General features: G+C 37.5%; 1 protein-coding gene across 1 annotated transcript; it reads left to right on the forward strand.

Annotated features, from left to right (window-relative positions):
• Positions 1-11,142: 11,142 nt before the first annotated feature.
• LOC120084782 lies at positions 11,143-11,475 on the forward strand. Its single transcript, XM_039040603.1, has one exon. The coding sequence runs from the start codon at positions 11,143-11,145 to the stop codon at positions 11,473-11,475; it is 333 nt and encodes a 110-aa protein (XP_038896531.1).
• Positions 11,476-56,924: the final 45,449 nt, after the last annotated feature.

Genomic DNA, 56,924 nt, shown 5'->3' on the forward strand with positions numbered 1-56,924 from the left:
AATGTGGTCATTGATATTACGAAGAATTTTTTATAATTGATCAAGCAAGAATATCACCACACGTGAAGTCTCAAGATATCCGATCCAGAAATTTAGCCAATCAACTAGAATTGGCTAATTTAGACCAAATAGTCCTCATTCCATATAACATAGGGTAAGTAAATTGTGTTTACGTTGCGGCTAATTTGCATTATACATGTACTAATATTCGAAATTGTTGCTTTTATAGTTATCATTGGATATTGATTGTAATCAATCTACAAGAAAATTGTTGTTTATGTTTGGATTCTCTTCAAGCAAGTTCAAGAGGATTTTCATGGAGTTGTAAATATGTAAGTGTAATTGAACTTTCTTAGCTCTTAATTGAAGTATTTATGTTTAACTAATGTTTTAAACTATTTAGTGGATTGAAAACATGGCAAGCCAAGCACGATCTCCAACACTATCGGTCTTCTCCAAAATTGGAAACCTATAAAGATAAATTGTAATTGTTTCATTTTTTAACAATTTATGTTCATTCGACTTCTTTATAACAATTTAACAATTGTTTTCAACTTTATATGCAGTGCCCTCATCAATTAGATTCTGTAGGATGCGGGTACTATGTGCAAAAGTATATACACGAAATAGTGCATAATCCTACTACTCCCATTACTAGCCTCGTACATAAATTATTTATTTTTTATATAGTGCTAGCTTTAATTTAATAAATGAACGTAAACTTATGTTGAGTTTATCTTCTTTTTTTTTTTCCTTTTTGTAGTTCAATACAAAATATGCATATACGCAAGGAGAGATCGACGTAATTCGGACCCAATGGGCAAGTTTTGTTGGCCGATTTGTATAAGGATGTAATTCTTGTTTTTTTGTCTCAATAGAATGTAAATGCTAGCTTAGAATTAATTTGTGGATAAATTCATAGTTGGAAGACGTGATCTGTTTATTATTGGAAGTTGTATTTTGGTATTGTGATTCTTGTTTATTCATGGAATTATTATTACTTTATATTTGTGAATGAGAGAAATGATGGCTTTGGTGTAAGTATTCTATGAAATTCTGGTTATGGTATTGTGATTCTTGTGTGTGGATAAATTCATAGGTGGAAGACATGATTTGTTTATCATTGAAAGCTGTATTTATGGTATTGTGATTCTGGTTTATTCATGAAACTAGTACTAGATATTTGTGAATGAGAGAAATGATGGCTTGGTGTAAGTATTCTATGAAAGTCTGGTTCTGGTTGGCTTGGTGTAAGTATTCTATGAAAGTCTGATTCTGGTATTGTGATTCTTATTTGTGGATAAATTCATAGGTGGAAGACATGATCTGTTTATTATTGGAAGTTGTATTCATGGTATTGTGATTCTGGTATTGTGATTCTTGTTTATTCATGGAATCAGTACTACTTGATATTTGTGAATGAGAGAAATGATGGCTTTGGTGTAAGTATTCTATGAAAGTCTGGTTTTGGTATTGTGATTCTTGTTTGTGGATAAATTCATAGGTGGAAGACAAATATTGATGAGTATATGTAATGAATTGGAAATATTGATTCTTGTTTGTGGATAAATTCATAGGTAGAAGACACATATTGATGGGCTCGCCATGCAATTTTTTTTTTTATACTATTTAATATAAAACAATAACAGACATTTCCTGACCCAACACGAGACATATAATATCATTTTTAACTTATTTGACCAAAAAAATTGATTCGGCAACGGAATTTAAAAAAAAAACGGATAGATTCAGGCTTCAATGTCGATTAAGAATTTAAAAAAAAAAAAAAGGGCTTTAATGTCGGTTGCAACCGACATTAAAGACCTTTAGTCACTAAAGACCTTTAATGTCGGTTGCAAGGCTTTCAATATTGAGACTTTCAATGTCGATTGCAACCGACATTGAAGGTCTTTAATGCCGGTTGCAACCGACATTGAAGGCTGCAATATTGGTGTTACTGAAGGCCTTTAATAACACTACCTTTAATGTCAGTTGGCAACCGACATTAAAGGCCGAATTTCTTCTAGTGAACTACGGGAATTGGAACAGTTTTCTGCTCGGAGACACCTCTCGGCCTTGTCTCGTGGTTCTCCCAGATCTACTCTGGACAGTCGCTTCAGACCAGCCTCTCTCTCAGAATTAGTATATGCACGTCTCTATGTATATATGTATGTACCAGTATCTGTATCTGTATATCTTTCAGCGTGAAGAAGCTATTTATAGGCGAGGCCTTGACTCTTTGAATTTGTGGTCCCCACTGTATAGTTATGGTAGTTCCTGAAATGGCGGAATGGAAATTCCTTCTGTTACGCAATCAATTCGTCAGAAATGCCCAACTAAAAGCTGTACACTTGTCAGAATCCTCCGCAAATGTGTTGCTCTTCACATCTTCGATCTATCGCCGCATTCGGTGTTATTTTTTATTACCGCATGCGGTTGAATTGCATTGATCGCTAGAGCTCTTGATCGATTGTCGAATACGCCGTCATTGCGTCGATCATCTCTTCGTTCTCGATTGATGGGTGCAATGCGACGTAGATGCGTTGTTCATTTTGTCTTTGAGCCATGAACACATGCGATGAATAATTTCCTGCAAAACAAAACTGAAACATTATATTCTACCATCGAAATGGTGTCAGTGGGTGTATTTACGACATTTCATAATTTTCGCATTTCTTAGCCAATTTCTATACTATCGACACAACTTTTTTTTCTTTTAGCCGTAATATCTAAATAAAACATTATAAATAAAACAGTATTTCTACAAGTTATCACATTCCCTCCCTCGAACACTATATTTTATTAGCCGTCGACTATGAATCCAAGTGGGTAGAGGCAATGGCATGTGCCTCAAGCGATGCGGCGGTAGTCTATCAATTTCTGAAGAAGAACATTTGCACTCGTTTTAGCACCCCACGTGCCATAATAAGTGATGAGGGGTCTCACTTTGTCAATCATACTGTTAAGGAGCTGCTGTGCAAATACAATATTCTCCACAAAGTGACCACCGCATACCATCCGCAGACGAATGGTCAGGCCGAGGTGTCCCACCGAGAGATTAAACTGATACTCGAGAAGGTAGTAAGGCCTTTGCGAATAGATTGGGCAACAAAGCTCGACGATGCGTTGTGGGCATACCAGACTGCATTTAAAACACCCATAGGTATGTCCCCATATACGTTGGTATTTGGTAAGGCATGTCATTTGCCTTTAGAGCTAGAATACAAGGCAATGTGGGCGGTGAAGAAACTGAATTTTGATTTGAAGAAAGCAGGAGAAGCGCGAAAAATGCAACTGGTTGAGCTAGAAGATTGGAGGATTAACGCATATGAAAACGCAAAGATTTACAAGGAGCGCACCAAGCGCTAGCACGACAAACACATATGCGGTAAGAACCTTTAAGTCGGGCAGAAGATCTTACTATTCAACTCACGACCACAGCTTTTCCCGAGAAAATTAAAGTCACGTTGGTCCGGACCATTCATAGTTAGACAGGTATTCCCACATGGCGCGGTTGAATTATCAAATGATGACGGAACTAACATATTCAAAGTTAATGGGCAACAAGTAAAGGCGTATCATGGTGAAGGTTGGTATCGCCAAGTCAACTCTGTGAAACTAAAGAACTTTGAATAAAGAAGGAAGTAGGAGGTCCCTGCGTTATCAGACGATCGCAATCCATCAGAGACGCAAGTTTTTGGAATCATGGAATCTTCAATTCTTCTCTACTACCCATAATTTTCAATTCACTATATCTTTTCAGTCTTTATCTATTCTTACTCTTATTATTCAGAAAAAAAAATTGCGGAAAAAGAATGTTGTTTTGTTTAAACATATTTGACCCTCTCTCTGTTTTTCTTGCAACGATTGAGGCGATGGATTGCGGAGGTGTTACACAAAGAAGCAACTTATCTCATTCCATCATCGCAATCCAAAGAAGATAGATTTCCGTAAAGAAGGATGCATCAATACACAATGCGGGCAACAGCGCAAATTTGGGGGTTGTATTCTTCCTTCACTTTTTTTTCAAATTTCGCACTATCGCATCGCATTTTAGTTTTAAAAGTCTTATCACCACATCCTCTTTGATTACCGCAATCATTTGACATGGATAAATTTAGTAAGTTACTGCATGTTGTCTCTTTGCCAATTATGATTTCAATGATGGAAAATATACTTCTATTTCTTTCATATATACTAGAGTCAACTTAACTTTAAGATAGTCACCTCATTAAATATTTCTAGGGGTTTGTTAGCTTTCTTTCAAACTTTCTTTATGAAGCTTTCTAAGAACATCGCATGACTTCTTTCAATCTTTTGGCAATGAGGACATTGCCGCATTTTAAATTTGGGGGTGAGGTATTTATTTTCGACCTTGCTATTCTAAAAAAAAAAAATTGAGAATAACAACTCCACTGTCAACGCAATAGGGAAACCCATGTTGATAAGAGCTAAGTTGAGAAGGGCACTTACCGGTAGTTGGATGTCCGCATGAAACACGTGGGGGTAAGCCAAAACGAAAGTAAGTTGCCAGGATCAATGCATAAATATAAATGACCGCAACTCTGCTGCTAAATAGGTATGAGTTTAGTCTGAGAAAGAGCGCATTGCTCGTAGTTGGATGTCCGCATGACACACGTGGGGGCAAGCCAAATCGAAGGCAAGGCACTTGGATCAGTGCAAGGTTAGAAAAAAAATAATAATGTCAAGAAATATGCAAGGATAAAATCATTTGACACCCCGGTGGAAAAGTTTTCTTTTTGAAATAAATCATGCGATGTCCCGAAATTAAGTAAAGTCCTTTTGAAGGGTCCCTAGGTCTTAGAAATATTTTAAGAAGAGACTTGAATAAGACTTAAGGAAACTTTGGTATATAGGATTTGAACGAAGTATCCTTAAGAAATCTAGGAAAAGAACTGATAACTGGCAGAAATGCCAGTTATTATAAGCCTTTTATTTAGAATTATGAGGGCTAACAGGTAGAAAACACAGTGATAATACTTAGAATTTGTGAAAATTTGAGTTTTGCGTCGATAAGCACCTAAAACCTCACTGACTCAATATTATGCATTATTTCGTGCCAAAGTGTCTATTTTTGTAGCTATCGTAGGAATCAAATGCATGCGTTTGTAATAAGCAATCACAGACAAACGCATGCGCTGAATCCAGACGACCGCAAAAGACAAACGCAGATGGCAACCCCATGCGTCCAACGCATGGAAGTTGCAGTAATCACATGCGTCCAACGCATGGAGAATGCAGTGAATAAATAGAGATTGCGGCCACGGATTGACAGCCATAATAGAAGATCGCAAGATGGGAGCATCAACAAGATAAGGTGATGTGACAATGCCCATACCGTAACAAAAGTAGTAGTGAGCCATACCTTCATCATTTCAGGTCAGACGCATACCTTGGGAGCATCAACAAGATAAGGTGATGTGACAATGCCCATACCGTAACAAAAGTAGCAGTGAGCCATACCTTCATCATTACAGCTGTTGGCATCCAAATTCTATAAATAGCCCTTGAGACCTTCATTTTGAGACATCCGAGATTCTGCCTAGAGGCAGAAGTTTGTGAACACAGATGAGAGCTTGAAAGAGATTTCTAGTGAGAATTATTCATCTCCACAACCCAGACCGAGTGACGATCGAAGCATTCGCCGGAGATAGAGCTCGAGAGAGACATCTTCACCATTCAACCATGGCACCACCGGCAGCCTTAATGCAGAGTCCTTCATCTCCCTTCTAATCTTTGTATTGTATTACATTTTAGCTTGAGATATTAAGATATTTTGTGATCAATGCAAATCTTAACTCCTTCATTACCGTCTTCTTCATCATCTTCATCTCTATCATAGTTTTTCTTCAGCATTTATTTATCAAAGTCAATCGCATGCTTAATTATGTAGCCTAGAGATAGGACGCATGTAGTAACCCACCAAGAGGTGTGCGTTGTGCAAGTATAAGTGAGTTAATCCTCTTTGCTTGGTGAAAGGCTGTGGCAACGCCTGTCTATGGGATGTTGCATTGCTTGTCTATAAGTTAAATAGCAGCATCTAATTGCCTGAGAAGGTAAGAGATGGAACGCACTAAGCAAGGTTCGCATTGTTCCTAGAGATAGGCACAATTTTATGCTCAATGCAACCACACACTATAGAGATATAGTCATGCGGCTGACCATCGAGAGGTGTGATGCGTTAATGCAATGAGTTGGGATTACTAGGGCGATTTAAGATAGTAAATATTACTATGCGTTATTGGTTGTTGTGTCTCTACTTATTCTCATTGCAAGTCTTCTATAGCTCAATCTATTTAGTTAGGAGTAGGAGTAGTATGTAAAACATTTAAACCTTCTTCGCTTTATTTTTATTCTTATTCATCGTCTCAAACGCATCACCTCATAAATATTATTGAGTGATAAATCCCCGTGTTCGACCTTGGATTACCCAAGAAACTTGTGTTTGTGTTATACTTGGTGCAAGCATAAGAAAACTTATGATAGGAACGCATGATCATTGCATGCTAAGATTAACGCATTATCATTCCGACGCATGACCTCAGACGCATGGGAGCAAACGCATCAGTTATGTCTAACACATGATTTCAAGTTCAAACCCATCCGTCCTTAAATAAAAAAATAAAACAAAACAAAACGCGTCCATAAATTATCCCAACAAGAACATTGCGGTCGACTTGCTAAAGAAAATCTTTAGCTTAGTCTTGAGAAGAAGCATTGTTTAAATTTGGGGGTGTGATAACGGGCAGAAATGCACATTATCATAGTGCTAAGTTCTTAAACAATGTTGGCTTGCATTGATAAAAAATGTTAGATTGCGTCCAAAAAGCATCAAGTTCATAATATTGCAGTCGCATGCGTTCATCGCATAGGAACAGTTAATTTCTGTATTTTTATGCAAAATATGCGTTGACGCAAGGTGGAAATTGCGATCATAGGAAATCATTGGTCGAGCGCAATATTATCACAAGGCTTTTTGGTGATTTTGTTTGCAAATATTTGCTCAAGAAGAATTGGTGCAACTTGGTGGACGTATCTGGGTAAAAGGCATAATTAATCGTGAAGGGACAGATAGCTGATGACGGTCGAATCCGAATTAAGCTGACAGCCACTAACGATAACAAGTACATTCAGCTTTTCGGTGACAAATATTCGGCGCATCAGTTAGGGAATTAAAGTCATCCCATCTGAGCAATCATAAGAGAGAAGCCGCCTTCACACTGAAGCTCTATAAATACCAGAAGCATTCTTCAGAAAAGGGGTTCACCAGTTTGAAAATTCATAAGTTCAGATCAGTTAGCTCAGCACGCCTTTGTCCATAGTTTTTTCTTTTTATTTTAAGGCTGAGCACAAGAAAAGTAAAGACTGGAGATCGCTCAGGGCAACTTGAGAGAGAACCTTGAGGCGTAGAAGCAGAGAGCGGGCCGACTCTCGTGAGAGCAAGATTATCTTTTGAACACGAGTAGAAAAATAGTGTAAAAGCCTGGGCAACAAGAGATTGCTACCAGGCTCTTTATTCTATCCTTGCATTGTTGTTCTGTACTTCATCTTTATATTTATACAATGGAAGTTCTTATTCTACATCTGTTCACTCTCTTTGCACGCATGAGTAGCTTACTTGTCGAATGGGTTGAGAATAACTAAGCTAACATGACCTAAGAAGTTCATTGCTTGTGATTATCTTGGGTTATGCTGTGCCAAATATCCCTTTAGAGCTACTCGAGAGAGAGTCTGAAGAAAGAACCTAAGACTCAAGAGAGCTAGGTTAAAATCTAGACTCGAGAGAGCAAGATTACTGTATAAACAAGAGATAGGGACTTAGAGATAAGCTCTGTTTGTCAACCTGCATCGCATGCATCCTAAAGATAGGAATGATATTATGTGGTCGCCTTATTTGTGTGTGTGTCATTTTGTCATCGTATAAATAAGAATAGATGCTTATGTATAGGTCCTATAGACTTATCGCATATATCGCATGTGTTCTAGCCTTAGAAGTCGTGGCATTCGCACCGAGAGGTGGTTTATGTTGTATGCATGTTGCATGATCGCATAGCATGAACGCATCCTAGGATGTGTTAGCCGAAACTTTTCTCAACCCATTCACCGCATACTCATCGCATCTTCCGTTTATTCAACTCTTTTCAAACTCCGCCGCATTTGTTTATTTTTCATTATCGCAAACAATAAACCTCAACAACTATTGATTTATTTGATTACCGCAAGGTTTTACTAAAAATTACCACTGCAACCTATTTTTTCAAGTCCCTGAGTTCGACCCTGGACTTACTAGGAAAATCAGTGGAGTTTACACTTAGATTTCATTGAGAAAACTTGAGTGCTCAATGCATTTTCATCATCGCATTTCATCCACATTTCCACATCATAAAACCACGCACCAGTTGCACTCTCTCAAATGCTACATTAAACCTTTGAGCGCTCAGCGCAGTGCATAGCTTACACAGCCGAGCTCCCACTACAAGGGCATTTTTGTAATTTCTTCTTCTCTTTGAAGGTTGGTGCTCCAAACTTCTTTTTTACTCTTTTTTATCTTGGTTTTGCTCCAAATGATTGTTCTACCCTTTAATTACTCAATACCTACAAAAGAGGATAATAAGCATGTAAAAATCCACAAATGAACTAAATTGAGCTAAGGAAAATAACACTTTTATGGTGTTATCAGTATCTTAGATCTTTGTAATGAAATATTATTAGAATTTATTATTTTTGCACTTTTATTAAATTTATTTTGCATTTAATTACTTTTTGTTGAAGATGTTATTGATATATATCTACATAGAATTTAATTTTATTAAACGTTTTTATTAATTTTAACACTTCAAAAATTTTATAATCACCAAAAACAATTTTATTTAGAATTTAATTTATATTTATATTATTCTTTTTAATATATAAAATAAAAAAACAATTCTCACTTGTATGAGGTCATTCGATTTATTTATACTATAAATTCTTTATAAAAAATCAACTTATTGATATTATAACTTTTCATTTTTAATTTTGAGTCGGAGGCTTTAAGGTAGGACTCCCATGAGACCATTTCAGGGACCGGATAATTTCGCTTAGATTTGCGTTCTATGCGCCCCTTTTGCAACTCAGGTTCGTTAGGGCACGACATGTATTTCATTCAAAAAATTTCGCTTCTTCCATAAAGAGACTTGATGTTTCCACTCACATGGGGCCATTTCAATCATTAAAAAAGAGTTCGTTGACATTTTTTTATTTCGAGCACACCTTTTGCAATCTAAGTTCATTAAGGCATGGAATGTATTCTATTCATAAAATGATGCTTTCTCCAAAAGGGGACTCGGTGTGATAAGAAAATATGTGACACATTGATGAAAAAGTTAGAAAGTTTCTTATACAAGGTAAAGCGTTGCAACCTTCCATATTTATTATATATTTTGTGTCTTTTGAAACCTGAAAAGGTTGCAACTATTTAGTATGAATAAGAATTTTTAGCTTAGCCCTTATATATGTGAAGATATCACTTAATCTTTTCTCTTATCAATATGGCTTCTTTATGAAAACTTGAGGTTTCTACTCATATTACCCTCATAAAAAAGTTAGTAATAATTATGAAGAAGCAAGAGAAAATGAAAATTTATGACACAAATAAAAAAGAAAAAGAAAACAAAGATGGAATTCGAAAGTGGATAAGGTTTATGATTAATTAGGAGTAATTAAAATTGATTACGTAAATTTGGAGGCTTTGGCCAGCCAATGAAAGCGCGTCCAAGTCACGTGAGGGGATGTGCAATGAACGCAACAAAAAAGGGATATCAGAAAACCGGATTCCTTATATAACCGCGCGTTCAGACCTAAACAATATTTGGAAGTAACGGATACTTTTATTATTTAAAAACAATTATCATTAATTTTATGAAAAGATTCTGCTTGCTAAAATGCTTTCACACTGAGGACTAGTGCGAATATTCCACGTTTCTTCCCTTTCACATTGCTTTTAGTATTATTTTTTCCAATTTTGTCTTTTTGGAAAAAAGTGGGTAGATTGCTTTTTTTTTTATTTTTAGAATTTGATATTATATTTGATAGTATGAGATTTTATCTCAAAATTAATTAACAATAGGAAGAGTAGCTGCCTGTGTATCTTATAAGGAATATGAGTTCCTCTAATTTTTCTAATGTAGAATTCTCAACAAAGAGCTTCAAAATGAATAAATACTTTTATTAGTGACAAGACTTGAATTGCTATTACTTGATAATTGAGATATCTCTTATGTGCTTCTTAATATTCACTAACACTTATGAGAAATAATGGCGAAGCTTTATAATCAAAATTTGTAATATGACTTAGAAATAAGTGGCATATTAAAAGGTAATATATGTATAAGATATCTCAAGATGCACATATTTTTTTCCTTTTGAAAAGGTATTGTAATTAAAGTGTGGGATAAGGGAATTTCCTCATACCACGAGGTTGATAGTATGAATACTATGTCAGTTGAGCTACGCTCTTGTTGGCTCAAGATGTACATATATCTATGCATCATTTGTCATTACTCACATATAATTAAATTAAAATATATTAAAAAATAAGAAAAATTATTTTAAATTCTAATACTGCTGAAAATATTTACAAAATATAACAAAATTTTGGAATTATGAATGATAGACGTTGATAAACATTGATAGACTCAGTGTGTCTATCGACATCTATCATTGATAGTTTTAAAATTTTACTATATTTTATAAATATTTTGATTATTTTTTTTATATTTAAAAATAGATTAAAAAAATAAAATGAACAAATAATTTTTAACATATACAAGGACAAGTGCTCCAGATATACCTAACTATTTTTATATTGGACTTTGGACTAGGGAAAGGACAAGTGAGTGGGCGAAAGTAAGTATCATGGCTGTCGTCACTGACCGCCTTTAACCGGTGGGAATTGCTTTGATTTAGCAACTTTTGAAACTGACCCGTCCCTTTCCCAGTCAAGTCTCCCATTCTTCAATCCTACGTGGCACCCCAACCCTCCACCGCACTCCTTTATAAGAGAGGGAAATCATATTTTACCCAAATTCCCAAGTTCCTTTTCTTTCTGCTTTTTTCATTCATCCAAATCCAAGATCCTCTATGGGCAACTGTCTACGGCGGGACGACGCGGTGGCGCAGTGGGCCGGCGAGGACTGGGATTTTCTTGCGGCGGAGGGCCACGATGGTCAGGAAGGGCTTCTCAGAGACGGCGAGAAGAAAAAGTGTTCCGCGGCGGTGGCGTCCACAACGGCGGCGACGGTGAAGATTAAGATCACGAAGAGGCAGCTAGAGGAGCTTTTGGGAAAGGTGGATATTAAGGAAATATCCGTACAACAGGTTCTGGCTCAGTTGATCGGCGTCGGTGATCAGTTTCACGAATCACGCCATCGTCACTGGCGGCCGGTGTTGCAGTGCATACCGGAAGTTGATTGATCTGCGCCAGCGACGGCGAGGTGTTTTTCTTTCTTTTTTTTTTTTTTGTACTTGTAGTGTGGCTTTCTGTGACAGTCAGCCGGAAGTAGATGGTCAGAGTTGTAGCGGCTGCCACTGGGGAGAGGAAGTCTAGATAATTGAATTGTACATTTTGTGCAGGTTATAAATTTTTTATATTATTACACATAATAGACTTTTTGTATATTATTAAATGATTATTTTGGTTTTATACTTTGATTCCGTCCATTTTCAAAATTGAAAATTTTAGTTGTTTAATAACTTTTGAAATTAGGCCATGTTTATCAAATCTTAATGAAAATTGGTATAATTGTAATAGAATTTTATTGATAAATCAATTATGATGAACTTGAATCGCAGATGTAATTGAATTTATTTTTATCACATTTACTTAAAATTATGAATTTTATCAAATTTATTGTTACCGTTACATTTACCTTTACCTGTCAGAGTCAAGCGGTAACAGTAATTGTAAAGATGCCAAAATTAATAATTTTTCATTTGAAACAGTAACAATAATGGTAACCATATCGATCCTAACGATATGGCGTTTCTAGGTGATAGCACTCGAAAATTGCTAATTTCCCTAGCTTAATTTGGCGTCGTTAGTGGATTTTACTTGTTTATTATACTAATTTGTAGGTTTTGAGTAGCTAAAGAGTTGAATCGATAATTAGAGCGGAAGCAAGACTTAAATGATTAAAAACGAAGCTTTTTGGAGCATTAACTGTGAAGAAAGAGGGTGAAAAGACCCAAATGCCCCAGGTGTTGGCTTTTTTGCCCTTAATCTCAAATTAATTAATTAATTAATTAATCAATATTTTGATGATAACAAACTCAATTTTTAATTACTGAAAATTTTAGTATTTTAATATGTCCATAACGTAGAGCTCGGAACAACGATTCCAACACCTCTTGAATCACTCAAATCGAAGCTAAAACGAAAACGATATGACCGAAGCAAGTCTATAGAGAAAATACTGTGGTGGATGACGTGGCATGACCAGATCATTTGCATGTCGACATGTGGCAGCATATTGGTTGAATGATGGATCATTAAGAGATTAACATATGATGGATTTTTTATTTTTGGATTGATTTAAAAAATGAAATTTAAAAGAAATTTAAAAGGAAAATAAATTTAATATTATTTTTATGTTTGTATCTAACGGCTAGTTTTTTACGCATGGTATGTTTTTTTTTTTTGGATTGACTCTAAAAAGAATGAATTTAAAATGAATTAAAAGGAAAATGAATTTAATATTATTTATATTTGTGTCTAACGGCTAGTTTTTGACACATGATATGTTTTTTATTTTTTAGATTAATTTTAAAAAGAAAAGGAATTTAATATTATATTTTGTTTGTATCTAACGACTAGTTTAATTTAAAATCTCCACCATTGATTTTTCTTTTCTAAAATCTAATGGTCCAAATTAATTGTGGTTTCTAAAAATTTTTCCATCTATAAATCATCTTCCTCTCCAAATTTTACATTTCATAATCTTCCAAAACTCAAACGTTTCCATTGTTGCTCTCTCTAAGCTCCCAATTTTTTTTTCTTTTCATCTTATTCTTGAGAGAGTGTTATTGTATTGTGAGGATAAATTTGTTGAATGCTTAAACATGTAAATCCACTCTAGTGAGAGTTGTATTGTGTTCTTCAAACTAACATTTGTAATGGTTTGATCCTAAATCGTGGAAAGGATCGAGTTTTCTCTTGAACCCGTAAAAGGAGCGGTGGTGTAATGGTTGGGCTCTAATTTGTGGAAAGAGTCGGAAAGATTTTATTCAAATTTCCAAGAGGCACTTGGGGAGTGGAGTAGGTCGAGTTTGACCAAACCACTATAAAAATTACAGTGTCTTCTTCTCTAACTCTTTCCTTTTTATTTTTGCAATTAATTTAAGCAATTTATTGTATGTTTTAGTTTGTTCTTATTTATTTGCTAAATTTTGATAGAATTAAATTATCACATTTTTGTAATCTTATTTGTTGCATAAATTGAATTTTTCTTATTATTTATAAAAAGTGTATTAATTAGTTTAATTAGGTTAATTTAGAAAAAATGTTTAATTAAACCCTATTCACCCCCCTCTAGGGTTCCCATATCGATCCAACAATTGGTATCAGAGCCGGTTGCTCTTCTTGAAATATTTATTTCTTGATCAACTTAATTGTTTTTGAGTTATGGCAACTTTAGGTTTTATCCCTTTTACCGATAGTCAATCTATTACAAAGCCTCCTTTCTTTAATGGTACTAATTATAGTTATTGGAAAAATAGAATGAGATTTTTCTTGTTTTCTATTGATTATGATTTATGGGATATTGTTGAGGAAGGTTTTAAAATTCCAACAAAAGATGTTGATGGTGTTAGCACTATAAAACCTAAGGAAGAATGGTCAATAAATGAAAAGAAAGCATGCTCTTTAATGTCAAATCTAATTAATTGCTTATTTTGTGCTTTGAATGAAGTTGAGTATAATAGAGTATCTATTTGCAAAACCGCTAAAGAAATATGGGATAAATTAGAAATTACTCATGAAGGAACTAGTCAAGTAAAAGAAATAAAGATTAACATGTTAATTCATCAATATGAAATATTTAAAATTGATGAAAATGAAGCTATCGGACTTGGGAAAAAGTACTCAAATCTTGAGAAGATAAAGAAGCTATTGTGGTCTTTGCCTAAACAATGGGAGCCTAAAGTCACTGCCATTCAAGAGGCAAAGGATCTCAAATCTCTCTCCATTGATGAACTCATAAGCTCGTTGTTGACGCATGAGATAAAGATCAAGAAAAACATGCAGGATGAGAAGAAAAAGAAAGAAAAGAGTATAGCTTTAAAGACAATCTCTTTAGAAGTTGACTCCCAAGATGAATATGACCTTGATGAAGATGATGTTGCCTATCTTTCACATAAGTATAAGAACTTCATCAAGAGAAAGAAGCAATTCAAGAAGCATCTCTCCAACCAAAAAGAGTCAAAAGGTGAAAAGAGCAAAAAGGATGAGGTAATATGCTATGAATGCAAGAAGTCGGGTCATATTAGAACTGGTTGTCCTTTTTCTCAAATCATCCAAGAAATCCAAGAAGAAAGCAATGAAAGCTACTGTCACATCCCGCCCCAGACTAACCTCTAAGCCTGAAAAAGGGCGTGACTGCAACAGTTATCAACCCTTTGGCTGACACTTACTGCCTAATAACTCTTGCGAAATAACTCTGATACCAATATATAACTCATATATAGCGGAATATCTTTAGGCCAAAATTTATTAATTTAGAAGCATAACATATTTAGAGTCATTACAACACTAGATTCACAAGTCCCACAACCTACAAACCCTAGTCCTTATATGAACAACAATAATATGTGTACAATAGTAACAGTAACCACCTAAACTAACGGGTTATAAATCTCTTATTCCTTTAGTGGCAGAGCAGATGCAGAGCTATCTTCAGAGGATTTGACCTCTATCTATGGGGGGAACAAAAAAAAAAACATTTGAAAACGGGGTGAGCTTACGCCCAGTGAGTGACTTAAGAAAGATAATTGATTCTCATGCAAAATCTCAATAAAGAGTTTAACTTAAATATAAGCTTCTACAGTACTTGTATTGCAGTATAAACATTTTCCAAGCATGAAACATATAAAGCTGTTTTAATTATAAAACAGTAAAACTCTTTCTCAGTTGAGGATAACCCTACTGTGGGTAAAAATAATCCCAACACCAACTACTAGTCAAGAGAGAACTCTTTTGCTCAATCTCTGACTCTACCTATGTGCATGTGGCCATACTAAGTACCGTCATACCTTAGGTACTTCTGCTCAGATACCTTCTCAAATATCCTTCAGTATCTGGTTGGTTTGGTACCTTCTCAAACATCCTTCAGTACCAATAGATACCTTCTCAAATGTCCTTCAGTATCTAGTTGGGTGGATACCTTCTCAAATGTCCTTCGGTATCGCATTTTAAGTAAACCTAGTCATAAATGACTTTCTCTTTAAAGCATGTAAAGTACAACACATATAAAAACATGGCTTTAAAGGTACTAACGCATGCTGAGTATATTTAACACATATAAATCGCTTTTCAACAATTTCTCACACATGCATGCGTTTAAAACATAACTTATGGTTTGCTTGGAATTCACTTTGTCAAACTAGCTGGCATGAGAATAATCTTCTTTAAAACATGCTTTCTATAACACGTTGTAACCAAACATTTTAAGCAAATGTTTTAGTCAAAACGTTTTAGCCACTCACCTTGATTGCTTAGGAGCTTTTCACTCTAGTAGCTCCCTTTTCTACCTCGGGCTCCTTTTTCACTCCTAGAATCCAGATTCAATTTACAGCTTAGATTACTCATAGTTTTGAATCTTATTTTGAGATACTTTCTTCTAAAAACATATTATAAAATGTCTCTGGAAGCTTACCCTAAAATTTGAGCTCAGAACTCCTCGTGGTTTGGCCAGAATCATAGAATCTTCAAGACTGGCCTAAACTGATCCAATAGCCTGACCCTTCTGTCTTCTTCTCAATTTCTAGCCCGATCCCTTTGAGATTTTCTTCCAGCAGCCCTACCCTGAAAACTAGACTCTCCGAGCTTTCAGGTGGCTTTAAAATCACTCCAAACGCACAATTAATTGGGTGAAGTCCTTGTCCCAAGTTGATGTGTCCTCTTTAGACTTCACTATCCAATGCATCCTCTATGACTAACGCATGGATTTGGCTCCAACGCAAGGTTTTCTCACTCTCCCACTCTTTTTTACGATATTTTTGAATTTCTGATCTAAAAATGAAGTCTCTTGGCTCTATTTATAAGCATCCAAACCTTCTCCAGAGTTGACACTTGGTTGCATGGCCAAGTGTCTCCTTCTCACCCCATCAACGCAGTACTGTGATCATCGCAAGCTAAGTGTCTTCCTCCTGTGTAGCCAATGCATGAGCTTCCAATCAGATGCCACCACCTCAAATTCTTAAGGCTTAAGGCTTTGATTCCAAGAAGACACATGGTTTTGATGATGTTCTCCTACTGATCTCAGCCCTTGTATGCGTCCAACTCTTGGATGTTCAACACATAATCCATACTCAACGCATAGCCTATCATCAACGCATAGCAAGCCAAATCACTATCATCATAATTCAACTTAGCCATCGCAAGAGCTAACCATCACCAACGCATAGGGTGACCGTCCAACCTCGACGCATGGCTCACTAGGTAGCATTGCACAGCTTGCTTGGCATGGGCACATGTTGCTGGCCACCAACGCATAGGCGTGCTGCATAGGTTGGTCGCTCGATGCATAGGCTGGTCGTTCGACACATAGGCACACTGGCCGCTCGATGCATTGGGCGTGCTTGGCCACATGGGCTGCGCACGGCGCCTTGATGCTTGGTCGGGTGCTTCGGCGCATAGGCGTGCTGCTTCGAGACATGGGCATGCGGCGTATGCTGGCCGTCGCTCGCTCACTCGACCACATGGGTTGCGTGCTTGGCTGCATGGCAGGGCACTCAATGCATGGGTGTGGTCGCTCGACAGTGCGCTCAATGCATGGGCGTGGCCGCTCGGCAGTGCGCTCAATGCATGGGCATCTGGCCGAGGCTGCTCGATGCATGGCAGGGGTGCTGGCCGAGGCTGCTCGACTCATAGGCTGCCTTCCAACACATCACCTCCATCTTTCTTCCTTTAGCCACATGCCATCCCTTACCACTCTTCCAACGCATCAACACCAAAATTTATACTTAGCCAATTTCCAAATTTTCCCAAAAGTTAAACTTCCAAATTTTCTCTTTTCTTCAAATCTCCACTTTTTCCTCTACCATTACACACTAGTTTCCACATCAACCTACTCATCACACTAGTCTTAGTAGGGAACATACTCAAGTAGAGAAATTAGGATTCGGGGTTCACATTTACCTCCCCCTTATAAAAATTTCGTCCTCGAAAATTCGCTACAAGTCTATAAATTAAACAACTGTGAATACTTATTTCTGATTTGCTCTTCGGCTTTCCATGTTGCTTCTTCCGTGCTATGGTTTCGCCATAGTACCTTCACCAATGGGATTGTATTATTCCTTAAAACCTGTTATTTTCTGTCAAGAATCTCCACTGGTTCCTCTTCATAAGACAAATTCTATTTCAATTGTACCGGTTGCTCAGGCAACACATGGGTAGGATCTGACACATACTTTCTAAGCATTGCCACATGAAACACATCATAAATACGAGATAATTCTGAAGGTAAATCCAATCGATATGCCATTGGGCCAACTCTTTCTATTATCTCGTAAGGTCCAATATATCTTGGGCTTAATTTCCTTTTCCTACTGAACCTGAGTATTCCTTTCCATGGAGACCGTTTTGGACGACTCCTCCAGGAGAATCAAGCGATCTTGGTACCGTTGGAAATCTTTGTGAGTCTAGTTTTTGAAGCCGAGCCACTGGAAGGAAGTCTCGTTGGAAGAAGGCCGGAGAAGGAAGGAAGTGGCAAAGGGTTTCGTTTTTGGGCGATTCCGGGCCATCGATGAAGAATTTAAGATCCAAGCCGAACGACATGAAATTTTAAGCTGAAAAATTAAGGTAATATTTTATCACCATTATAAGTAAGTTGTTAGAAGGAACTTTTGCAGAATAAGGTATGGGGTTTGAGTTATATATTTTGGAAGTTAAACCTAGAAATTGTTGAACAAGCAGGTAGCTACGCGATTTAGGGCCATAGAGGAAGATTTAAAGCCTTAAATCAAATCACAAATATTTTTATTTTGAAATTTTGAGGTAACATTGTTACCACAATTCTGAGCATGTTTGAAAAAGGAATTTTCTTAAAATGAGTTATGGATTTCGAGTTATTGACATTAAAATCTGAATCTGGAATTTGTTGGACGAATAGTGAATTACTTGCTAAACGTGAGTTTGACACCCCATAAATCCTACTAAGTATTGGATGTGGCCATTAGAAAGGAGGCGACTGATGACTGAAAATTAGATGTCAATTACTCGACAACTAAAATCCGGTGAAACACGATATGCGATGCATGTTCTTAAAGTATGCGTTGATTGTCATGCGTCGATGATCATGCGTCAGAATGACTATGCGTTAACGAATGTATGCGATGACCATGCGTTCCTGTCACAAGTTTTCTTACGCTCATGCCAAGTATAACGCGAATGCAAGTTTCTCAGGTGATCCGAGGTCGAACTCAAGGACTTGTAACTAGATGAATGCGGTAATATGCATGTGGCGGTTAAATAAAAGAATGGATGGGAGGTTTCTATACTAACCCTACTCCTACTCCTAAGTAACAGACAACACAATGAGAATATGAAAGAGAGGTGGAGACACGACAACTCTTGACATGAAACAAATGAATGGGAAAATAGATAAAATGTGGAGATGTCTTCATTGCAACTCTTAAGAGTGACCGCTAGGGCAATCTCAATCAATGCAAGCCATGCGATCATGCTACACACACTAACAACCTAGATCTAGTACGTATGCGGTGTGTATGTATAAATGTCCAGATGACCGCATACAACCACCATATCCTACTTCTTGGATGCAACCATCGTCCTCTCTGTAGGGTGCATACGCTGTGTAATAACAAACAGAGCTTATTCCTAAGTCCCCATTCTTGCTTATGCAAACCTAATCTAGCCCTCTCGAGCATCGATTCTAACCTAGCTCTCTCGAGTCTTAGGTTCTTTCTTTAGACTCTTTCCCAAGCAGCTCTAAAGGTGTGATGGGCGCATACATAAGACAAGGTAACCACACAAACTTGGCTGACGCAAGATTATTCCGATCTATAGTGAACAATGACTTCCATTGCTTAACGTGACCAACCACTTACCCTCTTGGACAGTTGGTTGTTGCTGACTTTACTCATAGACAAGCATTACGTTAGCCTATAGACAGGTATTGCTACAGCTTCACATCAAGCAAATAAGGTTTTCTCACATGCTCACACAATGTATACCTCTCGGTGGGTTGCTACATGCTTCATATACATAATCCACATGACTAAGTATGCAATACTCAAGCAATCTCACTAAGTGATGCAATGAAAGTTAAGGATGCTAAGTAAAGAAGATGGAGATGGAATCGCAAGAAACACATAAATGCATTGAAAACATAATGTATTAATTTCTTAATCACAAAATATAATACAATACAATATGAGAAAAGAATAGAAAATGAAATGACCGGCTAGAAGCAATGTCTTGCTTCCAGCGGATGTGCGTCAAGGCTGCTGGCGGTGCCATGGAAGGGCGGTGGAGTGATAACTTGTAGAAATACAAGTTATTTATGCTGCTTTATTCAGATATTGCGGCCAAAAGAGAGGAAATATGCGTCGATTATATGAAAACTAGCTAAGAAATACAATAATTATAAATTATCGCAAATAAACCCACTGACCCCATCAAGATGGTAAAAGAGGATATTTCTATTCTGTTTTGCAGGAAATCAAGTCATCGCTTGCGATCAAGGCTAAAAGAGAAACTAAATAACGCATCTCCGTCGCATTGCGCTCGTCAATCAACAATGAAGAGATGATCAACGCAATGACAGTGCAATGCGACAGTCGATCCAGAGCTGAACTTCAACTGCATACGGTAATAAAAACAACACCGCATGCGGACACACAATCGAAAGATGAAAATGAGCAATGCAAATGCGGAGGATTGCGACACGTGTACAACTAATCGTTGTGCATATTCGACGGACTGATTGCATAACAGAAGGAATATTTATTCCACCATTTTTGGAATTTCCATAACAATAAAATGGGGACCACAAGTCAGAGAGTCAAAGCTCTCAACCTAAATACCTTCACAGAACTCACTGAAGATATACTTGATACGGGAGAATTGATACTAGGCTATTGAGAGAGAGGCTGATTTGAGTGCTGATCGGAGAGAATCCGGGAAGAAAAGAGACAAGGTCGAGAGGTGAGTCTCAGCACAATTCTGTCAAATCCCCGCCGTGAAGCTCTGTGCTTAGATCCTTTATATCGGTTGAGCAAGCCTGAGAGGGAAGCTCATCCTTCCGTTCACTCCATTGACGCCGGCAAGAAAAATCTCCATTCCAGATCTGTGCCAAGACGTTGGCGCTCATTTGTATTTGTTTCTAACTCTCATTCATCAATTGTATTTCATTTTCTTAATCTCTTCATTCACAATCATGTATCAGGCGCTAAATAGTATTATTGAATGTCTTGATCATTGTCATTTCCACTTTTCTATCTACTTCCGTTCCTCCATTAATCGTTTTCTCCATGAAGTTTTCTTAATCCCTTGGTCATTAATATGAATTAAACAAGTAACTTAATCTGTGCTACAGAGATAAATGTGTTTAGCTAAGGCATGCTAGACGACATCTTCACCTGTGAGAGCAGAAGTGAATATACCATTCTGATCTGTTGAGAGAAGGTTAGAAGAATGCGTTAACTAAAGTGAGAAGTACTTCCAGAGATGGAAGCAACCTTGCGTTCATTACGTTCATCCTTGTTTCACCACAGATATGTGGGAAACGCGACCGATCATCGAGAGGTGTACGCCAAAGGAAAGCGGAACCGTGCTTATATCATTAACGCAATTAAGGAACTTGCGATGTTTATATTAATTATCCTTTCTCTTTCTACTTCGCACATAAGCCTTGCCACCGCATAACACGATCTTTGTATAATCTTCACAGACAGTCTCAACCTCAGTATCTTGTATCATGTAACCTGTATCTTGTATCATCATAGCTTAGGTTTATTTTATCGCACTTTACTTTTACTGTAATTTACCTTATTATCGCATTTTTATCGCTTAACTTTACTTTATTGCATTTTAAATACTTGTACACACAACCTTTTTATAAATTGAAAACCCCCGGTCGCATATATCATAAATGTAATGCAATAACCTAAAATAGTCCCTGTGTTCGACCTCGGATCACACCTAGAAACTTGCGGTGGAATTATACTTGGTTCCAACGCAAGGAAATTTGTGACAACGCACAACATACTACAAGAGCATTCATTAATAATGCATATCTAGAAGTAGTATCGCATGAAGTAAATAAATTCATCATTCATCCATGTGTTGTATGACATAAGATTAGAATACATTGTATGTTGTCAAGTTTATGGCAATAGAAGATACATCTATGTCTTTACAAGTTACATGAAGTTGACTCTCCCGAGATCTAGCTCCGGTCGTCACTCGGAATGGAGGAAGGAGATGAAGAACTCTCAATCTTTCTTCTCATGCATTAGTCTGGATCGTAGGGATAAACCCTGGATAAGTTGAAATTCTGCTCATCAGCTTCTTTATATAGAGCTTGAATCACCGACAACATTAATGGACTGCTCTGATTCTAACATTCGCGGCGCGTTTAGTCCTTTCTGAATCTCTGCTGCTAACAGTGTGGTAGGTGAAATGTCAACATCATCTTTTGATTCCCCTGAGGTAGATGTGTTGATGCGTTTATTCTACCAACCTTGTGTTGACCCCTTTATCATGCGTTATCGTGTAGCCGCAATCATGTAGTGACCGCATGGTTTGATACTGCAACTTCTTGACCGCAATCGCTTGGCGAGCGCAACTCCCATGCGATGGATGCATGCGGCTGATTACCGCAACACCCATGCGTTGATCAAACGCGTTCGCCTTTGCGATGGAGAGTTTTCTCCGCATGCGGTCATCTATGCGGCAGTCCGGTTTCCGCGTTTGCGTCCACTCCTGCATTAGCTACAAAAATAGACAATTGAACGCATAATAACGCATAATAGTGGGATAGCTGAGATTCTTAATGCTGAACGCCGCAAGCGTAATTTCTTATGAATTCCTAACATAATTGCCGCATACCATGCTTACCAGCCCTTATAATTCTAAATAAAATGCCTAAGATGACATGCATTTCTGCATGTCATCCGCGACCATCTGAAGTTTAAGCCTTTTAAATTCGACTAAGTGTTGTGTTTTATGTCCTAAAACTCGTAATTTGTAAAAATTAAACATATTCTATGATCAAATAAAAGATGTTATTCAACATTTCTTCAATAAAGGTATCAAATCTATTAATTGCATTCATTAAGTCTAAATCTAATAAACTAAGATCCATGGCCATTATATGAATACTTGAACTTTATGTAGAAACATAGAGATGGATCAAGTTCTAGTAAATAGCCAAAATGGTCTATAGTACATGATTAAGGTTGGGTACCTTATTCTGGTAATGTGAAACCCGGATTTCCATTTTTCCTACTTAAGCAAGTGATTAAGGGATTAACTAGGAGAAAGTTAAATCCTATGTTGAAGAAAAAGGAAATTTCTAAGTGTTGAATAGATTTTCCTTGAGTAGCTTTGAGTTAAGCTTAAATCCTTGAAAATTGACTAAGTGTTGGACTAGGCATTGCTATGTGAGTAGCTTTGAGTTAAGCTTAAATCCCTGAAAATTGACTAAGTGTTGGACTAGGCATTGCTATGCATTGGCCACAAGATCCTAGAAAGAGTACTTGGGTAAAGGGAAAATTTGGAAATTTGGCTAAGTATAGAATGTTGTGTGGGATGCGTTGGAAGGAGGGAAAATTTGGAAATTTGGCTAAGTATAGAAAGTTGTGTCGATGCATTGGAAGGGACCAATGCGTTGTAAGAAGTTGTATTGATGCGTTGGAAGGGACCAAAGTGTTGGAAGAAGTTGTGTTGATGCATTGGAAGGGACCAATGTGTTGGAAGAAGTTGTGTTGATGCGTTGGAAAGGTTGTTGGTGATGGCATGCGGGTGAAGGAAGGAAAATGGGAGTGATGCGTTGAACATCCAAGAGTTTGTGTGGTGCATATGAAGGATGAACTCATGGTAGATGTCATCCGGACATGTGTCTTGTTAGGAAGAACTCTTAAGCCTTAAGTAAAAGAGGTGCGCAAAAAGAAGACGTACAAAGTTAAGGGCATGTGTTGTGAGAAAAGGAGAAGAAGACACATTAGGTTGTGCTGATGCAAAGATTGCGTTGATGGTGTAAGGAAGAGACACTTGGTCATGCGGTCAAGTAGGAGGTGTCGGCCATGGAGCAATCTTGGACGCCTATAAATAGGACCAAAGACTTCATTCTTCAGATCACAACTCAAAATACATTTAAGAGGAAAGTTGAGAAAACCTTGCGTTAGAGCAAAATCCATGCGTTGGACATAGAAGTTCAAAGAGGACGCATTGGACAGTGAAGTCTGGAAAGTAGCATCAACTTGGAGCGAGGAGTTCTCCGCAGAATACTCGTGCGTTTGATGTGATTCTAAATCCATCTGAAAGCTAAAAGAGTCTAGTTTTCATGGTGGGGCTTCTGGAGAAGAATCTCCAACGAATCGGGCTGGAGAATGAGGAAAAAATAGAAGGGTCGAGCTGTCGAGTAAGCTGGGCCAGTCTTAAGTTTTTTATGATTCCGGACAAACCACGAGAAGTTATGAGCTAAGATTTTATGGTAAGCTTCCTGAGAAATTTTAGAACATGTTTTCAGAAGTAAGTATCTTAAAATAAGGTCTAGAACTATGAGTAATCTAAGCTGATATTTGAATCTTGAATTTAGGGTTCAAAAGGGAAACCAAGGAAACCTAAGGAACTTCGGAAAGGAAAGTTCCTAACCAACCAAGGTGAGTGGTTATGGTATGTTGTATTGTTGATATAATTACTATATATAGGTAAATATATATAGGGGATAATATTAAATTGGCATGATCAGGGATATATGTTTATCTGATTGCTATGCTTGTTAAGATATTGCTTATATGTTTGGTATGATCAGGTAGCGGAAGGTGAGGAGTTCCAGGGTGCTGCTAAGATTAAGATTTGCCACAAGCCACAGTTATAGTTCCGGAGGGTTTTACGGTTGTTGTTGTAAACTTTGTTTTTAAGTCTTTGAATTGTATAAATGCTACATAGTTGTAATACAATGGGCCTACTTAATCAGTTGGTTGTTGAATTTCTTCATTGGTATCAGAGTTATTTCTGCAAGAGTTATTAGGCAGTAAGTGTCAACAAAAGGGTTGATAACTGCTGTCAATCACGCCCTTTCTCAGGCTTGGAGGGTGATCTGGGGCAGGGTGTGATAGGTAACACTATTGGATGCGCCTACTTTGTAGTTGTTAAAAGTTGTTGTAAAGATACTACAAACGAAGTGATCCAGATTCTGTATTGTCATGAGGAGTGGGGGTGTCCTATACAATGAATTTGCATAAGATCGGACTAAGAAATAAGTCATTCTTATTTTTTAACGTTGTTTACTATATAAGACTGACTATTTCCCCTAGATGACCTAGGTAACTCAATCTTAATTCTGATTTAACTATGAACTCTTGTTTATTCGGGATTATCCTTAGACTTGCATAGGTGAGTGTTGGCTCAACAGTGTCGGCTCAACAGGGTGCAAGACAGAATTCACGCCTACCCGATTTAGGGATAGGAGAAAGGTTGTTCTCTTAAGTACTGAATCCAGGTCTTGAACAATGGGCCCCACCCTCTCATTGAGCTGAGAGGGATCTAGTTTTGTGACTGGATCACAAATCAATTGTTCATTAGAAGATCAGTAGGAACTTAAGGAACAAGACGTAATATCGGGGGTAAAACAACATATTGACCTAGCCGTTATTACGAACAACCTGTGAAGGGTCGACTTACTAGTTATGGTTAAATCATGTGGACACAAATATATCTACAGTGAGAAGAGTATAATTGTCGAGCTATGGTGGTGTGACTTGATAGTTAATGGATATGGATTAATTTGGTCTAAAAAGTTATAGTCAATTAATCTTAATCGTTGGAGCTCATGATGTGTAGGTTCATAAGGCCCTTCTACTAGCTCGTAAAACATGAACACCTTGAATTAGTAAATTGAGAGAATTTGTAATGATATCAATTTGAAATGTTCAAATTGAAATTAGGGTTTGTATAAGTTATATTTAATATAATTATTTAACGTTTAATTTATTGAAATTAAATGAAATTGGAGAGTTTATGATATATAAATATTGATTTAAATATCAATTACATGAATTAGATTCATGTTTAAATTTAATGTATGATTAATTTGATATTTTATATTAAGTTGATTAATTAATTAAATGTTTAATTAATAAAATTCAAATTAATTTCCAATTTTAAATTTAATTTTGATATTTTTGATTAAATCAATTTTTGATTAATTTTTTAATCATTGATTATTGAAATGGAAAAATTGGAAAAAGTGGATTATATGGATTTTGCCCACAAAACACCTTGAATAGAAGGTGTTCTTCCTACAAGCACATACAAATCCCATTTGAATTGAGAAGTAGGTTCTGGCCATTTGATGGTTAAGGAATGCTTGCATGCTGAAGAAATATAAAACTCTCAATTTTGAAGAAGAAGTTAGTGGTTCTTGAGCTGAAAGCTGTTTCTGCTACTTCATCTTCTTCCTCACAAGAACCCTCAATATCCTTCACCAAATTCACTCAAATTCGAGTTCCACCATTCAAATTCAAGGTTAAGAATAGTAGAGAAGATCTCTTGGTAGTTTACTATCAATTTGGAACTGATTTGGAGTGAGGAGTGATGCTTGGTTTTATTAAATGTGGAATTATGGATGATATGTGTTGATGGATAGCGTTGTGCACTCAAGTTACCACAGCGAAATCCAAGTGTAAATTCCTCTGAGTTTCCTGGTAAGTCTAGGGTCGAACACAGGGACTTGTGAAAATAGTTATGTTGGTAATATTTATGAAAACTTTGTGGTAACCAAATAATAATAAATGCGGCAGAGTTTGAAAAGAGTTAGTGAACGGGAAATATGATGAATATGCGGTGAATGGGTTGAGAAGGGATTCGGCTAACACTCCCTAGGATGCGTTCATGCTTTGCGATCATGCAACATGCATACAATAGTAAACCACCTCTCGGCATGAATGCTACAGTTTCTAAAGCTAGAATGCATGCGATAAATATGCGATAAGTCTACAGGGTTTACACATAAACTTCTATCTCTAATTATGGGATGAAATTCATACAAATATGCGACCACATAATATCATTCCTATTCCTAGGATGCCTGCGATGCAAGTTGACAAATAGAGCTTATCTCTAAGTCCCTATCTCTTGTTTATGCAAGCCTAATTTTTCTCTTTCGAGTCCAGATTCTAACCTAGCTCTCTTGAGACATTAGATTCTTTCTTTAGATTATCTCTTGAGTAACTCTAAAGGGGTATTTAACACAATATAAAACAAGACAATCGCAAGCAATGAACTTCCTAGATCATGTTAGCTTAGTTCTTCTCAACCCATTCAACTAGTTTAGCTACTCATGCGTATTAAAAGAGAGAGCAGATGTAGAAGTAGAACTTCCATTGAATAGATATAAAATGAAGTCCAGAATAACAATGCAAGTATAGTAAAGAGCCTAGAACAATTTCTTGCCACCAGACGTTACACTGTTTCTACTCGTGCTCTAAAGATATTCTCGCTTTCGCGAGAGTCAGCCCGCTCTCTACTCTTACGCCCCAAGGTTCTCTCTCGAGCTGCCTTGGATGATCTCCGGCGTCACCACTATTCTCTAGCTCTGCCGTAAATGGAAAAGAAAACTATGAATAGAGGTGTGAACTTGTAAAGGTGATGAAGTAATCGACTGCTTAACCCCTTCTTTGAAGAATGCACTTGGTATTTATAGGGCATCAAAGGTGAAAGGCGGCTTCTCTCTCCTGGCTGTACAGATGGGATAACTTTAATTTCTGACTGACATGCAGGATAATTGTCACCGATAAAGCTGGATGTACTTTGTGACCGTTATCGGCTGTCAATCTTAATTTGGATTCGACTACCGTCAGCTTTTTGTCCTATCGATCTTAATTGTCCTTTCGTTTGGATGCACCCACTGTGCTGCGGTGATTCTACTTGGGTGAATGTTTGCGAGCATGATCAACACAAAGTCTTGCGGTGAAGTAGCGCTCGACCAATGTATTCCTATGATCGTATTCTTCGCATTGCGTTAACGCATTATTCTGCACAAAAATATAAAGATCACCTGCTCTAATGCATTAGACACATGCGACCGCAAAAGTATGGAATTTATGCTTAATGGACACAATTTATCATATTCTATCACCGAAATCCAACATTGTTTAAGAACTTAGCACTATGATAACATGCATTTCTGCCCTTTATGAAGGAGCAGCTTGGATTTGGGAGAAATCATCAAAGGTATGTTCTACTTGAAACCCTCTTTTGAATTTATGAAATAACATGTTTTAGAACTCAAATTAAATGTAATTAGAGTGCTTATTGATTCTATTTGCTTCTGTTGCATGTTTTTGTATTCCATCACTAAGTACCTGACGACCTAAGGTAAGTTACGAAGAATTGAAAGCGAAAGGAATAGATGTGAGCTTGGTTTAAAAAGAGTAGTCTCAAAAGGGAGACCAAGGTAGTTGTTAAATTATTATTCTTGTGTGTAGGAGCAATGCCCATTGGAGAAACCTATGAAGCCTAAGAAAACAAACCTAAAGACCCGTGAGTGACTAAATGTCCTCAAAACTTTATATATAAAAGATCATGCGTTCCAAATGAATTTCATGTTGAGGTTTATATGTTTTTCCAAGCAACTAAAGTTTATATATGTATGATATTAAAGAATTCATAGCATTTCTTGAGTATGATGTTCCAAGCTATTTAAATAAGTTTTACTAGTTCTAGTGCATGTCAAGGCTAAATGTTAAAGTATTGTAAAAGCTAAATGCTTATATTTCATGAAGCATGTGTGTTGAAATGTGACAATGCTTTTATGGTGAGAGCTAGGTAAATGCTATGCCTAAAGCTTTATTTACACATGTATTCTATGAATGGTATGATTCTAGTAAGCCAGATATTAAAGGGATAAAAGGTATCCAAGGAAGTACCTAAGGTGTTGACGGTACTTAGTATACTCTACGTGCACATAGGTAGTTCAATATGAGAGGCCGAAGTATGGGTCTCCTGGCCACAGTTCATTGTAATGGGACTGAAGTATGGGTTTCATGACCATGAATGGATGTTGAGAGCTTGAGCTACGAATGCTCGTTCTCAACTAAAGTGTGTTAATATGTACAAAATATGATGTTATGTTTAATGTATGTTTCTACAAAAGTTTCTTGAGACTAATTTTAGCATGTTTACATGTTTAATATTTGTATGAAAGGAGTGAGACGAACTATTTTTCTATAAGTCAATCACTAGGCAACCAGTTCACCTTTTTCTCAATGTTTTTCTTTTTCCCCAGGTAGCGGTCAGATTCCCCGAGGTTGAACCTGTTGCTGCTTGCCACTCAAGACTCGGCTAGGAAGAAGAAACTTAAGTTAAAGCTTGTAATTAATGTACACATGTTGTGAGAGGAGTCCGAGACTAGTGAATATGTTTTTGGGACCCATTGTATCTGTCCTTATGTTATTTTTGGATGTATGTTTTGTTTGTCGTTTCTGAGTTTGTAATTAAGTTGCTTTTGTTGGTTCAAGTTATATATAAGCAAGTTAGGCAGTAAGTGTTGGCGAGTAGGTTGGTAACTACTGTCGTCACATCCCCTTACGGGTTAAGAGGGTAAACTGGGAGGGGGTGTGACAAATATATCTACAGTGAGGAGAGTGCAACTATCAAGCTATAGTGGTGTGACTCGGTAGTTAAAGAATATTTATTAATTCGGTCTAAAGGGTTTAACCAATTAATCTCAAATCGTTGGAACTCATGATCTATAAGTCCATAAGGTCCCTCTATTAGCTTGTAAAACATGAACACCTTGGATTAATAAATTAAGTGAGTTTGAAATTATTTCAAATTTGAAGTGTTCAAATTGAATATAGGGTTTTTAAATTGAAGTGTTCAAATTGCAATTAGGGATTGAATAATTATATTTGATATAATTAAACGTTTAATTTATCAAAATTAAACGAAGTTGGAGAGTTTATAATATTTAATATTGATTTAGATATTAATTACATGAATAGGAATCACGTTCAAAATTAGGTGTTTGATTAAATTAATATATGATATTAAATTATTATATAATTAATTAAATTTATTTAATTAATTAAAATAAAATTAATTTCCATTTCTCATTCAATTTCAGGAACTGAATATTGATTTTTTAGTTTAATTAATTTTGAATTAATTAAAATGAAAATAAAAAATTAGAATTGGTAGTGAAGAAATCCAATTTTTACAAATTGGATATGTCTTTTTCTCAAAACAGCATCTAGCCCACTAAAACCATCCAATTGAAGTGTCAATTGGTTTGTGCTATCAGTGCTTGCATGGGATTAATGAACATAAACTCTCATTTTTCTAAGACAATGTAGAGAGTTGTAGAATTTTGAGAAAATCTCTGAAATTCTCTCTCAAGTACTCAACCCCTTCACAATTCACTTCAATCTTGAGTTCCACCATTAAAATTCAAGGTTGAGAATAGTAGATAAGATCTCTTGGTGGTTCACTGAAGATTTGAAGCTGAGAATTCGTGAAGAGTAGCTTGCAATTGGAAGAATTCAACAAATGTATGTTGTTCTTGAAACCCTCTTCTAAAATGTTTTGCATGCTTTTAGAACTCAAATTAAATGTAATTAGAGTGCTTATTGGTTTTGATTACTTTCACGGCATGCTTATACATTCCATCAATTGGTATTAGAGTATGATTTAAGCACTCAATTAACGTTAATTTGAGTTTGGTGGGTGAATTTCTTTGATTGCATGTTTAGGGATTGATATGGTGCTTCAATCAACTTTGGCATTAGATTTCTCTTTGATTCCTAAGTTAAATTTTTAATTGGCTCTTGATTGATGAGCTTATATGTGTGTTCTAGAGTATCTAATTTATTTGGAGTCAAAAGAGTCGAAATTAGGTTGTAATTTGAGGATTGAAACAAGTAAGGTCAGCAATAGAAACTGGAAGGAGTGCTTCTGCCAGGCAGCATCGCAACGCTGCCCTTAGAGTGTTGCAACGCTGCTCATCCCAGCCCAACAACGCATGCATTCATGAGTCAGTTCGCGCAGAAGGTTCGATTTGACCGGTTTTCAACCATTTTGGTACTGTTCAGCCATCCTTGGACCGATTCAGCATCTTTGAAGGTCTGGAGGTTTAGTTCGGGTGGTTTGGGTCAGTTCGTGCAGTCCAAAAACCATTTTGAAGCTTCTTTTGACCTGTTTTGTAATAATTTAGTTATTATTACTTGCTTAGGATGCAAAAGTTGAACAATATTAGTGTTGTTTAAATATTTATGCATGTGATGCTTATATTTAAATGAAAACATCTTTTTGCATATTATTTGCCATGAAGATTTAAAATCCCACCATAGGAAGTATGTTACATGTATTGGATATATGTTATAAAGAGTTATAATATACAATACGCATGTTTAGGGTTTCTTTTGCTTAATATAAGTTTTATATTAAATGTTGAATGCCTTTGTTGAATGTTATGAATACAAAGCATGTCTTTTTTTATAAGTTATTATAAAATTTAATTAGACATTAAAATCCATAACAAAGATAAGTTGCATGCTCACATAGGTTAAACACTTGTTTTAATAGTTAAAATAGGTCGTTATCTTATAAAACACGGTAAAAAACTCAACTGGTATATAATTCTGTCTAAGCCTGTAGGTTTTTAAGTTGACGGTCTGCGGAACACCTTCTATCTGGGGATTATGGCCGAATAATTGAGCATTGATAACCGATTTTATAAGCGTACGTGGGTGGTGTGAGGTAATAAAATGATTTATCACTTAGACGTCATAGGTTAAAATCCATTTATAAGCACTATACTTGGATAAACCACACAGACTTAGGGTTGTTTAATTAGCTGAAATAAACCTAAGTATAAATATACCCAAACAATTAGTAGAACACTCCAATGGGAGTTTAATAACATATACGATATGTTCTTAGAATGCTTCAGTGGGAATTTAATAACGTATATGATATGTTGTTAGAACGCTTCAGTGGGAGATTAATAACATATATGATATGTTGTTTTTAGCTCTCGCATCCCTAAGAGTTCCCTTCGAGATTCATGCTTCGCTTTGTGTCACCTTGGGAGTGTCCTCCATTTGAAAAGTGTTTGCATGAATCGAAATCTAGGTGAATAAGGGAAGTTATTCACAGTAAAATCAAATATACAATGTTTTGATTTTAATTCTCATGTCCTTAAAGAGTTCACACCGTGAGGTTCATGCGACATTTTGTGTCACCCTGGGAGTGATCTCCATTCGAAAAGTGTTTGCATGAGTCAATATAAAGGTGAATAAGGAGAAGTTGTTCATTGTAAAATCAAATATGTGATATATTGATTTCAACTCTAACGTCCCTAGAAAGTTAACACCATGAGGTCTATGCAATGCTTCATGTTGATTATACCTCGACTGCCCCATTCGTAAAGTGTTTGTATGGGTCAAGATCAAGGTGCATGGGGGAAGTGGTTCATAGTAAGTGGGTGAAGGATATGTGTCAATGTGTCCTGTAGTCTCTTTCGTTGGTTTGGACCGTGCGATTCCTATGTTGCACCTGGTGGTTAGCTTTAGGCGGCCCTTGCTAGTCATTTAGCAACGACTATCCTCTCGGAGGATTGTAACATAGGATTCGAAACAACTCAAACTCCATAAATGGATAGGATTTCTTAAGTCCATTCCTAACCTTGGCTCTTCAATCTGTATAATCGTTGGGGCCAACCTCTGAAGTCTGAAAATGGAGAGTTACACTTACAAAATTACTAAGTGTTAGTAATTTTTGACTGAAAATGGTAACTAAATGACTATAGGAATAAGAGTTATTCTCAATATAGTATTTAGTCAAGAATGTCTTGCTTTAGTGAAGGAGTATATGACTGCCCCTCGGTAACACTTATTTTGACTTACTATAATATCATTGCAAAAAAATAATGATTATGGGTACATTATTACTTTTTGCTAAAACTTGATTTGGATCTAGTTGTATTTTACTAACAAGAATTTGTTTAAAATTTCAGCATGTTGAATTCTTCTAAAATATTTGTTTCCGCATTAGTTAACGGTAATAACAATTCAACATGTAAATTATTAGCAAATGATGATTCGAAACATGTTTTAATAGAGGAATGCCCTCTATCTCCCAACACATCTAAAGTTTTGAATTATATAGATGAGAATGCAAAAATTGAATGACATAGTAAATACAATTTACTTGTCATCGAAACATACTTAGTGGAAAACGATAAGAAAATCTAGATAATATTTAGGTGTCGCTAATCATATCTTTATTTTCTCTCAGGAAATAAATTCCTGGAGACAATTTACAGAAAGCAAAGCAACCTTTAAGGTAGGAATCTAGGAGGCTGTTTCAGCTAAAATATTGAGAGATATGAAGTTATTTATAGAAGATAGGTACATTTTAATTGAAAATGTTCATTACATCTCCCTTCTATGAAAATGAATTTAATATCTGTCTCATGTTTACTAGAATAAAATTACAAAGTTTCTTTTGAAAATAATGAAGTGTTCATTACTTCGAAATATATCAAAATTTGTTCTGCAAAACTAAAAAATAACTTGTACATGTTAAAACCATCTAAGGTAAAAGCCGTTTTGAATATAGAGATGTTTAAAATAGTTGAGACTCAAAATAAGAAAAGGAAAGTTTCTCCAAATGCCTATCTTTAGCACTTGAGACTTAGTCACATAAATCTCAACATGATTGAAAGATTGGTGAAGAACGGTCATTTAATCAGTTAGAAGACAGTTCATTACTGCCATGTGAATGTTGTCTTGAGGGTAAAATGACTAAAAAGATCTTTTTTTTTTTTTTGGAAAAGGTCTTAGAGCCAAAGAACCATTAGAATTGGTACATTCAGACCTTTGCAGTCCGATGAATGTTAAAGCTAGAGGAGGGTATGAATATTTCATCAACTTCATTGATCATTATTAAAGGTATGGTCATATTTACCTAATGCATCATAAGTCTGAAACACTTGAAAAGTTCAAGGAATATAAGGCTGAGATTGAGAACCAATTAGGTAAAAGGCTTAAAGCACTTGGATCAGATTGAGGTGGTGCGTATATGGACTTAAAATTCTAGGACTATTTGATAGAACACAGAATCCAGTCTCAACTCATAACACCTGACAAACCCCAACAAAAATGGTGTGGCAAAAAGGAGAAATAAAACCTTGTTAGACATGGTTCATATATGATGAGTTATGCTCAGTTGCCAAGTTCTTTTTGGGGACACATAGTAAAGACTACGACGTATATTTTGAACATCGTTCCCTCAAAAAGTGTTTCCGAAACACCTTATGAGCTATGGAGAGGACGTAAAGGTAGTTTACATAACTTCAGGATTTGGGGATGCCCAACACATGTGTTGGTGCAAAATCCTAAGAAGTTGGAACGCTGTTCAAAGATATGCCTATTTGTAGGTTACCCTAAAGAGACAAAAGGTTGTTTCCTTTATGATCCTCAGGAAGATAAGGTATTTGTATCGACAAATTCAACTTTCCTAAAGGAAGACCACACTAAAAATCATCAACCTCACAGTAGGCAAGTAATAGATGAAATGACCAAAGAAACGACAAATGCATCAACAAGAGTTATTGATCGAGCAGGTCCATCAACAAGAGTTGTTGATGAAACTGGTATTTCACATCCTTCTCAGGAGTTGAGAGTGTCTCGACGTAGTGGGAGGGTTGTGCAACAGCCTGACCGATACATGGGTTTAATTGAAACTCAAGTCATCATACCAGATGATGGCTTAGGGGATCCATTAACTTTCAAACAAGAAATGGATGGTGTGGATAAGGACCAATGGATTAAAACCATGGACCTTGAAATAGAGTCAATGTATTTCAATTCAGTCTGGGATCTTGTAGATCAACCAGAAGGGGTAAAACCCATCGGTTGTAAGCAGATATACAAGAGAAAATGAGACCAAGCTAATAAGGTACATACCTACAAGTCTAGGCTTGTGCCAAAAGGGTTTACCTAAAGAGAGGGGATAGACTATGAAGAAACCTTCTCTCCGGTTGCCATGATAAAGTCTATTAGAATACTCTTGTCTATAGCTACATTTTATTATTATGAAATCTGGCAAATAGATATCAAGACAACCTTCCTGAATGGCTATCTTGAGGACAATATCTATATGTCTTAACTAGGAGGTTTTATAGAACAAGGTCAATAGCAAAAAGTTTGTAAGCTTAATCGATCCATTTATAGGTTGAACAAGCATCTTGATCCTAGAATATGAGATTTGAAAATGCAATTAAATCTTATGCCTTTGAACAAAATGTTGACGAATCTTGTGTTTACGAGAAAATCGTTAACAAAACTATCGTTTTTCTGGTTCTGTATGTTGATGATATTCTACTCATAGAAAATGAGGTAGAATGTCTAGCTGAAGTCAAGAGATGGCTTGCTACGCAATTCCAAATGAAAGATTTGGGGGAAGCATAGTATGTTCTTTGGATCCAAATAGTTCGAAACCGCAAGAATAAAACTTTAGCATTATTTCAGGCATCTTATATAAACAAGATGTTGTCTAGATTAAAATGCAAAATTCCAAGAAAGGAATGTTGCCTTTCAGACATGGAATTCATCTGTCTAAGGAACAAAATCCTCAGGCACCTCAAGAGGTTGAGGTTATGAAACGAATTCCATATGCATCAGTAGTAGGGAGCTTAATGTATGCCATGTTGTGAACTCGTCCCGACATATGCTATGCAGTTGGAATTGTCAGCAGATTTTAGTTCAATCCAAGATATGATCATTGGAATGCCGTTAAGAACATCCTCAAGTATCTTCAGAGAACGAGGGACTATATGCTCATGTATGGAGCTAAGGATCTGATCCTTACTGGATAAACTGATTCTAACTTCCAAACCGATATTGATTCAAGGAAATCAACTTCAGGGTCAGTTTTCACTCTAAATGGAGGAGTAGTAGTGTGGAGAAGTATCAAGCAAAGTTGTATTGCTTACTCCACAATGGAAGCTGAGTATGTAGCTACAAGTGAAGCAATAGAAAAAACAGTATGGCTTAGAAAGTTCCTGATTGATTTAGAAGTAGTTCCAAATATGCACCTGCCAGTCACTCTACATTGTGATAATAGTGGAGTGGTTGCAAACTCAAAGGAACCTAGAAGCCATAAACATGGAAAGCACATCGAGTGAAAGTACCATCTCATTAGGGAGATTGTACAAGATTGTCATGTAGATAGCCTCACAAGACAACTTGGCTGATCCATTTACGAAGGCCCTCTCAACTAAAGTGTTCTAGGGTCACCTAATGGGGATAAGACTATGAGATACTTAGAACTAGGGCAAGTGGGAGAAATAATGGGTATCTAATGCCCTAGTTTATTGTATTTATTCTATTGTATGTTTTCTCTCACTGAACTCAACATTGTATATATTTGTATATATCCACTCTTGTTTTAGTCCAAGTGGGATTTTGTTAGGTTATATGTCCTAAAACTCGCAATTCGTAAAATTAAACATTTTTTATTATAAATAAAGATGTTATTTAACATTTATTCAATAAATTTGTTATTGAATTTGTAAATTGCATTTATAAAGACTAAATCCAATAAACTAAGATCCATGGCAATTATATGAATACTTGAACTTTATGTGGAGACATAAAGATGGATCAAGTTCGAGTAAATAGCCAAAATGGCCTGTAGTATATGAATGAGGTTGGGTGCCTTATTTTAGTAACACTATCGGATGTGTCCCACACTATAGTTATTACAATTTGTTGTAAGGTGCCACAAACGAAGTGATCTTGATTCGGTCATGTATTGACATGAGGAGTGGGGGTGTCCTATGCAATGAGTTTGCATAAGATTGGACCAAGAAATAAGTTACTTTTACTTTATAACGTTGTTTATTGTTTAAAACTGACTATTTCGCATAAATGACCTAGGTAACTCGATCTTAATCTTGAGCTAACTATGAACTCCCATTTATTTGAGATTATCCTTAGATTTTCATAGGTAAGGGTTGACTCAATAGCGCTGGCTCAATAAGCCTCCCATTTTAGGGGTAAGATCGGGTAGATAGCTAAGGAAATAAGGTGCAAGATGGAATTCATGCCTACCCGATTTAGGGATAGGAGAAATGTTGTTCTCTTAAGTGATGAATCCAGGTCTTAAACAAGGGGCACCACCCTCTCATTGGCTCGATAGAGATCCAGTTTAGTGATTAGATCACAAACCAAATTTTTATTAGAGGATCAGTGGAACTTAAGGAGCAAGATGTAATTTCAGGAATAAATCAACATTTGACCCAATCATTATTACGAGTAACCTATGAAGGGTCGACTTACTGATTATGGTTAAATCAAGTGGACACAAATATATCTACAGTGAGGAGAGTGAAACTATTGAGGTATAATGGTGTGACATGGTAGTTAATGAATATTGATTAATTCGGTCTAAAGAATTTAGCCAATAATCTCAAATCGTTGGAGCTTATGATCTATTGGTTCTTATGGTCCCTCTACTAGCTCATAAAACATGAACACCTTGGATTAGTAAATTGAGTGAATTTGAAATGATTTCAATTTGAAGTGTTCAAATTGAATTTCAATTTGAAATGTACAAATTGTGTTTAGGATTTTTAATTTCAAGTGTTCAAATTGCAATTAGGGTTTGAATAATTATATTCGATATAATTACACGTTTAATTTATCAAAATTAAAGGAAGTTGGAGAGTTTATAATATTTAAATATTGATTTAAATTTCAATTACATGAATAAGATTCATGATCAAAATTAGGTGTTTGAATTATTATTTATTTAATTAATTAAAATAAAATTAATTTCCATTTCTTATTCAATTTCAGAAATTGAATATTGATTCTTTAGTTTAATTAATTATGAATTAATTAAATGAAAAATGAAAAATTAGAATTGGTAGTGGAGAAATCCAATTTTTACAAATTGGATGTGTCTTCTTCTCAAAACACCATGCCCATTACAACCATCCAATTGAAGTGTCAATTGGTTTGTGATATCAGTGTTTGCATGGGATTAATGAACAAAAACTCTCATTTTTCTGAGATGAGGTAGAGAGTTGTAGAATTTTGAGAAAATCTCTAAAATTCTCTCTCACGCACTCAATCCCTTCACAATTCACTTCAATCTTGAGTTCCACCACTCAAATTTAAGGCTGAGAATAACAGAGAAGATCTCTTGGTGGTTCACTGAAGATTTGAAGCTGAAAATTCTTGAGGAGCAGCTTACAATTGGAGGAATTCAACAAAGGTATGTTGTTCTTGAAACCCTTTTCTTAAAATATGTTTTGCATGCTTTTAGAACTCAAATTAAATGTAATTAGAGTGATTATTGATTCTGGTTGCTTCCGTTGCATGACTATACATTCCATCACAAGAAGCATCAATCCTATTAATATAAATCTATATGAATTCAAGCAAAAATAAAAAAAGTTAACAATAAATAATTTAGCAACAAGCTAAATCCTAAAAGAAGAATAACAAAATCCTATCCCCAAGTCGAAAAGTTACCTTAGTCGCTCATATCCATGAGCAAAACTCTGATACAATGTAAAGAAATTGCAAGAAAATTAATGGGGAAGAGTGAAAGAGAGATGAAAGGGTGAAAGAGGGTAGAAAAGCTCCGTGGAGGTTGGAGAAGTATGGAGTTCAGACTGTAAAATTGACCTAAAAAATCGTGCATCCATTTATAATTATAGTTCAAACACAGCAGCGCTAAACAAAGTGCGGTGACACTCTTATTGTAGCAGAAACCCCAAGCATTGTTGCACTCAATGATGATCTCCCTTCGAATAGGTTCATTCATTTGGTGTTGGTGTTCCGTCAAAGTTTGGAACGGTGGCGCTCCCTCGAATGGGGGCATTCTGCCTTTTAGCGCTGCACAGAACGTCGGCCGAGGGCAGCGGTGCTCAGTAGAACACATAGCTACTGTTAGAATATAGAAACATGCAACAAAAGAAAACAGGATCATTAATCATTCTAATTCATTAATTTTGACATCAAAATAATCATGTTCACAGAGAATTAAGAAGAGGGTTTCATACTAACCTTTGAAGAACATTTTGAATCTTGATCTTCAGTTGCAATCTCCTTTTTCTTTGGCTGTGAACCACCATAAGATCTTCCTTACTATTCTCTTGGAGCCTTAGATTGAGTTGTAGGACTCAAAACAAGCTTGAATTAGGGAAAAATGGAGATGAGGTCATTGGTTTACCGTTCTTCAACCTCTAGAATTTCTCAGCAAATTCAGTCAATTGCATGAGAGTCTTTCAGCTGAAGCTTATGTCATATATCCTGGAATATCATGCAATCCAATTGCATCAAATTCTGCCAGCTTCAACTCCAATTTTTGGTAGTGAGAAGTGAATAAGTTGCTTGATTAGAAAGTGGAAAAATCCCACTTTTGGTGGGTTTTTTCATTTTCTAATTTTTCATTTTTCTATTAATTTTGAATTCATTTTCAAAATCAAATGTCATTTTCAGTTTTTTAAATTCAAAATTGAAATTAAAAACTAAAATGTCATTTCAGTTTTTTAAATTCAAAATTAATTTTTCTAAAAAAATAATAATTAATAATTAATTTAATAATTTAATTAATTCCAATAATTTAATATCAAATATTAATTTAATTAAATCACCAATTCTACTACCAAGAACCCCTATTCATGAAATTAATATTCAAATCATATTTATATATTAATCGATTCTCCAATTACGTTTAATTCCAAAATTAAACGTTTAATTATATCACATATAATTACTAATTTCCTTAATTCAAATTTGAACATTTCAAATCAACTTATCACGCTATTCTAAGGCTTAGCCATTTGTGAGCTAGTTCAGACCTAATGGACCTACAGATATGGGCTCTAACAATCCGAGATTAATTGGTTAAACTCTTTACACTGAATTAACCATCATTCGTTAACTATCAAGTCACTCTGCTAAAGCCTAGAGTTGCACTCCCCTCACTATAGATATATTGTGTCCACTCGATATAACCATGATTCGTAAGTTAACCCTTCACAGGTTGTTCGTAATAATGGCTGGGTCAAAAGGTTGTTTTACCACCAAGATTACCTCTTGTTCCTTAAGTCCCACTGATCTTCCAATGAATAATTAGTTTGTGATCCGATCATCAAATCGAGTCCCTCTCTGGCCAATGAGAGGGTAGGGCCCTTTGTTCAAGACCTAGAGTCAACACTTAAGGGAGCAACCTCTATACTATCCCTGAAAGCGGGTAGGAGTGATTTTATCTTGCACCCTAATCTCATATAAAATACAAATTTTCCCTAAAGGCCGAATTTGAATATTTCAAATTCTTACTTTACCTAGTTCTTCAATTTTGTTTATATTGAGCTAAAAAGAGACTCGATGGACTTACAAATCATGGGCTTCAACGATCCAAGACTAATCGGTTAAACTCTTTAATCTATTTAATTAACATTCATAAACTAATAGGATTGTCCATTATAGCCTGTAGTTGCACTACCCTCACTATAGATATATTATGTGTCCATTTTATATAACCGTTATCAATAAGTTAATCCCTCGATGATGAGTATTGTCGTGATCATATGTTTCCAACTTGAAAAGTTGTTGCCAGTAAGTTTTTCGCTAAGCAAAGCGATTATGGGTGTAGCCATTTTTAAAACCGTTGCTGAAAAATGAACAAACTTTTATAAGACTTTGCCAAACCACATTTTAACCAATTAGTTTTAGCAAAACAGTTTCCAAGTACCCTAAGTTATAAGACTTCTATTTTGCAATGATGCCCCAGCGTGGCAGGACAAACGTCACCGGTGAGGTCATCAGATGCCCCTTCATTGAGATGGGACATTCTCCACCATTAGGCAGAACAACTCTTGGAACTGAACCTAACAACCACCAGTTATTTGGTCTAGAACTATTAACCCTTAACAATTCCACGTAAGTGTGACTCCTCGTTTTCGATGCCAGAGTCCCGCCTTAATGAGCCCACCGTAGGAAAGAAGTAGATTAGGACAAGATACTAAGTAACCTTATCCTCTTACAGGAGATTAAATAAAGAAAGTGCAAAACTACCATCCTATAGGGACACTCCTAGGGTGTCTCGAGGCGATGCGTAGAAACTTTATTCAACCTAACGAGAGAGACCATGGGATGTGTTGTCGCACTTCCCCCTCCCACTTACTATGAACATTCTCTCCATCCACCTTGATATTGACCTACCTAAATACCATCCTTTAGGGGGACACACCCAGGGTGCCACGAGGCCGAGGGTAGGTCTCATGGTGTGGACTATAAGGGAGAAATGCGAAAGGTTTAAATGAAGCATCATATGCCCCAAGTATCTCCTACTTAATGTTCTACCTAGGGGTTCATTAACCTAGACAATCCGGCTACTGATTTTAGTCTAAGTCATTTATTAAGCAAGCTAAAAAACAACTTTTGTCTTTGAAATAAAAAAAATTCAAGTAGTCGCATTAAACGCTTTAATGGACTGTCCTTAACCTACATGCATGCATCAAATCTATTTAATTGACCTTTCCAGGTAGGTTTCTAGGTAGGGGTATTATGTTTCCGTCACCTTAAATATCCCAGCCTAAACAGACCCGCCTTAGACAAAAGGTCCCTTATAGATAGATTTGCTACACCTTAACCTTTTATTAGTCAATTTAATCATGTTGGGGATGATGCCCTAAAGTCTCATGTCTTGTAGTTTGTAAAAAATTTGTACGAACGCTTGTGATGTCTAATATATGATATTTACTTCACTTCTTGACTTTGCACATTGGATGTTTTATTTACTTTACCACAAACATAGAAACTAAAATCCCTGGTTGTCATTATGTAACTTAAACATGTATGTGGTGACATACAAGTGAATCATGTCTTAAGTGATAACCAAAAGGCTCTGTAGTATATGGATATAGGAGGGAAACTTTATCCTGGTAATGCTATGGACACGGCCCGCTTTGTGGAATGGTCACAAGTGTTTTGACTTGTCATAGATGGTCTGATCCTGATCATTCATGTTGGGGACATGCGAGCGGGGGCGTCTTATACAAAGAGTTTGTATAAAACCTGACCATGAAGTGTTAACATCTCGTTATATAATACCATTCATGACAGAGACTTCACTCCACTAGGATGACCATAGGTAACATGACCTCAATCCTGAGTGAGTTGGGAACTCCTGCTATTGAGGGCGGTCCTTTGATTTGAATCGGTGCGAGTGGCTAGGTCGCCGATTCAAACCTACCATTTTGAGGATTCGTCTGATTTGGGAGCTGGGAACTCAGCTACACAAGATGGAATTCACTCCTTCCCTGAGGCAGGGGTAAGAAGATAAATGGCTTCCTTAACGGTTGATTCTGGGGCTTGAACGATGTGGCACCACACACCTTCTCTTGGCCCAAGAGGTATTCACACATAGTTGGACTATGTTGTATTGTTCATTAGAGGAATCAGTGATACTTAGGAGTGAGATGTAACTACAAGGTCAAAATGGTAAATTGGCCCAGCTGTAGTTATGAGCATCTGCGAAGGGTCATCGTACTCATGATTGGTTATATTCGATGGACCACGAAATATATCTATGGTAAGAAGAATTCGGTTGTTGGTCTTTAGTGGAATCACTGACAGTTAATGGATGGTGAATCTCATGGCTAAAGAGTTTAGTCAGCTATTCACGTACTGTTGGAGCTTCGAGCCATAGGTCCATTAGGTCACCTGGATAGCTTGGATAAAGTTGAGAACCAGTTGTTTGGTTAATTTGAAATGTTCAAATTGACAAGAGGAAGTTCAATTATATATGATATAATTGGATTGGTTATATATATTGATATAATTGCTAAATGTATGAGATCATTATTTTAGAGGAAATTAGATATTTATTATCAAGTAGAGGAGAAAAACTATAGTAGATATATGATATCAAACTATAGGATATAAATATAATATGATTATATTTATTAATTAATTGATTGATTAATTATATGATAATTAACGAATTTATCCACATTCGGATGTGGGAAGTGCACTGCGTAGGTTATGGTAACCGGCAGATTAAAAATGAAAATCGTTTTCATTTTTCAAGATCGTGCATTCATTTTTTCGTCTACGCCCAAAAGAATTCATGAAAGCGATTGCGAGAGCCTATACGATAGAAGCTCGCCCATCTAAACGATCTTCTACCTCACGTTTTCTCTAAATGATCGTATACATTTTTTCTAAACGATCATTCAGCCTTTCATACACGATCGTGTAGCTCTTCTATACGATAAGCATTTCCGCTATACGATAGCATAGTTTCATCTCCCACTTGCTTATCGTCTACATGACGCATTGTCCTCCGTCCACTACCAAACTCACCAACGCCCACTCTTTGGGTTTTTGACTCCAAGGATACCGGGGTTTCTCTTATGGTGGTTCGTCCATGCTATAGTGTCTATGTACGTTCTGATCGTGCTGTTGCACTCGACATACTCGCCGGGTGCTAGTAGATCTGTTGGCGGGTTTCCGCTGCCTAGGGTTCAGACATTCGAAGAGTGTCTTCATCTTGTATGAATCCTTTCCTTGTTAATTATTGTATTCTGAGCATGCCGATAATTAGGTTTATATGTATAACTGGTTGTGTGGAATGTATGATTTTTGTGTTTCGGTCACTGTGAAATCGAAGTGATCTAAACCCGCTCATGGAACTCTCGGTATGAGATCCTTCAATCGGTATTAGAGTCAGGTTTCTGATACTCCGATTTCATCTATTGCAACGAAATAACGTTTACATTCACAGTGGGTGCATTTCTACGCTGTTTTAAATGTTAAATTTACTATGGATGTGCTGGATTAATGGATATTTTCGGGATGATTTGGCTCGATTTGTTTAATTCCTTTTACATTTGCAGTTGTTTGTAAAGGCCCCTGTTTTTTTGGGAATAAATAATCATAATCGAGTCTGTATTCATTTTGTTTGATGTCTTGAGTCGTTCGTCGAAGTTCTGGGCAAAGGTTACGGCTCTTCGAGAAAGGATACGATTTAAAGTTGATCGCATCATTCAGAAGAGGTTCTACGCGATCGCTATCCATCGCATCGTAAAGATGAAGAAGTACGCGATCGTGGTTAAACGCATCGGTTAAACGATGGAGTATGTGATCAAGAGTTGGTCGTATCGGGTTGACGATCGGGCACGCGATTGTTGAGAATCGTTTAATGCGCACGCACTAGACGATCGTTTAGGTCAGCAAGCTTCATTGCTTAGTAACTGACTAAGCGATCGCTTAGCATCGCAAGGTAAATCGTTTACCAAGTTGCACACATCGGTTAGACGATGAAACGCTCGTGTATCATTTAAAGCGTGCTAGACGATCGTTTAGGTCAGCAAGCTTTATCACTTAGTAACTGACTAAACGATCGCTTAGCAACTCAAGGTAAATTGTTTACCTGTTTTCGCGCTACACGATCGCATGGACGATCAGGCTTCACAGCCTCATCATCGTCTATGCGATCGTTTGCTAATGTTCCTATCGTCTAGTGCATGCTGAACGATCGTCGACCTACTGGAGTTTACTACATGATGAAGACCTCCTAGCGGTTCAAGACCTGGTTCGCCTGTGAACCGGTTTGCTCGATGAAAAATGTAATAGATAGGGTTTTTCATTCCGGTTTTTGGTTAAAAGGCTCATCCTGGTCCATTAATCCTTTGTTTATTACATGCGATGTATGTTTTATATGTCATATGGTATGCATATATAGTAAATCCCACCTTAGGTTATGCAATGATCATGCATCATCTCTTTATTGTAACTGTTATAATTTAGAAAAGCATGATTTTAATTATGTAAGAGCATGCTCATGCATCATATAATATAAGAGTTATATTTATGCAGGCATAAAAAGCATTGACATGCATCATCTTTATATTATAATTTTTATAGTATAAGGGTGAATGATAGCATGTTTGCTTAGTTATTATGCGTAATATAAAAGTTATCTAGTAATGACCGGACATTGCATAAAGCATGACACATAGGTTACTTTATAAATGTTATAAAAGCCTCGTCATGTGCAATGTTTTTTAGTTGTTTCTTTTTAAGAGTTAAAGAGAAATTAGAACTAAAAGAAATAAGAAAGCCATGCATGCTCACTTGGGTTTAATTCATGGTTTTAAAATGTTTAAAACTTGGATCACATAGACCTAAGATCATGGTTTTAATATGATTAGCAACCCCAAGGCTTTAATCTTTTAATCGGTTTAATAGGATTAAATTGGCTATTAAAAAGTTAAAGTGTATCAAATCTATAAAGGACCTTTTGTCTAAGGCGAGTTCTGTCTAAGCTAGGGTATTTAAGTTGACGGAAACGTAACACCCCTACTTGGAAACTTACCTGGAAAGGTGAATTAGATAGATTTGATGCATGCATGCAAGTTAAAGACAGTCCATTAAAGTGTTTAAATGTGACTACTTGAACTTGTTTATATTTCATAAACAAATGTTGTTTATGAGCAGGCTTTAAAAAAGACCACTTAGACTAAAATCAATAGTCGGATTCTCTAGGTTAATGAATCCCTAGGTAGAACATACAGTGGGAGGTACTTGGGGCATAAGATGCTTCACTTAAACCTTTCACTTTTCTCCTAAAGTCCACACTTGAGATCTATCCTCGGCCTCACGGCACCTTGTGTTGACACTTATGACGCTTCGGTATGAATGAATGTTATTAAATGCTAGTAATGATGTGATATTACTACTATTTATGCGTTAATTTGGGATTGCTCAGGTAGTATGCCCTGCATTGTCACAAGTTTCCTTACGATGGAACCAAGTGTAATTCCAACGCAAGTTTCTTGGTATGATCCGAGGTCGAACACGGGGAAGTGGTTCCAGTTATTGCGGTATGTTCATGGTATATGCGATCGAGTTTTTAATTCTTTATAAAAGGTGTGTACAGTATGTAAATTGTAGTAAAATAAAGGAAAGTAGTAAAAATGCGATAAAACATAAAAATACAATAAACATAAGCTAGATGTTACAAGATACAGGCTTTAAGTGCAAGATACTAGGATTAAGGCTGGCTGTGAAGATTGTGCAAAGACGTGGGATGCGACGACAAGTCTTGTGAACATATTAGAAAGAGAAGGACAAGTATTACAAATAACGCAAGTTCTTAATTGAATTTAAGGTAAAAATACTGTTCCGCTCTTCTCTTGGCGTACACCTCTCAGTGATCGGCCGCGTTTCCCACATGTCTATGGTGAAACAGAGTCTAACGTAATGAATGCAAGGTTGCTTCCATGCCTGGAAGTACTACTCGCTTTAGTTAACGCACTCTTCTGACCTTCTCTCTATAAATCAGAACGACATCTTCACTTCTGCTCTCACAGGTGAAGATGTCCTCTAGCATGCTTTAGCTAAACGTATTTTATAACTTTAATACATATTAAGTTCTTGGTGATTCATATTGCTCATCAAGGGATTGAGAAAAAATCATGAAGAAAGTGACTAATGGGTGAACAGAGATAGACAGAAAATGGTAAATGAAATGTATTGAAACATTTAATATTTTTACTAAGTGTTTGATACATGATGTGTGAAAGAAGAGATAAAGAAAATATAGAATACAATGAAAGAGAGATATAATAGATACAATCCGGTGCCAATGTTTTGGCACAGATTCAATGGGGATCTGCTTGTCGGATATGATGGTTTCGATGGTAGGAGGAGCTTCCTTCTCAGGCTTGCTCCACCGGTAGCAGGTGTCTCTGTACTGAGCTTCGATCGGGTATATGACAGGTCCGATCTGAGATACCTCTCAGCCTTATCTCATTCTCTTCCCATATTTCCTCTCAGCCTTATCTCGTTCTCTTCCCAGATTTCTTCTCTTTAGCACTCAGCTCAACCTTTTCTCTCTAAAATCTTACAGCACTTAGCCCAGTATCAAATAGCATATTTTTCTCTGAAATCGCTGGGGTATTTAGAACAGATCTTTGACTCCGGCCTTGTGGTCCCCACTTGATTGTTATGGTAATTCCGGAGATGGAGGGATTTTATTCATTCTGTTATGCAATCAGACCATCAATTCTGCACAACAGTTAGTTGTACACGTGTCTCAATCTCCCGCTCTTGCGTTGCTCAGTTGTATCTTTCGATCATAGGTTTGAATGTGGTGTTTGTTTTCATTATCGCATGTGGTTGAAGCATAGCTCTGGACCGACTGTCGCATTGCGCCGTTACTTCGGTAATCATCTCTTCATGGTTGATCTACGGGCACAATGTTACAGAGATGCGTTGATTAGTTTCTCATGAGCCTTGAGCGCGAGCGGTGACTTGGTCTCCTACAAAAAAAGAGTAAAGTTTGGCTTGTCCTCCATCTTTTTGGCGTTAGTGGGCGTAATTGCAAACATTTATAATTATTGTCATATTAGGTTAATTTTCATACAATTGGTGCATAATTACTAATTTTTGGCCGCAATATCTAGATAAGGTGGCATAAATAACTTGTATTTCTACAAGTTATCACCTTTGGCGTGTCCCCTCAACGGAGGGTGTTTAGGTAGGACAATATCAAGGTGGATGGAGAGAATGTTCATAGTAAGTGGGAGCGGGAAGTGCGACAGCATATCCCTCGGTTTCCCTCGTTAGGTTGAATAAAGTTACTGTGCATCGCCTCGAGGCACACTGGGAGTGTCCCCCTAAAGGATGGCAGTTTTGCACGTTTCTTTATTTGATCTCTTGTAAGAGGATAAGGTAACTTAGTCTCTTGTCCTAATCTGTCTTTTCCCTATAGTAAGCGCATTAGGGTTGGACTCTGGCACCGAAAACGAGGGGTTAAACTTACACGGAATAGTTAAAGGTTAACGATTCTGGACCAAAAAATAGTGGCTGTTAGGTTCAGTTCCAAGAGTTGGTTCTGCCTAATGGTTGAGAATGTCTCATCCCAGTGAAGAGGCAACTGATCACCCCACCGGTGGCATTTGTCCTGACTCACTGGGGCATCATTGCAAAATAGAAGTCTATAACTTAGGGTACTTGAAACTGTTTTGCAAAACTAATTGGTTTAAAAGTGGTTTAGCAAAATCTAATAAAAGTTTTGTTCGTATTTTCAGCAACTTTTTCAAATGGCTACAGCCACCTTATCATTGTTAAGTGCCAAAAAATTAACTAGCGACAATTTTTCAACATGGAAACATATGATCACAATGATCCTAATCATCGAGGATCTCATGTTCGCTCTCACGGAGGCTTGTCCTCCTATTCTAGCTCCAAATGCCGCTCGAAATGTTCGGGAGGTATACAAGCGATGGACAAGGGCGAATGAGAAGGCTCGAGCCTATTGGCAAGTCTTTCTGATGTCTTGGCCAAAAAGCATGAGCCTATGGTCTCAGCCCGTGAGATCATGGAGTCCCTGCGGGGGATGTTTGGACAACCGTCTAAACAGCTTATGCATGAGGCTCTTCAATACATTTCAACTCCAAAATGCAAAGAAGGCACCTTCTGTTTGAACATGTGCTAAACATATGGTCCCACTTCAATTGGTGGAGTTGAATGGGCTCTACCAATCAAATGAAGGTAGCGAGGTTAGCATAATCCTGCATCTCTTGTCAGAGGCATCCTTGACAACTTTGTTAGTAATGTGATTCTTAACAAAGTGAAATATAACCTTACAACTCTCCTCAACGAGTTGCAGACATACCAATCTTTACTGAAAAGTAAGGAGAGACAGAAGGGTGAGGAAAATGTTGCTTCATCCTCAAGGACATTCCATAGAGGTTCGACCTCCAGAACGAAGTTTGCATCTTACTCTTCTAACTCTGCAAAGGGGAAGAAGAAGAAGGGTGGTAAGGGAAAAGGGAAGGCACGTATTAACACACCGCCTGTCGCCCCGAGGAGGTGTCCACCAATTGCTAAAGGAAAGTGTTTCCATTACAACCAAGATGGACACTAGAAGAGGAACTGTCCTTGGTATCTGAAGGAGAAGAAAGCAGCCAAGGCAAAGGCCAAGGCAGATAAAGGTAAATGTGATTTACTTGTGCTTGAAACTTGTTTAGTGGAGAATGATGATTCTGCCTGGATAATTGATTCATGCGCCACTAACCATGTTTGTTCTTCTTTTCAGGGGATTAGATCTTGTCGACAGCTGGAGGCTGGTGAGATGATGATGTGAGTAAGCACAGGGCACGTTGTCTCAGCTGTGGCAGTGGGAGGACTCTAGTTAGCTTTACATAATAGGTTTCTATTTTTAAATGATGTATATATTGTTCCTGAACTAAAAAGGAACCTAATTTCTGTAAAGTGTTTATTGCAATGTAAATACACTGTTTCTTTTAATTTGAATAAAGCGTTTATTCATAAAGATGGTGTTTTTATTTGCACAACAAATCTGGAAAGGAATTTATATATGTTAAGCCCGTTAGCCATTAATTCCTTCCATAATACTGAAAGGTTCATAACTGTCGTAACTCAATCAAAACGTCGACGAATTTCTCCAAAAGAAAATACCCAATAGGATTGAGAGATTGGTGGAGAATGGACTTCTAAGTGAGTTAGAAGAAAATTCTTTGCCAATGTGTGAATCTTGCCTTGAGGGTAAGATGACTAAACGACCTTTTATTGGAAAAGGTTCTAGAGCCAAGGAGCCTCTTGAGTTAGTACATTCCAACCTTTGTGGTCCTATGAATGTGTGAGCCCGAGGTGGCTATGAGTATTTTATCAGTTTTACTGATGATTACTCCGGGTACGGGTATGTTTATCTTATGCAACGGAAGTTTGAATCCTTTGAAAAGTTCAAAGATATCAAGGCTGAATTTGAAAACGTATTGGATAGGCGAATTAACACACTTCGATCGGATCGAGGTACAGAGTTTTTGAACTTAGCATTCTAGGACTATTTGATAGAACATGGAATCGTTTCCCAACTCTCAGCACCAGGTACACCTCAGCAGAACGTTGTAGCAGAGAGGAGAAATAGGACCTTGTTAGACATGGTTCACTCGATGATGAGTTACGCTTCCTTACCGGACTCGTTTTGGGGTTTCGCAGTGGAGACTGCGGTGTACATACTCAATTGTGTTCCCTCCAAGAGTGTTGCAAGAACACCTCTGAAGTTGTGGAACGGGCGTAAATCTAGTTTATTACATTTCCGCATTTGGGGTTGCCTTGCATATGTGCTTGAGGCTAATCCCAAGAAGTTGGAACCACGGTCAAGGTTGTGCCTCTTTGTAGGCTACCCCAAAGGTACACGAGGGGGTTATTTTTATGATCCAATGGAAAATAGGGTGTTTGTTTCAACAAACGCTACTTTCCTGGAGAAGGATCATATAAGGGAGCACAGTCCACGAAGCAAATTTGTGTTGCGTGAGCTTTCCAATGAAACTACTGAAACATCAACAAGACTTGTTGAAGAGCCTACTACATCAACAAGAGTTGTTGATGGGAGTTCATCCTGTAGGTCGATTCCACCTCAAGAGTTGAGGAAACCTCGACGTAGTGGGAGGGTTGTGAACCCACCCATTCGCTATCTGGGTTTCACGGAAATCCTTCTATGGTAGCAGATGGCGACGTTGTGGATCCGTTGTCTTATAAGAAGGCAATGGAGGATGTTGACCAAGATGAATGGGTCAAGGCCATGGATCTCGAGATGGAGTCGGTGTACTTCAACTCAGTATGGGATCTTCTAGATCATCCTGATGGGGTTCGCCCTAAAGGTTGTAAATGGATCTACAAGTGCAAACGGGGTGCTGATGGGAAGGTACAGACCTTCAAGGCTCGACTTGTGGCAAAGGGTTATAACCAGGTAGAGGGAGTCGACTATGAGGAGACTTTCTCGCCTGTTTCCATCTTAAAGTTGATATGCATCCTCCTGTCCATTGCAGCTTATTATAATTATGAGATCTGGTAAATGGACGTCAAGACAACCTTTCTGAATGGCAATCTTAAGGAGACCATTTATATGGTGCAGCCTAAGGGATTCATAGCCCAAGGTCAAGAGCAAAAGGTTTGCAAACTGAATCGGTCCATTTATGGACTGAAACAGGTGTCTCGATCTTGCAACATACGGTTTGATGCTGCGATCAAGTCGTATGGCTTTAACCAAAACGTTGATGAACCTTGTGTCTACAAAAAGATCATCAATGCTTCAGTAGTCTTGTTAATGTTATATGTAGACGATATCCTACTGTAAAGATATAAATTTGTGCTTACGCGCTGTGATTTATGATATGATGATTCAAGTTCTTATCCACGGCAACAGCGCCAAAAACTTGTAAAGATATAAGTTAATCGTCAATCGCCAATAACTTGTTAGGTTACTGACGACGTATATATATGTGTATGTATATGTGCTTTGCGACAATGATATGCGATACTACGTTCTAAATGTATGCAATGTTAATGATATGCTTCGTAATATGCATTCGTGTAGTGCGTGTGTCACAAGTTTTCTTGCACTGGAACCAAGTATAATTCCAATGCAAGCTTCTCAGAGTGATCTGAGGTCAAACATAGGGATTGTTGTGATTAATGCGATATTAATGTGGTATATGCAACCGGTTAACATAAAGAATAATGAATTGGGTTTGCAGAAACATAAAATGTGGTAAAGAGTAAATTGCGGTAATAAAATAAATTGTGGTGAAATTGCAGCGATAAAATAAATGAATAAACAATTAATTATACAAGTTGAGGACTGGCTGTGAAGTTGTGCAAAAGAATCTAATGAATACGGTGGTAAGTCTTGTGAAATGAGTCAGAAAGAGAATGGGTTGAGAAAAAGGACATCGCAAGTTCGTCAATATTGTTGAGAACGCAACAAGGTTCTACTTTCCCTTGGCTTACACCTTTCAGTGATCGGCCGCGTTCCCATATGTCTATGGTGAAACAAGGATGAACGTGATGAATGCAAGGGTGTTTCCATCTCTAGAAATAATTCTCGCTTTAGTTAACGCATTCTTCCAACCTTCTTTCGATAGGCGAAATAACATCTTCACTTCTGCTCTCACAGGTGATGTAAGGCCCTAACACTAAATCTAGGGTGGAAGGTTATAAGGAGAAGGAAAAATCCTAAGTAATAAAGAAATATTACTAAAAGGAGTATGTATTGGGGCAAGATAAAATGGGGAAAGCGTTAGTAATAAGTTATGTGAAAATAAGGAGGATCAAAAGGTGGCAAGTGTTTGGGAATATGGCCAACGCATGTAGAGGGCCTAAGCACACTGAACGCAAGGCCTTAGGGTGCGTGGGAGGCTGGCTTCATGTTGCACAAATCGTTGGATGAAAAAAGGCGTGGGCAGTGGCCATGGGCTTGCACGCATGAGCAGCTAATGCAAGGGTATGCACAAGGCATGTGGACACAAGGTTAGGCAAGGACGTGGGCAAGGCATGCGCTGGGGGCATGCGTCGAGCGGCCACGCCAAACGGCCCTGCCCATGCATCGAACGGCCATGCCAGGCACCCAGCCTATGCGTTGAATGCCCTGCCGAGTGTCCATGCATCAAGCGCCTCTATAAGGTGCCCAGCCCATGCGTCGAGCCCAAGCATTCAGCCTATGCGCCCTACCAAGCGGCCATACATCAAACACCCCAGCCTATGCATCGAATTCCATGTCAAGCACCCATGCGTCGATGGCATACGTCTATGTTACGGCCATGGTAATTCAATGCGGCCAAGCGCTTAGGCATCAATGCAAACCAAGGCATACGGCAAAGGGGCTTGCAGCAAAGAAGGCATGCACCGTTGGCCGAAGGCATGCGTCGATGTCATTTAACATGCGATGGTTATAGCCACCTTAGGTGATAGTTAATAGATGTATGGGCGCATGGACAAAAGGAAGGCTGACCGATGGAAGAAAACCTCAAGAGGAGATGGCATCATTCAAGAGATGCGTCCATAAGCCTACCAAATTATATATATAAACATTTTTAAGTATTAAGTGAATGAGGTGGCGGAAGGAGGTTCATACAAAAGTAGTCCTATCACTCTAAGTAAGGAGGTGGAAGAAGGAGGTTACATGCAAAAGTAGTCTTATCACTCTAAGTAGGAGGTGGAAGGAGGAGGTTGCATGCAAGATAAGAAATTTAGCTAGGAAATTAAGATGAAAACAACTCATGGCTTTTCTAGAATGGGCTTAGTGTTAGCAGCCTTAAAAAGGGACAAATGTAAGTGGAGTTGTCACAAGGGGGTGAACTTGGGATGTCTATAAATAGAGGAGTTGGGCGAGAACAGTTTATTCATGCCATCACCAAAATCCAAGTGTTAAGAGCTTATTTAGAGTGTTAAGTTTGAGTATTGAGACTGCCAAAATAATTAGGATCTGAAGGAGCTGAAGTTGCATTGATGAAACTTTGAAGCTAGTACGGACGCATACACCCAGCCAGCCAATGTATCCATCGCAACCGCAGCGCGCGCCTTGCGCCTAACCAATGCTACGTCCATCCATCGCAAAGCAGCGCGCGCCTCACACCAACGTGTCGATCATGCACGCCAGCCCAACGCTGCAGCCTACCGTGCAACGCAGCATGCACACTCACTGCACACGGCCGAATGCCTCAGCTGCCTGCCAGGCTTCTTGAGCTCACACGGTTAAAATAACCTCTAAAGGGGCTGATTTTGAGATTTTGGCTGAGTTTTGAGTAGGGTAAGCTGGTACTTTTATTATATAAAGGATATTTGTCTATTTTAGTATTATTTATTGATAAAACAGTATTAATTGAGAAATTTTCATTGATATGGAGGAAATCTCAGGAAGATATTCTCAAAGTAGTTTCAGTAGAAAGTCTTTCTAACGGTGAGTGGTTATTTAGATTTATGTATTTCTATATGAATAAATGCATAGGTATGTTCAATATGCATGATTATGATATTTTGCTTGCCATGATATTGTCTGTGTAAATTACTATGGAAACTAAGATTATACCCGAAATACATAGTTAGCATGCTTAAAAGTGTTACTTGGTGGGAAAATATAGTCGGCTTCGGTCGGCGGGAAATGATAGTTGGTGACGACCGGCGGGAAATATAGTCAAGATACCTAAGCATGGCTAATAGGGAATAGTCGATGTGCACATTGGCGGGAAAACAGGATATAGGAAAGTTTCCATGAAAATTTGTTATGATTGTTAATATATGCATGATATGAACATGCCAAGTATAGCATGTGATTGGAGGATAATGATTGAGTAGGATTACATGTGATCATGCATAGACTATAATGAAATTGTGATTATGTGATTGACTTCCCAAAAGTATGTTTTGTGATTAAAGCTATTGTTATTCTAAAAGGAACCACTCACTAGGCTTATTAGCTCATGCTTTTCCAAATGTTTTCTTCTGTTCCCCCCCTCCCAGGTTGCAAAGCGGCGCGTTCAGAGAAGAGTCTACAACCACCAAAATACCAGGACTTGGTAATTTCTCAGGGCATGGCTCAGATCATGTAATAAAAACGTATAGGAAATTTAGCTACATGTATGAAATTTAGATGGTTATTGTAAACATGTTAAGACTTTTAATAGATAAAGGGGAAACGTTAAATCAAAAATATTGTCTTGAAAGATACTAGTATGTCTTCATGCTCTCTTCTAAGTCTTGAGTTAAGGCTAGGGAGGGGGTGTGACAGGTGAAGATGTCGTCGAGCATGCTTTAGCTAAACTCAACCGATTTCTTTAACAAGGATTAACTCACTCGCTTAATCCTTCCCCTTTACCCTGGGGATTAGTTACACATGATGGAGAAAATAGATGATGAATGTATGGAGAAGAACAGAGAAAGGACAATGATTACGATAATGATATTAAATCTAAGAATAAGCGTTTGTTCCAGATAGTGAATGAAAGTTTAAAGATGAACACAGTAGATGAAAGGAAAATAAGAACAAATTCGGAAAGAGTTTCAATATCTTGACACGGATCCCGATCGGAGACGATTTGTTTGTCGGCATGTGGTAGAAATGGAGTGGAAAGCTTCCCTCTCAGGCTTGCTTTCCAGGTTGAAGTGACCTTTTGCGCAGAGCTTTTTATTCGGGAATGGAAATAATTGCTTGCTCAGAGACTTGCCTCTCGGTCTTGTCTCGTCTTTCTCCCGGATTTTCTCTAAATTGTCTCTTCAGACCAGCCTCATTTTCATTGAATTTGAGGAACCTATTTATAGACCTTGGCTCCTTCTATATTAGTGGTCCCGCTTTGAAAATCTGATAATTCCTGCCATGGTTTGGTGGAAACGTCCACTCTGCTCCACAATTGATTTGTCAGAATCGTACAACAGAAAAGTTTTACACTGTCAGAAGTCCTTGCAAATGCACTGCTCTTTACATCTTCGATTGATCGCCGCATGTGGTGTAATTTTTTTGATCTTTTATCGATTGCCACATACGGTGGAGATACGTTGATCGTTTGAGTCCATGATCGATCATCGCATGCGTTGCAATTGCGTTGTTCTTTTTCGTTCTTGATCGATTGTCGCATGCAATGTGGATGCATTGTTCATTTTTGTCCTCGAGCGGTTGTCGCATGTGGTTACCTATTTTCCTACAAAACAAAGACTTGTACATTCCATTGGTTAACGGGTGTGCTTACGACACTTTCTATACGGTTGACGCAACTTTTCCTTCTTTTTACCGCATAATCTAAATAAAACAGTATAAATAACTTGTATTTCTGCAAGTTGTCACCTACTCATTGGGAATGAATAGGTCTACTGACTGCAGTTAAGAACTGGCTAGCGACCCAATTACAAATGAAAGATTTGGGAGAGGTTCAGTTTGTTCTAGGTATACAGATCTTTCAAGATCGTAAGAACAAAGTACTAGCACTATCTCAGGCATCATACATTGACAAGATGTTGCTCAAGTACTTGATGCAGGACTCCAAGAGTGACCTACTGCCGTTTCGACATGGAGTCACTTTGTCTAAGGAAATGTGTCCTAAGACATCTCAAGAAGTTGAGAAGATAAGACGAGTCCCATATGTGTCTTCCGTTGGCAGTTTGATGTACGCGATGTTCTGTATTCATCCAGACATCTGCTACACTGTGGGGATAGTCAGTAGGTATCAGTCTAACCCAGGCCAGGGTCACTGAACCGTAGTGAAAAACATCCTCAAGTATCTTCGGAGAACGAGGGACTACATGCTCGTGTATGGTTCGAGGGATTTGATCCTTACAGGATATACGGATTCCAACTTTCAGACTAATAAGGACTCTCATAAGTCCACATCAGGGTCAGTCTTTACTCTTAATGGAGGAGCTGTAGTGTGGCAAAGCACCTTGCAGGGGTGCATCGTCGACTCCACTATGGAGGCGGAGTACGTAGTGGCTTGCGAAGATGCTAAGAAGGTCGTCTGCTCAAAAAGTTCTTAACATACCTAGAAGTTGTTCCAATATGTCTAGGCCCATTACCCTCTATTGTAATAATAGTGGGGCAGTGGCGAACTCTAAAGGAGCCAAGGAGTCACTGACGCGGGTAAACAACATAAAGCACGAAGTATCATCTGATTCCGCGAGATAGTGCAATTGAGGGGACGTGATCGTATCACACAGATCTCTTCGAGAGCACAATGTTGTTGACCCGTTTATCGAAGACTCTTATGGCTACAGTGTTTGAGGGTCACCTACGGAGCAATGGTCTACACGGACGACCCGCGGACGGACTAGGGCAAATGAGAGATTTATTGTACTGGGCTTTTATGTGACTCTAGCTTATTGTTTTGTACTAAGTTTTTGTACACCCCACTGCGCTTTACGACAAGTGGGAGATTGTTTGGGTTGATGCCCCTAAGTCTTCATGTCCTAGAGTTGTAAACAGTATGTACGAACACTTGTTGTTAATATATGATATTTACTTCACATCTTGTTTATTTGCTCAGTGTCTTATTTGTTTTTAATTTGCTTTTACAACAAAACTAATAAACATAAAATCCCTGATTATCTTTATGTGACTCAAGCATGTACGTAGTGACATACAAGTGGTCATGTCTGAGTGATAACCAAAATGGTCTATAGTAAATTGATAAAGGAGGGAAAACCTTATCAGTGGGTAACTGCTTACGACGCGGCCTGCTTTGTTGGAATGGTCAACAGTAGTTGTGATTTTGTCACAGATGGATCTGATCTGATAATTCAATGTTGAGGACATCGTCACTGACAGCGAGGGGCGTCCTATACAAAGAGTTTGTTATAAGACGCTGACCACGAAGTGTTAACGTCTCATTATATAAACACCGTTCATACAGAGACTGTCCTTGCACTAGGATGACCATAGGTTCATGACCTCAATCCTACGTGAGGGGAACTCCTGCCATTGAGGGGGTCCTTCTGATTTGTTGGGTGCGAAGTGGCAGGTCCCATTCAAACCTACATTTTGGGGATTCGTCTGATAATTGGAGCTGGGGACTCAGCTACACAAGATGGAAATTCACTCCTTCCCGAGGTTAGGGGCAAGTAGATAAATGGCTCCC

Source organism: Benincasa hispida, chromosome 9 (genome assembly GCF_009727055.1).
Source record: "Benincasa hispida cultivar B227 chromosome 9, ASM972705v1, whole genome shotgun sequence".
Taxonomy (NCBI): domain Eukaryota; kingdom Viridiplantae; phylum Streptophyta; class Magnoliopsida; order Cucurbitales; family Cucurbitaceae; genus Benincasa; species Benincasa hispida.

Excerpts from the sequence above, each read along its gene's own strand:
- LOC120084782 (XM_039040603.1), top strand. The coding sequence starts at position 11,143 with ATGGGCAACTGTCTACGGCGGGACGACGCGGTGGCGCAGTGGGCCGGC.